The sequence below is a fragment of the Lolium perenne genome, chromosome 6 (assembly GCF_019359855.2).
Source record: "Lolium perenne isolate Kyuss_39 chromosome 6, Kyuss_2.0, whole genome shotgun sequence".
NCBI classification, from domain to species: Eukaryota; Viridiplantae; Streptophyta; class Magnoliopsida; order Poales; family Poaceae; genus Lolium; species Lolium perenne.
In genome coordinates, this window is record NC_067249.2 from 116,170,653 (window position 1) to 116,242,741 (window position 72,089).

A 72,089-nucleotide genomic window follows, 5' to 3' on the forward strand; every position below is an offset into this window, starting at 1 on the left:
CGTGTAGCCGGACGCACCCGGGGGTACAAAATTGGTTCAAACAACACCCCACCATGATAGTGTACACACCATGTGGACACACACAATTTTTTGGGTCATTCCCACACTCTGGGGCTCGCTTTCCAGGGAAACTCTAATCCATTGACCGTGCGGTCTACAACATTGACAAATTACCGTCAGCACATGTGCGTGTACCCGGACGCACCCGGGGGTAAAAAATTGGTTCAAACAACACCCTTCCATGATATTGTACACACCATGTGGACACACACTATTTTTTGGGTCATTCCCACCCTGCGAGGCTCGCTTTCCAGGGAAACCCTAATCCATTGACAAATTGCCGTCAGCGCATGTGCGTGTAGCTGGACGCACCCGGGGGTACAAAATTGGTTCAAACAACACCCCAACATGTTTGTGTACACATCATGTGGACACACACAATTTTTTGGGTCATTCCCACACTTCGGTGCTCGCTTTCCTGGGAAACCCTAATCCATTGACCGTGCGGTCTCCAACGTTGACTAATTGCCGTCAGCGCATGTGCATATAGCCGGACGCACCCGAGGGTAAAAAACTGGTTCAAACAACACCCCACCATGATAGTGTACACACCATGTGGACACACACAATATTTTGGGTCATTCCCATCCTCCGAGGCTCGCTTTCCAGGGAAATCCTAATCCATTAACAAATTGCCGTCAGCGCATTTGCGTGTAGCTGGACGCACCCGGGGGTACAAAATTGGTTCAAACAACACCCCACCATGATAGTGTACACACCATGTGGACACACACAATTTTTTGGGTCATTCCCACACTCGGGGCTCGCTTTCCAGGGAAACCCTAATCCATTGATCGTGCGGTCTACAACATTGACAAATTGCCGTCAGCGCATGTGCGTGTAGCCGGACGCACCCGGGGGTAAAAAATTGGTTCAAACAACACCCTACCATGATATTGTACACACCATGTGGACACACTATTTTCTGGGTCATTCCCACCCTCCGAGGCTCGCTTTCGAGCGAAACCCTAATCCATTGACAAATTGCTGTCAACGCATGTGCGTGTAGTCGGATGCACCCAGGGTTACAAAATTGGTCAAACAACACCCCACCATGATAGTGTACACACCATGTGGAAACACACAATTTTTTGGGTCATTCCCACACTCCGGGCTCACTTTTCAGGGAAACCCTAATCCATTGACCGTGCGGTCTACAATATTGACTAATTGCCGTCAATGCATGCGCGTGTAGCCGGACGCACCCGGGGTACAAAATTGGTTCGAAAAACACCCCACCATCATAGTGTACACACCATGTGGACACACACACAATTTTTTGGGCTATTCCCACCCTCTGAGACTCACTTTCCAGGGAAACCCTAATCCATTAACAAATTGCCATCAGCGCATGTGCGTGTAGCCGGATGCACCCGGGGGTACAAAATTGGTTCACACAACACCACACCATGATAGTGTACACACCATGTGTACGCACACAATTTTTGGGTCATTCCCACACTTCGGGGCTCGCTTTCCAAGGAAACCCTAATCCATTGACCGTGCGGTCTACAACATTGACTAATTGCCGTCAATGCATGCGCGTGTAGCCGGACGCACCCGGGGGTACAAAATTGGTTCAAAAAACACCCCCACCATGATAGTGTACACACCATTTGGACACACACAATTTTTTGGGTCATTCCCACTCTCCGGGGGTCGCTTTCCAGGGAAACCCTAATCCATTGACCGTGCGGTCTACAACATTGACAAATTGCCGTCAGCGCATGTGCGTGTAGCCGGACGCACCCGGGGGTACAAAATTGGTTCAAACAACACCACACCATGATAGTGTACACACCATGTGGACACACACAATATTTTGGGTCATTCCCATCCTCCAAGACTCGCTTTCCAGGGAAACCCTAATCCATTGACAAATTGCCGTTAGCGCATGTGCGTGTAGCCGGATGCTCTCGGGGGTACAAAATTGGTTCAAAAAACACCCCACCATGATAGTGTGCAGACCATGTGGACACACACAATTTTTTGGGTCATTCCCACACTTCGGGGCTCGCTTTCCAGGGAAACCCTAATCCATTGACCGTGCGGTCTACAACATTGACAAATTGCCGTCAACGTATGTGCGTGTAGCCGGACGCACCCGGGGGTACAAAATTGGTTCAAACAACACCCCACCATGATAGTGTGGCTTGGCTATCGTCCGTCCATTCTACTGAGTAGCCACTTTTATATATTGTTGGTTGAGAAAGTAGAGATGGTGGAATCTTTGTTGACAAAGAAATGGTGTGTAGGAAATAACAGTTCGTTCTTCCGAATTCTGGTTTGCTTAAGAGGCTTAAACAATTATTGCTATTTCAAAATAAAGTTGATACTGACCTGATGTAGTTTTCGAAAATTATGTTTACCTTTTTTACAATGTTTAATTATATCGCGCTTCTTCCAAAATGTTCATGTTTACTTTTTCATATCAAGATTGACCAATACAATGCTAATACATCCATTGTTTATTGTCTCTAATCAGGATGTTCAACCGTCAGCAATGAATCAAGATGTTCAACCATCAGCAATGTAGAAGATGAATATATAGTCTTGGAAGAGCCCATTTGATTGTTAACCTTCATGCGAGGATCTTTTTTTTTTGGTGAATTAAAGCAAACGATGCATGTCTATTGCAAGGACGGTGATATGGATTTTCGACTTCAATTATGTTGCATCACAAGACTCAAATCAAGGAGCCATGTTTTATGTTCTTTTATACTTTATTATACTTCTACATATGTAGCTCAGCAGATCAAAAAAAAAAAGTAGCTCAGACACCTCGCTACCTACCGATTATGACAAAAATAACTCCCAATGTGTTACAATTGTATTTCTATTCACAACCTTGGCTTTATCGTCTTTCAAAATTTTCTTCACACCTTTACACTTCCCAAGAGTAGATCGTTGCAAGTCCAATTATATGTTTTCATTTTCATCGGTTACCTGTAAAAAAAATTATTCACAGTTGCTTTCGTGGGGGTAAGCCACGCCTTCCTACCTGTAACTAGTTGAATGCCCGTGCGTTGCTACGGACCATTATTTTTGTTTTATGTAAAGCACAAATACATATAAGAATCCACCTTTATATATGAGATATTGCCATGTTAGTAACTATGATTATAGTACAATCACAATATAATCACGAGCGGTTGTATATGGCCTTATCGTCTAGTGATGCCCCTATGGTCTACTTCCCCTGGGTTAGGGAGTATTTTGAAAGGAGATTAATCATAGATTATCAAAAATCCTAGAATAAATTCTTCCTGGGTAGTTTTAGCGATGCGGCCGAGGAGTAGTTGGACCGTCGGGCGGAGTTCATATCTGCGTTGCTACGAGTAGATCAAATATTCACCACATGTTTATCGGCACACCTTGAGCTCTCATGATATTTTTAGTTTGTAAATTCATTAAAATTTAATTATAAATTGTTTTCAAATCAGAAAACAATTAATTATAAATTGTTTTTAAATCTGAACAAATTTTGAATGTGAACGAATTTCAATTTTTTTCTCAAATTTGAACAATATACAAATTTGAATGATTTTAAAAATCTGAACAAATTTAAAAAGGTACAGTTTTCGAATCCTTGACTGTACGTACACACTGTGTTATTAGTGCGGCCGCTTTGGTTTTTTTCATCTTCAGGCATATTGCTAGAAAGATGAAGTACAAAGTATTAAGTTTTTTACTTTATACTTTTCTTAAAGCTCATTGTATATTTTTTTATGCAAGGACGCAACTTCATTTTGGTAGAAGCTAATTAGATATTCCAAACAATTTCACACTCTGCGCCCTCAGTATCACACACTAATTAGGTAGCAGCGGAACTTCAGGAAAAAAAATGCGTAGCTGCAGAACACAATTCAGTCCTTTCCCCACCCTGGCCGACAATCCCACGGATGCCTCCTCTAGGCTAGCGCCGCCCCGGGCACCTCCTTCACCCATGCCTCCGCCTCCACCCAGCCGACAGAGCAGTCCCGGCGCCACCCCTTGCTAGCACAGCCACCGCCATTACCGCCGGCAGCTGGATGTGCGCTATGGCGCATCGGGGGGCGCTCCGGCCCAGCATGATGACCGCCGTGACCGCAGCAGCAGTCCCTCCTCTCACGGCCACGCTCGAGGTGCCCCTCCCCTACTCCTTCCACTTGTATTCCGGCGAAGGATTCGAGCAAGATTTGATGCCCCCCATCCTCTGTTTCCTATCCCTGGCTCCCCATCATGGCAGCCCTCTCTTTCAGTTCCCCATGGCAGCCCCCTCTGCATCCTGCATCCCGACGGCTGGCGCCGCCCCGAGCCACCCTATGGTCCCTATCCCGCACGGCAGGGACGGCCCGAACCACCCCTGCACCCCTGACGGCCGGCGCGCGTCGACTGCACCAACTCTTCTCTTCCTCGAGTTGTGGTTAGTCAATGTTAGATACTGCTTTTAGCTATGGATTTTACATTTCAGTTGGTGCAATAGCTTAGTTGTTTAGGTAGTTCTTTCAAAATCCCAATTACTCACGCTGTTCAGGTAGTTCTTGTATAGCTCACGCTGTTCATGATGGACACAAAATGCGGTTCAGATTTGAATTTGTAGTTTGACCTATACTCCCAGTATTGTCAATGGAGTGTTGTCAAATTTCTGCTAACTAACCATGGAGTAGTAACCATGTAGTAAATTGCTTCAAATTGCTTCTTTGAAACAACTTGGTGATTATCATATTTCAGTTTGGAACTTTGGATCCCTGCTATCTATGATCTTTATAAAGTTGAAATACTCTTTCATGCAGGCTATGCTTGAAATAGATGATCATATGCATGATGTGTGGAAGAGACGTGATGATGACAAGTCGATTCACTCTACTACTTTTAGTTGGATATCAGGACTCCCTTTCGATGCCAAAATAAAGGAGTGACTGACCAGTGAAGAAAAGAACAAACAAGGTACAAAACAAAAGCATATCCTTAGTTGTTGCTGATAAGTTCCTTGTTCATAGACAAGCAAATAAATATGGTGCGAACATTTTATGCTTTGACGAGATATATTATCTTTCTCACAAATGGTTTCCTTTATCCCAGATCTCTGGTCAATCTTGTATTATATTGCGGTTTATCAGATTTTCCTGAAGAACATGGCTGTGATCTGGTAGTAGAACACTTTGCATGACTACCTGATTAATCACATCAAGGTATGATTTATATTCGCTCTCCATGTTTTATTGTAGTTTTTTTTCCAGTCAGTTGGAGGTGAGCTTTTGGCTTTGTGGTGTGCACTTGTTATCAGATATGTCTAGCTGGATATGCACATATATTACTATGAAATAATTTACAACTCTTTGAAAATAATTATAGTATTTACCAACACTTTAAAATGCACATATATAAAAGACTTTTACAACCATTACACCTTCAAAGCTCCTCAAATCTGGTCCAGCGAGTTCAAGTGCTAAGTACTTCCTTGTAGACTATGTTCAGCGTGGTCGTTACTAAGGACTCGGTTCTTTTTCTTTTCTTTGAATTATTGTTCTTGTCCTTTCCATTGTCCTTGATGGCGAGGATCTTGATGTTACTTTTGGCGGTGGCTCTAGATAACGCGACGTACAGCTGCCCATGAGAGAATACCGGCTCTGGTAGGTACACACCCACAGTCGGGATGGTCTGCCCTTGCGCCTTGTTGATCGTCATGGCAAAGCTGAGCCTGATTGGGAACTGCTTCCTCTTGAATCTAAACGGGAACATGTCATCATCGGATGGGCATAGAGGTATCCGAGGAAGAAACACTCTCTCCCCTGCGTGTTGTCCCACGACGATCTCTGTGTCGATGGCGTTACTCTGGAACCCACGGACCACAAGCCTCGTGCCGTTACATAACCCGTTAGCTGGGTCGATGTTCCTCAACAGTATAACTGGGCAATTTATCTTCAGTTTAAGCGCGTGCGGGGGAAGCCCATTAGGAGTTAGGTCATTCAGGAACTCTTGAGGATAGTAGCCGTGCGGATCGTCCTCCGCACTATCGAAGCTATAGTAGGTCATCTCCTCACCCTGGAAACAATCAATCATGTGCATATTTATTCCATCGACGCTGTCGTTCCTTGTGGAAAGGATTGCTCGAGAAGTCATGTAATGTGGATTTTCCATGTTCTGGTCTAGGGCAGGAAACACGTGGTTGATTAGCCTCTTTATATCAGCTGCATCGTCACCTGTAGACGACACACATATATCTTTAGGCAGTTGGATGTTCCCTTCCTCATCAGTTTCTTCGGTGCCATTACCTACCCTCAGTAGGTAATCCGCGAACCACAAGTCATTTTGTGCCCTCATGTTCTTGATGAGCCTTAGCTGGCGCATGCCCTTCCATAGGTTTGAGCTCCGCAGACTTGCGTCTATTATCTGACCTCGTGACCCTTTCCGCACTACCGGAAGCACCTGCCTGAAGTCCCCACCAAACACTACAGTCTTGCCCCCAAAAGGTCGTTCTGGGCATCCCATGATGTCGCGCATGCTTCTGTCTAATGCCTCAATTGCCTGCCGTTTTGTCATGGTTGCCTCGTCCCATAGAATGAGCGAAGCCATCCTCAGGAGTTTTGATGTCCCACTCTGCTTAGTGAAGCTGCATGATTTTCCTTCTTCAAGGTTTAGTGGTATCTTGAACCTCGAGTGGGCTGTCCTGCCTCCTGGCATGATGGAAGCGGCGACTCCTGACGTCGCCGTGGCCAACGCGATCTTTCTCTCGCCTTGAACCCTAGCGAGCAGTGCCCTGTAAAGGTAGGTCTTCCTTGTGCCTCCTGGGCCATCCACAAAGAATACGCCCCCATTTCCACCATCAACTGCCGCTAGTATTTCGTCGTAGGCAAGCCTCTGCTCGTGGTTTAGTGAGGTTGCTAGAGAACCGTCTTCCCTGTCTACTTGGATATTGGTTTCCTCGATGACCTCCCTGGCCTCGCCATCTGTGTTGTCATAGGTCTCGTCAATGTCTGGTAGAGGGAACGACTTTATGTCTTTGCCCATGGACTGCAGCATGCCCCTGATATCAAGCAACACTTTCTGCTCCACTGCTTTTGGGCATGTGTGTTTGCGCCGGTAGTCGTCAGACATCGCCTCAAGGTGCCTATCCCAAAGGCCGCGCACATCTCCAGGCTCGCAGAATACCAAGATCGTTGCGAAGAGCCTCCTGAGTGAGGCTGGCATGACGAACTGCTCTGACTCGGTAAGACACTCGTCGAGCGTGTTGTCGGCCTCGATGAGACCCCTCCTCTCGGCGGCCTCACGAAAGCTATTACATAGAACACCATCCACTGTTTTGAGATCTTCGAAGGACCTTGAGCCTGGTACATGATTTAGAAGCACCCTTAGAAAGTATCTGTCACCCTCGGCAGGATGGGCTGATACGATTCGGCCTACTTGTTGACCCTTGTCCCTTTCTTTCCAGTACTTTGCTTTTTGCCATGTGAACCTTCTCGGAAAATCTTTGTAAAGAATATCTCTAGCCCACGCGTGCTTCTCGTTAGCCACGAAATACTCCGTCAGCATGGATGGGTTTTGTCTGGCAGCGACGTCGTTTAGGTTGTCTCCCGCTTTGAACGTGACCATTTGCATATTTTCGAGATGAAGGGGCAGCGGTAGGACCGACGGGTGGTTCTCACAGAGCTTGAAGCCGAATATCCTCCACATGGCCTCTGGTGGAGTAACCCACCTTGCGTCAACGAATCTCTTGATCTCGTCTATGTTACCATCGGCATCGGGCTTCTCGATATTGAACGAAGTTTGATCGTGGCCCTTGTACACGTACTTATATAGGTACTTGACGGCCTTTATGCTGGAGCAAACCTCCACGTTGATGTGGCAGTCAAACATCCGCAAGAGGTACGGGTTGTAAGGCACAACCCATCTATTGTCTAGCGTCTGGCCTCGGACCTTTGCACAACGCCCGTCCTTCCGTCTCCGATAAATGGGGTATGAGTCCTTCCCCTGTACGGTGGTCTCACTGAACGCCCGCGGGTACCTACACTTGCACGACCCGTCTTGCATGCACACGTTGTTTGGCTTGAGGACACCACATGGACCATGCATCATATGCTTCACGACTATGGCGTGTAGCTCCGGGTACTTATTCTTGTCCGGGAGCTCGGCGGATATGACGCGGTCGTACTGCTCTGGCACAATGAGCTTATATTTTGAATCCATGATCAACAGGAAATGGGCGTGCGGGAGGCCCCTCTTCTGGAACTCGACCACGTAGACATAGGCCTTAACAACGCCTAGAATATGCTTCTTGGTAAGCATATCTTTCATCGTCTCCAGCTTGGCCCTAAACACTCGGACCACAATGTCTGGTCGGTCCTGTGGGGTTTGTCCTGGAAGCAGTGCATCTTGTATCTCCTGCCAGTTTGGGTTGCAGGTCATCGTCAGGAAGATGTCAGGCTTGCCATACGTGTGTACCAACGCCATGGCATCCATATGTCTGCGCTTCATGTCTCGGAAACCCCCCTGGAACTTCCAAGGGAGAACAATCCTTGTGCCAACAGCGCTTGCACGAGTCTCTCCGGCTGTGATGCTATCCACAATTCCTTTATATAGATCGGCACGTATCTCCGACTGGTGCTCCCTAAACCAACTCAGCCTGCATCCCTCAATCTTTATGTACATGTCGACCGCAAACTGTTGGAAGAGACGCCCACCATGTAGTATGGGGTTGAATATAGCCGGACGCGTCTGTAATTGGTAACAGTAGTAGTCCCTAACGGAGACGCATAAATGACCACCTCCATCTGCGTGAATGACATAAAAAGAAGGTTAGGCAAAGTACGAATAGGCTAGATAAAATATGCAGAAGTATCTTGAACAATCGAACCTTCCTCCTCACGGTTCTCTCTTGATAGCTGCGCAACGTGCCAAGGTGTATCACGCTTAGGGAGATTTGGATGCCATCTGAGCTCCCCCTTGGGAAAGAAGAGGGGGTACGAGAGCGGGTCATGGCATCCTTGTGTGGCTTGTATAGTATGCCTCTCGTTGTTATTTCCGTAGAGGGTAATGCTGCGCTTGAACCTATTTGCCAGGTCGCTGCCCTCGACCCAGATCGCAGCCACCTCGGACGACACCGGTAAATTGTACCTCCGTTGGTCTAGCTTCGTGTCAGTGTTCAGTTCTATACGGTAGTCCTGGAGGTTGTCCTTGTGAGCGCCCAAACTCCTAAACTTCTCGGAGTAGGGGTTTCCTCTTAGTATGTCCACAACCTTCTGGACGACCTCTTGGTCTAGGTCTTTGGTGGCTTCCTTGCGATGTATCATCGTAGAAGTAGAGTTGTAGATGTTCTGGGCGAGAGTTTGGCCCAAACGAATGCACATTGTGGTACAACTTTCCTTGTGCCCGGAATGTGTACACCCCGGACTTCATGTTTGTGCAGTTGTTGTCCAGGCTGACGCCAAGAGTTGTGAATGAGAAGTGGCCGTTGAAGAATCGTATGCTCTCCCGAAAATGCCGAGAGTCCGCATCCGCGCTTGACCATAGCCTCATTAGCTCCGGGATAGGCTCTGGTTCAGCTAGCTTGATATTTCCGTTCCGACAACAGAAACCGTCTGTCTCATGCTCAAACTTCTTGGCATTACAGTGTTCGCAGTCCGGTTCTTGCTTCAGGATGTGTGTTCCTTTTGGTAGGTTCGAGTACACAAAGTCAAAAGGATCGATAGATTCCGAGCCGGATAATTCTGTCGGTGTATCGAGTTCCATGTCATCAACGTAACCTACATATGCATAGACTGTCATATCAATATGTTCATAGTCACTCATATAATGGGGAGGGCTAATGGAAAGGCTGTCATAAGTACCTTCATGGGTACACATGTAGCACTCCTCCATGAGGTCGTCGGGGATGGCGCTATCGTCCATGATGCCGCTTAGGAAGTTCTCCATGTCGCCTACAACATTCTCGATTTCGTAAGTACGACATCTTAATGCACCAAGATGTAAATAATAAATGCAGTAATGATGGGTATGTTACCGTCGGTCCCGATGGTATATGCCGGTGTGCTTGCTGAAGGGGAGGCGGGAGCTGAAGTATTTTCCTTTCTAGCGGGTAATCTGTGTGTGCTCGATGGCATGCTTATCTTTGGAAAAATTGTTATATTTGGACATGGCATCGCGATTGATTCAGCGCACGGGGTGTTCCTTCTAGCTTCAGCGGTTGCTCTGCGCTGTGCTAGCAATGCTACCCTCTCGTCTTCAGTTTTGCTTTGCCTAGATCTGCGTCGTCTTGCATTCTCCTCCTTTTGTTCTTCCCTTGATTTATTTTGCCTCCTAGCCCTTCTCCGTATGTTCCTCTCATCGAGTGATTTGCTTTGCTCTGCTGCTCTTCTCCGTGCATTAATCTCCTCCCTTTTATCGGCTGTCAAACAATTTTGCCGAGCTGTATCAAAATGCTCTGTTGCTTGATTTATAGACTCTATTTGCATTCAGTTTATGATTAGTTCTTCATATTATATATTTATTTGGGAATGTACGAGGATTGTTAAAAAAATACAGCATTACCGTTAATCATAACTTCTGGCTGCTTTAGAGTTTGTATGTCACCGTTGCCCTTTTTCATCATGGATATTATGAGATCGATAGCATTGCCATGTTCGCCATCATCGCTGAATGGTTGTTCTGGTGCATCTACGTCTTTGTTGGGTGGGTACAATGGAGAGTAGATGCCTGTCCATAAAAGTTTGTTAGTTTTATACATTGTATGTACTACTTTTGAATGTGTTGGTATTTTATGAAATTTAAAGTATTACCGTTGATCAGAATTTCTGGGTTTCTTGATGTTTCTATGCCAGTGCTGTTGTTGTTCATCACGACTGTGTCTTCTTGTGGTGATACGGAGGCTGGTTTCCTCTGTTTTGCGGAGAACTCTTCGTTTCGACGATTTACCAATGTTTGTCTTTCTCCCGGTGTAACATGCTTTCTTTGACTCACATGTATGGTAGATGTACCACCTTCCTGCTCTGTTGCGATACATGACGGGTTCACCATCGCAATTGTTTCTTTGCTTGTCACGCTCCTTTTCTGGGCTTCTTTATTTTTTTTGTTTTGCTGATAGGCTTCACGACGTTTTTTCAGTTTTTCCTGTTTTTCTTCATCTGTCATCCGTGCATACCGCTCTCTATCTTTTTTCCGTCTTTCTTCGTTGACATCCATGGCTTGCCTGCATGAGATTTCTATACTAAGCATTTTTTGTAATGGCTGATAGAAGTCTGATAGAAGTCAGGAAGCAAATCAATGAACAGTGCGAATTTTATTAGTAATCAGTCCTTGGAGACCATGTACTACATTTTATTTGATGGAACTTTATCTGTTGGTGCAGTAAATGTCTGGCAGGTGCTATCCAGATTCGAGAGGGTAAACTTTAGAACTAACTGACTACTAATGCTGCAATAAAAGCCAAGTAAGTACCTGTCCTTGTACATTCTTGACATTCTTGATTATTACAAGATACAAACTTTTGTCCCAATTACTGATGAATCCCAAAAATAACAAATACACTCAACTGATGATGCATTGTGTCTGAATAGAATCCCAAAAATAACAAATACGTTGAACTGATGATGAATTGTGTCTGTATGTAAGGAGAGAAGTAACATACCTGATGGATTGTTTTTGTCTTAGCCGATTGATTGTTTGATATGCAAAGCTGACTTGAACGAAAGATAGATGTAGTTATCACAAGTCTAAAGGTTCTGTATGAGAAGTCGCGTGAACACTTTTTTTATAGCACAAACTGTAGGAGTGTAAGTCGGAATATGACTCAATTAGGATTAGAATTCCTATTTGTATTGATTAAATTTTGTTTTGTTTTCCTTTTGCAGAGCCGTTTGATCGTGGGATGTTTTGTCCGACATGGCCACCTGTGTTCGATAGGGTCACGGTCAGCTGTGTTGGCCGGGATTCAATTCAGCCCTTGTACTACACGGAAAACTTGTACGGAGTATAGGAGTTCTCGCATGATTTTTTTGTACAGGAGAGCTGGGCAACGACCGAGCCGACTTTCACGGGTCGTTTGGCTGGATCGCCCGAAGCCCCATGACCAGCGCTTGGATAGAATAGATTAATGTAATCTATACCTAATAATAAAGGGAGAAGTGTTTCCGTGGTTTGGTCCGTGTTATTTTGGTTCGTCCGTTGTTTGGTCCGATCAAAGATTTCCTTGCTAGCTAACTATCTCACGACGTCCCTCATTAGAGTTCCATCTGAACCAAGGCTTCAGACGTAGTATGTCTCTCAAATAGAGTCCCACCCCAACCAAAACACCGTACACAACACATCGCGGCCTGCAACTCTGCACCGTGTCTATATATATATGTCCCTGATCAGCTCGTCGCATCGAATCAAGAGAGGATCGATAATCCAGATCCAGACCTGGACAACTCGGCGCGTCGACGATGGACACCAGGTGAGGAAAAGGCGGCGATTATGGCTGACTCACCATGAGCGCGTACGGCTCGATCGAAATCGTCAGCGTCCAAGTGCCGGAAAGTAGCAGAGGACGGCAAGGCCGCGACGGCATGATTTCACTCCGTGCGGTCGGCCAAAGGCATCGTCTCGATCTGTTCCAAGCCGTCGCCGCCCTGTTATCCCATGGCCAAATCGGAAAAATACTACCACTCCAAGGAATCAACCATGGAGCACCTCTAGCAGCCATAGCACTTTCCTTCTTCGCTATAACCACGTGAGTCGCGGATGTCGTCGGGATTGGCCGGCCGGCTCGCGGGTTTGGACTGCCCATGGCCTGGCCAAGCACGCGCAGAAGAAATCCACCTTCCCCCATGTCACAAATCCCACACCACCGCCACTACAGCTACATAGCCATAAGCTGATGACTCCTACCAGTCGGAACTTACATGCCTCGGTGCACAAAACCACCACGAGGGCCGTCGTGTCGTGAGTGTGATCGATCCAGATTACATGCAGTGTTGCCCCACCGTGACTTTTGCATGGTGCACACCGACGCACACGACGCGATCAGGATCTTAGTGCCTTCTGCATGAACGAGGTATACGCTTGCGTTGGCGATGAACTACCCAGCTGAGGTGAGCTATATAGGGATCTAACGTAGCAGGTCTTTAGCTTCTCCACCGTGGTCGCCGTGCGGATCTTCCGATCCATGACCGTTTACCGTCCCGATCAGGTCGTAGCAGTGGCATGGCAGCCAGCGGCCCAAGTTTGTAGTATCATTTGCTACATCAGGAGAAGTAATTGCTTTATAAGTGTGGTTTGGTTCTGGTGTCACTTTGCAGTTCTTAGGTGAAAGCTACTGAACTCTATCTTTTCATGCTGCTATCAGACGTATTATTCAATATCGAGATCGAGTGGTATTTGACTATTACATATTCAGATTGTTACTTCATAATTTGTGTCTGATTTTGTTCTCTGCATCACAGCAGGAGGGAACCTACATAGTGTGCAACAGATCAACGACCAGTAAATATATCTATCTGGCACATATAGAATTTCTTCTAGAGGGATTCGTCTGTTTAAGTAATATATGATTGCCTCAAAATTTACATGCAGTGCCTTCGTTGTGCTTTAATATCAAACGTTAGTTTGAAGAATGAATTTCCTTCTGGTCTTTTTTTGTTTTGCATGAACTAAACATGGTCAAGTTTATGTATGCATTTTTCTTTGCGAATAATGTATGCATTGTTATAAGATAGCAAAAAAGTTATATTTCCTCCCGTCAAATAAATGATCTCTTAACTCATCTCTAGATATATTGAAATCAGGATAAAACTGAGACATCCTTTGTTGAATGGAGCAAGTATGTTTATTTTGAGTTTTTTTATTCTGACTCATTGTTCTTCCTTCGCTATATTCATAAGAAAGATTTTTAAATTAACTTTATATTCTTGTTAAGCTTCGTCGGATAATGCAAAGTCTGCAGACTGCTCTTGTTTCACAATTTTTTTCAAACTATGTGTTTTTCCGGTGCAACGCACGGGCATGCTTCCTAGTGGACTCCAACATAAGCACGCGGCCGGTTTTTTAGCGATCGTGCTTTTGGTGGTTTTTTTAGCGAATATGGTTCTTTTTGACGTACGATGGTTCTTTAATGTACGACCACCACCGATTCCAATTTAATAGGTAAGATTTAAATGGGTCGTGGATTTGGACGTCGGATGGAGATAGGAGAGGTTCCCCGGCCGGCCGGGCCTCACTGAATGTCTCGAGTCTGGACCCTCTCCTTGCCGGATTCCACAGCCCACGACCACGAGACCGAGACCGTCCGTCCGTCCGATAAAACCCTAACCTTCTCTGCCTCCACCGCCACCGGCCTCTCATCCTAGAATCCGCAAATCACCAACGCAACCTACGCACGCACACCAACTACCAGAGCGCGCCGCAGACACCCGACGACATGGCCGTCGCCTCCGCCTGGGCCAAGCCCGGCTCATGGGCCCTTGCCGCGGAGGAGCAGGACGACCTGCCACCTCCGCCGCCGCCCGTCCCCTCCTCCGACTTCCCCGACCTCGCCACCGCCGCCACTACTAAGGTCCCCAAGAAGAAGAAGGCCCAGCCAGTCTCCCTTGCCTCCTTCAACAGCGGCAAGTTCGTTCCCTCCTCCTCCTCCTCCTCCCGCGGCCCCAACCCCGACATGCTCATAAGCCTCCCCACCGGTCCCCGGGAACGCACTGAAGAGGAGCTCGGCGGGGCGCGATGGGGCAACGTGGTTCGTGGCTCCGACGAGCCACGACGCGGCGGATCTGGCACAGAGGATTACGGCCCGTCGCGTGCCGACGAGGCAGATGATTGGGGTGCCAAGAAGCCGATGGAGAGGAGGGAACGGATGGGAGGGTTCGGTGGGGACTCCTCGATGTCGTCGCGTGCTGATGACGTTGACGACTGGGTCTCCACCAAGAAGACGGCGCCCTCTCTTCCCATGGAACGGAGGGAGCGTAGCATTGCCTTTGGGAGCGACTCCCAAGGACGAGCTGACGATTCCACGAGCTGGGTCTCGAACAAGAGCTACTCTGCGCCCCCACCGGCGCCTTTGGATGGCCGTCGGGGTGGGTCAGTTTGGGGTTTCGATAGGGATGTTGCCCAAGATGCCGATTCTTGGACCAAGAGGAGAGAGGAGGTGAGTATTGGTGGTGGGATCAGCGGCGCCCGGCCGCGGCTTGTTTTGCAGAAGCGAACTTTACCGGCTGCCATTGTAAATGATGGGGAGAAGAATGAGGATAAGAAAGATGATGATAAGAAGGCTGAGGATGAAGTGGAAGAGAAGGGAGAGTTGCAGACGAAAAGCAGAACTTCAAACCCATTTGGGGCAGCCCGCCCACGTGAGGAAGTGCTTGCTGCCAAGGGGGAGAACTTGCCCAAGGAGCAGGATAAAGAGGAGGCGAAGCTAGTGATTCAACCAAAAGTCAGGTCTTTGAATCCGTTTGGGGCAGCCCGCCCACGTGAGGAAGTGCTTGCTGCAAAAGGTGAAGACTGGAGAAAGATTGATGAGAAGCTTGATGCTATGAAGGTGCGCGAGGCACCACCTGAGAGGAGGTCATCTGTGAGGAGAGGTTCCCCCGTCCCAGGAGAGGAGAACGGGAATGGTGAAGTTCCAGACAGCCGTGCTGACAGCGCTTGGAAGAAGCCTGCTCCGGTTGAGGCTACAGTACAATCTGAACAAGGGTCAGATAACTGATCTTATCCCTCTGATTCAGTTGACATATCTTGCATGCCTTGCTTTGTTTGATCATACAATATTCTTGTGTTTATTTTTATGTTACTACCCGAATTTTACTTCTTAGTGTTGAATTGATTGGTCTTGTTAGGTGGTCTGTGCGATATTAGTGGCGTTGTTTTGCCCTAAGTTATGAGTTATGGCATTTGCCCCACTTATAGTTAACATGCACTTGTTCTCTAGGTGTACATGGAAAGACGAATGCTAGCTAAACTCTAAACTGCAGTTGGTTGTTAAATGTTTGTTTTTTCTGCCTTTTATATCTTATTATTGGAAGACAAATATGTGCCTAGCTTCTCAGAGTTTGTGTCGTGATCATGTGGTACAAATTAATTGTGTAATGTATATGTGTCTACTTAATTAAACAAGAATTGTCCCTATATTCATTTGCTCTCACTGTATTAGCACACAATTCTATTGCCAATGCATTGCAAGTATACCAGAATAATAATTATTTTTATTCAAATCAAGGTATGCCTCCCTTTAATTCAGCCTTTTACCAAGCATTGCAAGTGTTATTTGCACATAACCGCATAATGTATATGCTTCTACAGTATCATTAATTGAACAAGAATTTTCCTGTATTCATTTGCTCTCATTATATTAGCATAAAATTCTCTTTCCAATGCTTGACACATCATTCCAAACCTAGTAAAATAATTTTGTGAGTCGGAAGCTTTGCGGGTGTTATTTGCACATTGCTGCATTCAAAAGCAGACAGAAGGCTACATAATAGTTATTTCTCTTCTGATCTGAGCTACGGAGCTCTACTGTGTGTTGTTTGACCAGTGAGTTTTACTTAATTACAGATATAGGTGTCTGCCAACTAGGATACAGTTATTGTATTATATAGTATATCCAAGCAACTGGGAAAAGCTATGTAAATTCCACTTGTTTTGAATGCTAGGTTTAAACTATTTGCTTTGCAAGTTTCCATATATTGTTAAAGTAAACTTTCATAGTGGGGTAATGTTTTCATGTTCTGCATTGTAAATTTGTAATACACTCCCTTGACCTGGGTTTACAAGTCCTATTATTTTCTTATAAGTTTACTGTGTAAAATACATGATTAAATTACAGATGTTGATTTTTTTCCATATTGTCTAACTTTTAAAATTACAGAAACTCGTCGTAAGAAAAACATTAGTAGCCCTTGCAAACCCGGAAGGTGTGAGTATCATATATACGCTCGACACTGAAATTTATTGTGAATTACATCTAATTAAGATGATTATGAATTAGATGAAGGAAGGTGTGAGTATCATATTATATAGTATGAAGGTGTGAGTATCATATAGTCCATCAAAGGGGCAACTGCTCACAAGAATATTCAAGTACTTGCACTAAATTTATTTGAAGTGAGGAATTGCCATCTGGACGCGAAGGTCAATATTAGATGTAATTTGTTCTCATTGCTGATTTGCCAACCCAAAGCCCATCATTTAGCATCTAGATACATCTAAATTTAGACAAAGTTAAGACATGTTTCATGGGACTGAGGGAGTACTAGCCCCTTAGGATTATTATTTTGTTATAATACATTAGATGTTTTACGCCAATTTTTTTGTTTCTCAGGACTTGCAATGCCTGGTTAGTATAACCCTTAATGGTGCCAATCTCGGAAGGCACTGTCCTTGGGCAATAATGGCACATTTATTTTGTTATTGCTATGAAATTATGCTTATGGAACCCTGAAAAGATGTATGTGTATAGTTATTTTCTCTAACCTTTAGCTAAGCCAGTGGCTTATTTTACTGGAGGATTACGCCTCTCTTTCTGTCGTATGTTTTCTGTCTTACGTTTTTTGTTGGTGATGTATATTTCTTGGACCCTCTCTAATGGACAATAAATTGCTCCTGCAAATGCAGATCAGAGTCTACTGGAGAGACTGCGCCTGCAAGTTGATCAATGTCCGTGAATGTTATGAAGATGCTTTGGAGTCTGAGAGTCTACTAAACATATTAGTTTTATTATGAGTGCTATTGCTACCTGTGTGGGCAACAATTCTATTCTTTTTCTCACTGTTTTAGCGCCTGTCTGAGAATCGTGAGATCATGTCTGAGAATTTTGATCTGATAATTATGTTAATTACCTATTGTGGCTGATAATTATGCTATGTGACTTCATCTGGAAGAGATAATTTTGTCATTGTTTTTTTCGGTACAACATTAGTTCCAAATTTCACGTGCATTCCAAATATGAAAAAAAGCTAAGGTAAGGCCGTGAGGGTCCCAGGCTATGCATGAACATATACCTGCCGTTGGGTAGGATAGGTGTATCATCCACACCCAAAATTCCCCAATACCCATTTGAGTTCATATCGCCCATACCCATTTTTTTTGGATAATGCCCGTGGGCGATGACTGAACGGATAATCGGAATTCTACATCCTAGTCATTATCGTGGGCTATGCGGTGAATTGCAGTACGGATGCGTATGGATATGTCATGGTTGATGAGTACCAGATGCACACAAGTGGTGGTACCGCTTGACTGCAGCGGTCAGCGGTGACCTACGGCGGCACGACCTGTAGCGGTGGCAGCCGGCGGCCGACTAAAACGACATACAGCAGCGGCGGCCGACGGCCGACTTCGGCGGCGGTCCAGTGAGGCGGCCGACTGTGGCAACATGCAGAAAAAATGGGGCACAGATCGTTGCAACGTGCAATTTAAGATTGGGTCAGAGGAGGAAGAAGGGGTAAAGTGGATAACCGATGGATGAAAGGGTATTATCCTCTCCTTGTTCAAAAAAAGAACAAAACGCAAAATAAATATTGAATTTCAGTTCTTCAATAACTATAACAAACAGATTATATGTGCACATGTTGTCAATGATTATTACAGATGATTCTTCATCTTGTTTGCGATGCTGGTAAAACTGCTCCAAGAGAATGAATGCGACAATTATTTAACAGTCTTAAACCGTGTCACCGAAAAAATCGTGGTGCCTGCCACTCTATTGAAGCTAAAGCACCTCTTGGTATGCATGAAAATTAGGGGGGGGAAATTATCGAGAAAAATAACAGCAGCCGACGCTCAGATATGATCACAAACTGCTTTTGTGTAGTCTGACGTTGATGACTTCCCACCAAGATCAGCAGTTCTGTACTTCCCCTCGGCGATAGTCTGGAGGATAGCATTGTGGATCCGTTCTGCTTGGTCGTTGAATTGCAAGTGGCGCAACATCATAACAGCACTCAGCATAAGAGCAGTTGGGTTTGCCAGGTTCTGCAAGCAATTGAATATCACTCAGTCAAATCAAAGACAAGAGTCATACTAATAACTTGAATGAAAGACATGGTCTAGAGACCATGAGATTCCAAGAAATTTTAATTTCATACTTGTAGAGTGAGGAAAGCCAGAACTAACAAATTAAAACATTATATGAGAAACCTCACAATTTTGAAAGTAGTGAATGTGACATGGAAGAGTAGATTCTAAGACCAATTTACCTTGCCAGATATATCAGGTGCAGAGCCATGGACAGCCTCTGCAAGACAAATGCCACCTTCACCAATGTTGCAGCTGGGATATCAACAATAGTGAGATGATGTTGTCTCGATGCCCTAATAATAAATCATCAAAAATAAATAACTGTACCTGGGAGTTAGGCCCAAGCCTCCGATCAAACCAGCACATAGATCACTAATAATGTCGCCATATAGATTTGGCATCACTAATACATCAAACGTACCAGGGTTCTTCACGAGCTGCAAGAGAATGCAGTTCAAACTCAGTATAATGTTAAAATCAAGTTTGCAAAATAGAAGGAAATATAATAAAAGTACATGCTTAATTATTAGAGGACAAAATAATCAAGTGTGAATAAACATTAACACCAAAAGTGAGCAAGTTTCGTGTTGACAACATACCGTCATACAGCAGTTATCAATAATTACTTCCTCGTATATGATTTCTGGATACTTCTCAGCGACTTCACGGCAACACTACAAATGTACATAGCGAAGAACAATGACTTAGCTCTCAAGAGAAATGACAATAAGGAACACATACGATCAAGAAGGGACTGAGATAGCCATCAAAACCTTGAGGAAAAGTCCATCTGTTTTCCTCATGATATTGGCCTTATGTATCGCAGAAACTCTCTCCCTGCCATTGGTCTTTGCATAATGGAATGCATACTCTGCTACTCTTAAACTTGCTTGGCGGGTAATAATTTTCAAACTCTCCACTACACCCCTCACAACCTAGAGAAAAAGAAGTGTGCCATGACAAAGAATGCTTACAAGGACAATGGAAAATAAAATTATCTTTAGGAATTCACATGGCATACCTGATGCTCAAGGCCGCTATACTCCCCTTCAGTATTTTCACGAATTGTCACAAGGTTCACATCATCATATCTAGTCTTGTAGCCTGGAAGGCTGTTGCAAGGCCTGACATTGGCGTAAAGTCCTAGTTCTTTCCTTAATGTAAGATTCAAAGAACGGTGGCCTTTTCCAATTGGTGTAGCCATAGGACCTTTCAGACCGACTTTGTTTCTACGCACAGACTCCAGGCTCTCCCATGTCAAAAAGCTCTCTGTTCTGGGGTCCACTTCTGTACCAACATAATGTTCTTCCCATTCTATTGGTACACCTGCAACTTTGAATACCTGAAACAGCAAAAATACAACGTTAACTAAGCAAGCTACCATCAAACAGATCATGCATGATTGAGTTCTGTCATGAACTTGATAACACCCATGTTTTCCTTCAAGGGATTGATAACACTCATGCTAAAAGCAGTATTCTCATGAAACTCACTTGCAAAGTACAGTTTTATAAATAGAGTAATTCGCTCAGATAATCGTGACCATCTATGGAACTTCATGCTGAGGAAACTATGTCAAATCAACATCCAAACAAGTAGATTATGTTAAGTTGAATAGCACGATTAACGATACGCAAATCTATGTCATGCCAGTGCACTATAAAGAAATCATGGGTAATCCTCCTTGAGAAACACTGGACAGGCTAGGCTCAGGCACTGACTTCACTCGCCAGAAAAGTCAGGCTTGGCCAACACTCTGCTAGCAGCTAATCCAGCCAGCAACCACAATATAGAAGTTACCCATCCCCATTAGCCATCACATCTCCATTTCCGTGTCCCTCGTCTCTACCATGGTAGGGTTCTTTGTTAGCTGGGCTTATTTCCTTAGAGACATACATAGTTACATAAGGGGTGAGGTAGATTCCCTATAAAAGTATAGTACGTATCTACTATCACTAGAGAGAATTAAGCCTCTTTCACAACATCCCAACCTATAGTATATCTTCTCTTTCCAACACCCTAATATTTATCTAGCAATGATCATGTAGTTGCACATAAACAGAATCGCCACTGAACCTGCTACACAGCACAGAGAAGTCCAAAAGAGAGAAAGCTCATGCTCAATTGACAATGGATATATTGAGGTGGCCTTTGTAGTTAATAATGTCCTATCCGATCCAATCCTTAAAATATTAGTCACTTACTCACTTGTGATATTTCTTTATGTAAATTAATAAGTATTACAGAATAACTGTTATGTTGTTGTTCCTGATGATTCTTAAGCATATACATCAACTTAAGGACCTAACCCCTCAAGTGCTCTTTGAGGCTTTGATCATGTTGGATTCAGTATGCAGATACAATACAATGATGTCACTGCAGCCATGGAATGACATCACAATCAATAAAAAAACATTGCATATATATTAGGGTTAAATGCACTTTTGGTCCCTCAAGTATTGCAGAACTCAACTTTGGTCCCTCAAGTATTGCATAAGTCCAACTTTAGTCCCTCAAGTATTGCAGAAGTCCAACTTTGGTCCCTCAAATCTATTCTGGTCTAAATCGGCCCTCAAACACTTAATTTAATCTAAATCGGCCATCAAACACTTAATTATTATGCCTAATTAAGAGTTTGAGGGCCTGGTTTAGACCAGAATAGAGTTGAGGGACAAAAGTTAGAAATCTGCAACACTTGAGGGACCAAAAGTGCACTTAACCCTATATATCGTTTCAGATCAAAGTATTAGGCAAAGCCGCAGAAGCTGAACTTTCTAGAATGACATGCATATCCCCAGGTAACTAATCAGAAATACTACAGAGGCCAAAATAGCCCATCCCATTGTGAAGAGAAACAAACAATCAGAACATACAGCATGCCCAAGTTACACAAATGACATGAAGTCCAGAAGTAACAAACTGAATTATAACAAAAATGCAGCCCAGCTCAAATGCACCCAAAATTCTTAACAGTCAGAAGTCCTGCTTTCAGCAAAAGCAAGCATACGTGTAATTATTCCATACTCTATGACGTTCATCTAATTAAGTAATACTTCTTCCATCGATATAAAACATTTATCCGAGGATAATAACAATCTTGAACAGATGAAACATGCTTGACCATGTAGAAATCTTAAGAGGGCCATGCTTATGACTTGATGAACTGTCAAGTAAAGATTTTTTATATTTCCCAACTTCAGTAACAAAGTGCATGTTAGTTGGAATAACGACATCAAACTGTAATGGAGTCATCTAAATGTCTCTTTTGATCCTCCTTGGCATATATAAATCCTTCAATTACCATCGCAGTAATAACTTAAGAACCCATAAGGAAAGTAGGCAAAATACTTTCGCAATAATTAGATACAGTTTTTTCTTGCAAAAAAGGAGATTACTTGTGATTAGTGTTATTACTATGTATGCTGGTTGTTTAATCACAATAAATATTAAGGACACTTTATGCCATTATATCTGAAATTAAAATTGCACCGGACCAGGGAAATTGTGAGAGCGTCAGTAGCCTTGGAGGCCAACCACTAAATAATAATTCTATAGTGCGCAGGATGCACAATACTTACTGGCGTAGCTTCAATCCTTTGTTAAATAAAAAAGGACATCCAACTGTGGTCAGAATTCAAACACGAATTACTACACAAGGTACCCCGCCAACAGAAACAAAATTCCATACCTGCTTGACCGACTCGGCGATCTCAGGCCCGATGCCATCACCAGGAAAGAGCGTTGCGCGGATAGTCTCACCAGCCTCCGTAGAAAACGACGCCCCAACAGACCGTCCCATCATCCGCGGCAGAACGCTCCCCTGAAGCAGCCTCCGGAGCGCCATGCCACCTCTCCACTAGTCTGAAACAAGGAAACAGGCAAAAATAGCAATCAAACCTAGAATCCAGATTTAAAGGTAGGCTGCGATTCAATCGAATAGGCATAGATGAATTCCATAAATTTGATCCGATAAACATGCATGCATCGCTGATCGATAGATCGATCCAGTATTAGCATGTGGGACGATGATGTCCGGTACAATCGGGGGTAATTCGGGACCAACTGGGAGGATAGAGATCGGACAGAGGGAGAGCGACGGTGAGGAATGTACCGGAAGAAGGAGATTCGCGGGAAGTGTCAACGGCGGCGGCGGAGGAGGATGGGGACCTGCGGTGGGGAGGAGAGATGGGGATTGGAAAGCGAGAACAAAGGGTGGCTCGGCCTCCCACCATCCGCGATTTCTCCTTTTCAATTGGCCATCGATCTGAATCAGACGGTCGGTTTTTGCTCACCCAATGTGCTGCTGTTGGTCTGGATGGGCCTTGAGCGATTGGCCCTTCCTTTGGTTGGTTGCTCGCAAGCATTTTCTTCTGTTTTCAATTTCGGCCCGGCAGAAAATAGTAGTAGTATCGTAGGCTGTCCATGCTTAGACCATCTCCACATGCGCTAAAGTTCGGCGCTAAGAGCATCTCCAGCCCGTTTGAGGCCCCAGCCGGAAATTCGGATTTAGCGAACATCGGATTGGATGAAAAAAGAGCGTGGGGGCAATATTTTTCCACTCGCACCCCGTTATTCGCCCATCAGCGGGGATAGTTTAAAAAAATCGTCATCCCGCTAGTCCAATAGTTCGGTGATCGGATCAGCCACATTCCGGCGATCGAAACAGAAACTAGAGGACAACAAGTGTTGATACTCGTTTTGGACCGATGGCTAATCAAGAACATAATTCGGTGTTCGGCGTGACAGATATATTACTCATTTAGGAGACACCATGTCCACCATTCCAAGTTGTGCCATGATCCGGCTTGATAGCCGATTATGCTAGCAGTCAGAGGTGATCTCGAGGATCGATATATGAAGGCTTCCACTAGAGCTCATTTAACATGACCTCAAATGAAGAAGTGATACAAACAAAAGTTGTGCGTCTCGTCGAAACAAGCAACTTTGGTTTTTGAGTCATCGCGATCCGAGTTAGTATGCGATTTGTGGAGCTAAAATACTGCTGGAACTCAAATTACCGGAGGTGGGGCGCCCGACCATAGAGGCCTCTAAGGTAGGGCGCAAGCGGAGTTGGAGCACATGCGAAAATGTCGGAATTGATCGTTTTTCTTGCTACCTCTATTGAGCGATCAAGATGAACTCGGATGGAAAAGTGGTCAACATGAAAGTTCTTCGTTTTTTCGAGACGAACAACTTTGTTGTTTATGAGATTTTGATTTGAGGTCGTTTACTGCCTCGAAAAGGGCCCGCAATATGCAGGTACGTTTTTGACCGAACAGTCTATAACTTCGGACCAAACCATCCGAATTGGACCCAATCTAGGGTTTTGGACGCGAATCCAACCCTTCATCTTGCACGGAAAGTCCAGCCGCCCTTTATATACATGAGGGGTGACGGCCGATTGAAACAACACCAATCGAACAAATCAATCTACTACTTTTTCGTGTTCATCTACTTTTATCTCTCTCTCCCCTTGTATCTTTCTTCTCGTTCTTCGTTGTTCTTCAGGATTGGAGGCTGCGAATCCACGAGGTCCTAGGGGCGGTCAGGCCGACCTAGGGCAGCCCATAGCCGCCGCAAGCCGTGACGGGGTCCCTTCCGGGCGAGTGGGGTTTCGGGTCTACAAAAGCGCTCGCCGAACTGTCTTGCGTATCGCGCTTCCGGCGAGCCTCCCTCGGCGCGTGCTGCCGCGCATCGCGCTCGGCGTCGAGGGTACACGGCGACGTGTTCGTGTGCGAACACACTTTTTAGCGACACCGCTGGGGAAGAAGCTTCGAACGGTCTCCAGCCCGTTCTTACTACGAAAAGAGCGTCATCAAGAGGCATCAATCTACAACGGTATCATGAATCCCCAATCTCCTTATGTAGATGCAAACAACTCTTATATTGATGTTGCTAGATCATCTGGTATATGTGCTGTATCAGCTAACCCTAGGTCTTATTATGTGCAAAAGCCGATGCAAAATAATCTCCATACTTTCAGCAACTTACGACAATTATCGACTTCTCATGCATCGGCAACCCCAGAAGTTCATATGCTGATGAACAACATGATGACTTCAGTTAATCAATATGAAACATCCAATGTTAAAAATTACAGTAACTTGCAAGATAGTGTTTCATCGTTTTATTCATCGGTAGATAGTTCAGAATATATTGTTTCACCTGCATACATGCCGATGGATAGAGAAATTGGACATGCTACTACTAGCTATTTGGCCAATTACCCTGAACCATCATATGCTGCACCTTATGTTACTAACTTTTCAGCACCATATGCAACTGGAGATATCCATAATTCGGCTCCACACCTCCACAATGGTTATAGCCGAATAAGTGGAAATTCAATAGAAGCTCAGGTGCCTTCATCTAGTGCTGCAGCGTATGGTAACAATGATTGTAGGAAAAAACTTGCTGCTGAGTTCAAGAAGCTTAATGCTCTTCACCGGAAACTAGAAGAAAATCCATGTGATCTTGCAGCAATTCATGCTTATCAATCATACAAGAAGAAGCGTGAGGAAGAGCGTCAAGCATGCAATATCAGGTTTTGTCCTTCACAACTACAAAGTTTCGGCAACACTTCACTGTCGAAAGAAAAAACAAGCATCAGAGGGCAACAATGTCTAGCTGAGGTTAACGCCGATAAGGTCATTACGTTTGATGATTTATCGGAGGAACAACGCCAAGGCTATGAAGTACTAAAAAATAAGCGCAAGGAGGAATCTGAGGTGCTTGAAAATAAGCTCAAGGAGGAGCATAAAGCGTACAAGAAAAAACTTGAAGAGGAAGATCTACAACTTTTCCATGCAATGATCAAGAAGAATCCTCAGGATAATGTTACCCTGGTTGAAGAAACCAAATCCTCTCCTCCATGCAGCAATCAAGTTGAACCCTCTGAAATATCGAAGCAAGAAGAAGAAGCTTTGCATAGTAATAAGATCCATGAAGAAAATAAGAATGACTCAGCTAGTATGGTTAATTCGGATATAGAAGCCGAATCAAAAAGTACATGTGCTGAATCTACTAAATCAAGAGATGCCAACTTTAGTGAAAAAGATCATGGTGCAACCATGCTTGATTTTTATGGATGCACAGGAGCTTACACGTTGCTCTATGAATTGCATGCCAAAGAAGTTAATGAGCATGAACAACAAGAAAATATAGCCGAACAATGTTCGGTTGAGAAAGAGCATCAAAGTAAAGGAGCACATGATCCAGGAAAACATGAAGACAAGGCGTTAGAAAATCATCCAGAGGTGGGGAAAGTTATTGTTCATGACATACAACCATCTTGTTCTACTAACGTCTTCAAAGAGGTATCTCTAGCAAATAATTTACTTATTTTCAGATTTGGTCAAAAATATATTGTTCATGCATCTATTAGTAATAGTTTTAGAAGAAACATCAAAAGACCAATCGTGAACTGTAAATTATTTGTTAGCAGTAAAATGGTTACTAGGCATATCGGTCAACATGTTGTGCCATTTAGAGAGACCGATAGTGAAAACTTATTACAACCAAGGCTTTCCACATTATCTCATTTGAATTTTATATCTACATGGGTAGCTTTGCTTACTTCATACTTGGCTTACATTTGGTCTCAAGTGAGACATGTGTGTTATAACTATTTTGGTTTCAGAAACTTAAAACCAAGGTTATTATCTTTGGAGAAAGCCGATGCTGGTATATTACCATATTCAAACACATCGGAAAATGACTGCGAAAATAAACGCATAGCTGAATGGGGTGATGTAAAATCTGGACCATTCGGTTGCTTAATTGCAAAGTCGTTCTCACAGCAAGATCGGCCGGAAGATAAAAGGTGTACTTTCAGTTTGAACATGTGTGATCATATCTTTGATGTATTGCTGAAGAGTGGTTATATTAGAATTCTTGATCACAATGTTGAGCCATTAGTACAAGGACGAATCTATTGCAAGTTGCATGATTCGTTTGAGCACTGTACTCAGAATTGCATCATGTTCCATCAAATAGTACAATCGGCCGTTAATAAAGGACGATTGAAATTTGTTGAAACAGAAACAGATGGTCAATCTATTTCGATTGGTCTTGATGGCAAAAAGTTATTGCATCGGTTACCTCTAGCCGATTCATATGATGATGAGAAGGTACACACTAGAGATAATGGGATCACACTCTCAAGTAAAGAAATTATTCAAGAGCATGTTGAAGACATTCTTGAAGCTGGGTGTTCCATTGAAGCTACACCAAGGATATCAAGCACTGGGGGGCAACAACAAAATTCAAAGATCGATGGACGCAAAACGAAACATGACAAAGGCCGTGATAAGCACAAGGGTAAGAAAACTAAAGTCACGTTCGCAGATTTATTGGAGAAATATAAGAAGGAGAGTGAAGCAAGGAGTTCTTATCGGCCAAGTATTGCAAAATCATCGAGATCACCCCCAAGGCGAAAGTCTAAAGACCGGGATTGGCAATGGGAGAAGTTCAATGCAGCAACTTTGTATCCTCCCTTTAGGCCACCAATGCCAATGTCATGGATACCTTCCTATGGTGATTGTTATCCATATCCATCATGGGATCACAGGTATGACCCAAGGGCACGTTATCCGTCTTCCTATAGATCATCTAACCCAAATTATGCTGCTCCAAGAAGGTCAAGCAAGTTTATCAAGTGAAAAAGGATAACCGTAAGTGTGATGTTTCAGATTCGATTTCAAATAAAAAAGAGTCGGTCAAGTTGACCTTGGCTACAGAAGACAAAGAGATGAAGCAAGTAAATGCTGGAGCTCGAAGTGCCAAATCTGAACAAGTAAAGTTGAAAGTGTCAGAGGCCAAGGAAGAAACGCTAATGTGCAAAACTAAATCACAGTCGGGATGCCCACTCGGCTTAACAATCTACCAAGAGAGAAAGTTGAAACATCTTAGTGCCGCAAAGCTGAAGACAAAGAACATGGCATGGGTCCCTAAGGAAGGACCTCAAAGTAAGGAGGATGTGCAAGTTCCTATTGCAAGAATAGCGATAAGTATGAAGGAAGAAAAGACCGAGGCTAGCAAACGATCAAGAAAGAATTTTCTATCATATACTAAGAGGTTTCGGTCAACACATCATACATATTATTCAGCCATGCCATTTATGCCTATGCCATGTAGCATATCCTCAGGTATGATCAGTTACCCTCCATGGTCTTATTTTAATCCGTGGATGCATTATATTTCTTTACATCATCAAAGGGTATTACCAAAACATTATTCGTTTGGTTAGTTGCAATTTTGTTGCTAATCTGAGAGGCCGAAATGTTTGGAGTTCATAATCAGAGTTGTTTCATTTTATTTATTTCGGCTATACATACTTTGGTGAATGAATTATACAGGCCTTTGAGGCAAACAACACATGGCCGATACTTATCCTATCGCCCTGAGAGAATTATCTAATCATGGACGATGTGGCATGTTAACATCGTCCCTAGTCATATTAAAACACGAGACAAGGTGATACACATATTGAGGCTTCTAGTGATTCATTGGTAGTAGTATAACAAAAATCCAAGGTTTGCCAATGTTTCGACGAATCACTTAATATGTATCTTGATAAATCTCTAGATATATTTTGTACCTTAGATTACTTTAGCATTGCTCATATATCTAGGCAAGACATTTGGAATGCAAATGAGTTAGCACAACAAGCATCTGGCTACCATGTTAATCGTGGTGTTTTTCATATATCTCATAGGCCGATGTTTGCTCTCGCTATCATAGGTAAGACCGAATTAAATCCCATTGATTCGGTCACTAATGAATGATCTAGTGCAGATGAACAAGAAGGTTGGAAAGACCTATTGTTAAATATTTGCAGGATCCTAGCAAGAGAACGGATAGAGCTGTTCGGCAGATAGCTTTTAAGTATGCATTAATGGATGATAAGCTTTATAGCTGAACAGTTGACGGTATTCTTTTGAAGTGCTTGGATGAAGATCAAGCAAGAGTCGTTATGGGAGATGTACATGAACGTATTTGGGACATCCATCAATCGTCAAGATGAAGTGGTTGTTCTCAAAGGTGATTATTTGAAGAAGTTCTACCAAGGTGGCAACCAACCTGAACATAAATGGCCGATATAGAATTATCGTCCTGAGAACCAATAGCCGATGGAGTGTTGACATCGTCCTGAGCAAAAGGTGGAGAAAGTTATTTTCTGGCATGCAAGCTCTGCCAGAAAACAGGGGGGCATGTGTTGATACTCGTTTTGGGCCGATGGCTAATCAAGAACATAATTCAGTGTTCGGTGTGACAGATATATTACTCATTTAGGAGACACCATGTCCACCATTCCAAGTTGTGCCATGATCCGGCTTGATATCCGATTATGCTAGCAGTCAGAGGTGATCTCGAGGATCGATATATGAAGGCTTCCACTAGATCTCATTTAACATGACCTCAAATGAAGAAGTGATACAAACGAAAGTTGTGCGTCTCGTCGAAACAAGCAACTTTGGTTTTTGAGTCATCGCGATCCGAGTTAGTATGCGATTTGTGGAGATAAAATACTGCTGGAACTCAAATTACCGGAGGTGGGGCGCCCGACCATAGAGGCCTCTAAGGTAGGGCGCAAGCAGAGTTGGCGCACAGGCGAAAATGTGGGAATTGATCGTTTTTCTTGCTACCTCTATTAAGCGATCAAGATGAACTCGGATGGAAAAGTGGTCAACATGAAAGTTCTTCGTTTTTTCGAGACGAACAACTTTGTTGTTTATGAGATTTTGATTTGAGGTCGTTTACTGCCTCGAAAAGGGCCCGCAATATGCAGGTACGTTTTTGACCGAACAGTTATAGAAAGTTTGGACCAAACCATCCGAATTGGACCCAATCTAGGGTTTTGGACGCGAATCCAACCCTTCATCTTGCACGAAAAGTCCAGCCGCCCTTTATATACATGAGGGGTGACGGCCGATTGAAACAACACCAATCGAACAAATCAATCTACTACTTTTTCGTGTTCATCTACTTTTATCTCTCTCTCCCCTTGTATCTTTCTTCTCGTTCTTCGTTGTTCTTCAGGATTGGAGGCTGCGAATCCACGAGGTCCTAGGGGCGGTCAGGCCGACCTAGGGCAGCCCATAGCCGCCGCAAGCCCTGATGGGTCCCTCCCGGGCGAGTGGGGTTTCGGGTCTACAAAAGCGCTCGCCGGACTGTCTTGCGTATCGCGCTTCCGGCGAGCCTCCCTCGGCGCGTGCTGCCGCGCATCGCGCTCGGCGTCGAGGGTACACGGCGACGTGTTCGTGTGCGAACACACTTTTTGCTCATCAGTGGTCCCTTCCTGCGCCTTGTCTAGCGCAGAATCGGGCGGTAATGCATCGTCGGTCGCCGGTGTCGCAGCGTTGGGAGTGGACGTCGAAGGGGAGGACGAAGCAGTCGACGGAGGCCAGAGGATGTCTTGGCGATGGGCGTCGTACCAAGTCATCATCTTCTCGTCCATCTTGTCATCGTTCCCGCCGATCAGGAACGACAGTTCGGTGTTCCTCTTCTTCGCCGCGGAGGTTGCCTTCAGCAAGGCGATCCGGACGCCCTGGTTGGCGAGCATCTCTGATATGGGGTGGCTTTTGGACACCTCCTCCTCAAGACCGACAAGCCCTCATCGTGGCCCAATGACACGAGCTCGAGCCAAAGCTATACACCAAGAGGTGAATTCGCTCCTTTCCACGTATACATTTGACACCTCCTTGGATGGCATACTACTTCATGCAAATACCCTGTGTTTAATCAGGTACATCGACCAAGACACAAGCTATGGAGACCAAGCCAATGAAGAGGGAGCTGAAGACGAAGAAGATGGAGCTCCAGCGCCCCAGCTGGAAGTTCCGCCCTCCAGGACCGGAACTTCCGCCCAGATGCCTCCCAAATGTTGTCTGATACGTCTCCAACGTATCTATAATTTCTTATGTTCCATGCTAGTTTTATGACAATACCTACATGTTTTATTCATACTTTATATCATTTTTATGCATTTTCCGGTACTAACCTATTAACAAGATGCCGAAGCGCCAGTTCCTGTTTACTGCTGTTTTTAGTTTCAGAAATCCTACACAGGAAATATTCTCGGAATTGGACGAAACAAAAGCCCACGGCCCTATTTTCCACGGAGGGTTCCAGAACATCGAAGAAGAGTCGGAGACGGCCAGCAGGGGGGCCACCCCATAGGGCGGCGCGACCCACCCTCCTGGCGCGCCCAGGTGTGGGGAGCCCACCCCCTGGCTGTCACACCCCAACTTTTGCAACCTTGTTTAGTTGTCCATAGTGCAAAAATCAGGGGGAACAAAAACTTTTTCTATAGGCTAATTAGAAGAATTGTCTTGATCTGTTTGTTGTAATGAGTTGCTTTGATCTGCTGGTAGATGTATTGCCTTGATCTGTTTGTTGAGTTTTGTCTTGAGCTACCTCACAGAACAATACCTCTAGTGATAAAACAAGCAACTCACCTAATAAAACACATGTGTGGCTTAGGAAAAGTTATTTTCCTTTTCACTACATCAAACCTAGAACTTCATCTTTGTGGCATAATCTAGCTCAAACCACACTTGTTTCAAAAGTTGGGATCATATACTCCTTTACATATCCTTCTCTTATACCCTAGTCAAAATCCCTAAGACATCACAAAATTTGGCTTAAGTCCTAAATCTGTTTTCAGGTTCCATTTTGGAACCCCTGGATTAAGCTACCCCTTGCCATCTAAGGCAATGCACTTGGTCCTAGACCTACATTATCATGAGAACTTCCCAACCATGTCCTTGCCTTGGACCAAATCACTCTTATACCCACTTATCCTTGATGATTTTGAAGCCAAGTCAATAAGATGTTTTGGCAGGCTTAAAATGTCCAAACTTTGGCGGTTGATCTTTTAGCACCCTCAACTGTTATTGGTGACCTCAATGCATGGTTCTCATCTATGCAACACCCTCTACAATTTCCACATTTTGCATGTCCCAATCTACCCCTACAATTCTTATATTTTTCACTTGATCTTGTACCCTATCCATTGTTTCAGCTCTAGATCACTTCTTTCACTTCTACCCCTTATTTTTCTTTACTCCAAGCTTAATCTCCACAAAACCAAGAGTGAAGATGGTAGCTACATTATGTAGCCACCCTCTACCCTTTAGATCTTTCCCCAAAATATATTCTTACTTTCTTTTAAAAGAATATTTCCAAAACCCTATTTAATTTACTCTAGTTTCTCACTGCAAAAACCATTTCTAGCTTTATCAAAGCTCTTCAATTTTCCCAAACAAAATATGAAATGTGTGTGGTATTTTGTATCACCTCATTTCTTTTCAACCCAAAAATACTTTGTATAAAAGTGTTTATTTTATTCTTTTTTAAAAATGCATGGCTATGGTACATGTGCCATCCTTGCACCTTTTAAAATCAAAATAATTTCAGGAAGATCTACCATGCATAGTTATGCATATACTTTTACTATTTTACTTTTAAAATCAAAGTACTACCTTGCTGCTCTCTAATATTCAAAATATATTCAAGTGGATTTTATTCAAAATTTGCCATAAACTTGTGAAGTGATTCAAACCACTCCCATTTGACCTCATAATTGAAGAACCACCCTTAAGCACCTTATGCACCCCTCTGATCTTGCCCCATTATATTTTATTCACCAAACCATGTTTGGGCTTTCTAGTGATTCATCTCCAACTTCATTTTGGTTTTTGAAAAATCTTTGAAAACAATTACAGTTTTCTTCATAGATCTACCACCATCATCACCACCCCTCACCAACTCAATATCATCCATAGAAGAGAAATTTTGTTTGATCCACTTGTGCATGGCACAAGTAGAAGCTGGCCATGCCAAGCTTTGGCAAGTTGTGAGCCGGCCACATCTCTCTTCTTCTCACTCTAATTCTTTTTGGATCACCACTACCCATCACACTAACCTCTCCAGCACCCTACCACTCTCTGGTCAACCTCCACAATAACTTCAGCACTCCCTTTTTGCTGATTGGATTTGGGGAAGGGGAAGAGAGAAATGATGAGGCCGGTGCATTGCCCCTCACAAAATCTTGGAGAATCTTCCTGCCACCCTCCCCATCCCTTTCCACCCCATACCACACCAAACCAGTACCTCCTGCACTCTATCCCACAGCCCTAGCCAAACCCTAGACCCCTCCACCACGTTTGCTCTCCTCCTCCTTCCCAATGCCATGAAAGGCATAGGTTTTGACCCAAAAATGCTAGGCCTGCACTCCTGCACCCTAGCCATGTCTAGCATCTCTCCCTCGAATCCTGGAACCTTTGCACGCCAAGAAATCCAGCTGCAGCCCTCTACACCATCCTGCCCGAGCATGCCAACCTAGTGGTCACCACGTTCTTGGGCAAAGAGGAAGCCAGCACCCCAGCTCCCAAGGCTACACCATGATGGTTTCCTGGCATCCCTCTCCCCGATGTGCGCACTCCCGAGGCTGTGCTTGCAGCGCACCCCACCCGCTGTGCTCGTCTCGGACGCGGTCACCGCTGGGACGCCGCACACTCCCACCTGCTGCCACCCTCGTCTATAAAAAGCCCCTGCCCCGCTCACCTCCCTCATTTCTGCCTCACACCATCTCCACTCCCACCTCCTGGCCACCAGAGACGCCGCAGCGCTCCCCTCCTACCGTTGCTCGATGTAGCCGCCCCGCCGCCCGCGGTCACCGCAAGAGTGACGAGGAGCTAGCGCTCGCCCCCGACTCTCCCATCTCTCCCTCTTATTTCCTTTCTGCTTCCTATCCTCTTCTGGTCCTAACCGTACCCTCCGTCGCCCTACAAGACCACCGGAGCTCGCCGCCGTCACCATGGCCGAGGACATCTGCGAGGAGGTCGCCGCCGGGAGGAGCTGCTGAGGCCGAGGGAGATGCCGCTGAGCCTGTCCGTGGGCAGCCCCACCTTGCCGCCAGCCGCCCAGTCTCCGCTGGTCACCGTGCTGCTCGCAGGTGAGCTCTGGCCGCCTTCCTTTCTTCCGCCCGCGTGCATGCCGAGACACAGGAGGAAGACGATCGAGGGTCCTCCCGATCGTGGTCGTGCGCCTGCGTGGCCTGCATGGCCACATCGGCCCATGCACCTGGCCCACCCGGGGCCCTCTCTCTTCCCTTTTCTTTCTTTTTATTTTCCCTCCCACCACTTGGATAACTGCCTCGGCCGGCCCAATACTGCACCCCCGCACGGCCCAGAGCTTTCCGCCCTTCCCACTTAGTTTGAACTTTTAAATCTCTGTCAAATTTGACCCAAAAACCAGTGGCACTCATCTGTGAATAACTCGAGATCTACCAACCCAAATCAAGTGAAACAAATTGCGTTAGTTCACAAATTTAAATACCTTTCCAATGCGACTGGTCCCATATTTTTACGATTTTTGTACGATATTTGGTGAATTAAACTTGTTCTTTGTGTACTGCAGAATCTAGCTAATTCCTAAAATTGTAGGATTAATAATTTTGGGTGAATCCAATTGTGTTGACCTTGTTTTGTTACTGGCCATCTAGGAAAAATACTGTTAGTCTCTATTCAAGAAATGTTGTCTCTGTTTGCAAGTGTATGTGTGTCACATGCAATGATGATTTGAAATCCCTTTGAGTTATTCAAACCCTTGCCATCACTTTGTTTTAAAAATAGCCAACCCATGTTTTATTCTGGCCAAACAAAACCTTCCGAGATTAAACCAAGTTCTATTGTTTTGCTTAAGTTTTCAAAATGATGTGGCATATTGTTTATTTCCTAGTATTGGGTAGTATTTTTGCAAGCAAAATAAAATAGGAAAATGATTTGTGCCCTTCCAAAAAAGTTTGAAAATAAAAGATGGATGCTTTTGAGGCAAAACCGATTCACTTGTCTCCTTGCTGGTGTTATCTACCAGGGGGTATATAACTTGTGCCTTGGTAATACCCATAGAGGCATTTGCTTATTTTTCATACTCTCATACCTTTGTTAAGTAAGATAAATTGGTTTCCTTTTCAAAAGTTGTTTTTGAAATAACTATAAGTCCTTAGTATGTTAGCCCTGAAGGAGATATGCCCAAGAGGCAATAATAAAAGTGGTTATTATATATCTTTATGTTTATGATAAATGTTTATATATCATGCTATAATTGTATTAACGGAAACATTGATACATGTGTGATATGTAAACAACAAAGAGTCCCTAGTATGCCTCTTAAACTAGCTTGTTGATTAATGGATGATTAGTTTCATAAGCATGAACATTGGATGTTATTAATAACAAGGTTATGTCATTGTATGAATGATGTAATGGACACACCCAATTAAGCGTAGCATAAGATCTCGTCATTAAGTTATTTGCTATAAGCTTTCGATACATAGTTACCTAGTCCTTATGACCATGAGATCATGTAAATCACTTATACCGGAAAGGTACTTTGATTACACCAAACACCACTGCGTAAATGGGTGGTTATAAAGGTGGGATTAAGTATCCGGAAAGTATGAGTTGAGGAATATGGATCAACAGTGGGATTTGTCCATCCCGATGACGGATAGATATACTCTGGGCCCTCTCGGTGGAATGTCGTCTAATGTCTTGCAAGCATATGAATAAGTTCATAAGAGACCACATACCACGGTACGAGTAAAGAGTACTTGTCAGGAGACGAGGTTGAACAAGGTATAGAGTGATACCGATGATCAAACCTCGGACAAGTAAAATATCGCGTGACAAAGGGAATTGGTATCGTATGTGAATGGTTCATTCGATCACTGAAGTCATCGTTGAATATGTGGGAGCAATTATGGATCTCCAGATCCCGCTATTGGTTATTGGTCGGAGTGAGTACTCAACCATGTCCGCATAGTTCGCGAACCGTAGGGTGACACACTTAAGGTTTGATGTTGAAATGGTAGAACTTGAATATGGAATGGAGTTCGAATATTTGTTCGGAGTCCCGGATGAGATCCCGGACATCACGAGGAGTTCCGGAATGGTCCGTAGAATAAGATTCATATATAGGAAGTCATATTCCAAGTTTGGAAATGATCCGGTGCATTTATGGCAGGTTCTAGAAGGTTCTAGAAAAGTCTGGAAGAAATCACCATGGAAAGTAGAGTCCCGGAGGGACTCCACCTTGCATGACCAGCCAACCCTAAAGGGGAGGAGTCCAAGGTGGACTCCCCTAGGGTGGCCGGCCAACCCCCCTCATGGAAGGGGGGAATCCCACCCCAAGTGGGATTCCCACCTTTGGTAGGTTTCCCTACATATGGGAGGTTTCATTGTTGGGGTCTTATTCGAAGACTTGGATACCAACACTTGGGGATTTCCACCTATATAATGAGGAGGAGAGGGAGGGGGCTGCCCACTCTTGGCCGCACCACCTAGGGCTGCCCTTGGCCGGCGCCCTAGCCTCCCCCTCTCCCTAAACCCTAGCGGTCTCTCTCCTCCACCACATCCCGCACGCTTAAGTGAAGCTCCGCCGGATTTCTCCACCACCACCGACACCACGCCGTCGTGCTGTCGGATTCAAGAGGAGCTACTACTTCCGCTGCCCGCTGGAACGGGGAGGTGGACGTCGTCTTCATCAACAACCGAACGTGTGACCAAGTACGGAGGTGCTGCCCGTTCGTGGCGCCGGAACCGATCGTGATCAAGATCTTCTACGCGCTTTTGCAAGCGGCAAGTGAACGTCTACCGCAGCAACAAGAGGCTCATCTTGTAGGCTTTGGAATCTCTTCAAGGGTGAGACTCGATACCCCCTCGTTGCTACCGTCTTCTAGATTGCATCTTGGCTTGGATTGCGTGTTCGCGGTAGGAAATTTTTTGTTTTCTATGCAATGTTTTCCTACAGTGGTATCAGAGCCGTGTCTATGCATAGATGGTTGCACGAGTAGAACACAATGGTTTTGTGGGCGTTGATGCTCTTGTTATCTTTAGTTTGAGTACTTTGCATCTTTGTGGCATAGTGGGATGAAGCGGCTCGGACTAACTTTACATGACCGCGTTCATGAGACTTGTTCCTCGTTCGACATGCAACTTGTATTGCATAAGAGGCTTTGCGGGTGTCTGTCTCTCCTACTATAGTGAAGATTCAATTTACTCTTCTATTGACAACACTAGTATCACCGTTGTGGTTCATGTTCGTAGGTAGATTAGATCTTACTCGAAAACCCTAAACCACGTAAAATATGCAAACCAAATTAGAGACGTCTAACTTGTTTTTGCAGGGTTTGGTGATGTGATATGGCCATAATGTGATGATGAATATGTATGAGATGATCATTATTGTATTGTGGCAACCGGCAGGAGCCTTATGGTTGTCTTTAAATTTCATGTTGAGTAGTATTTCAAAGTAGTTGTAATAGTTGCTACATGAGGTGAACAACCATGAAGCCGGCGCCATGAACCTTGACGCTACGCCGACGATGATGGAGATCATGCCCGTTGATGATGGAGATCATGTCCGTGCTTTAAAGATGAAGATCGAAGGCGCAAAGACAAAAGGGCCATATCATATCACATATGAACTGCATGTGATGTTAATCCTTTTATGCATCTTATTTTGCTTAGAACGCGACGGTAGCATTATAAGATGATCCCTCACATTAATATCAAGATAATAAAGTGTTCTCCCCTCGTATGCACCGTTGTAACAGTTCGTCGTTTCAAAGCATCTCGTGATGATCGGATGTGATAGATTCAACGATTCACATACAACGGGTGTAAGCCATGTTGCACACGCGAAATACTTGGGTTTGCTTGACGAGCCTAGCATGTACAGACATGGCCTCGGGACAACGGAAACCGAAAGGTTGAACACGAGTCATATGGATGATATGATCAACATGTTGATGTTCACCATTGAAGCTACATCATCTCACTTGATGATCGGTTTTTGGTGTAGTGAATTTGGATCGTGTACCACTTAACAACTATGAGGGATGTTGTATTAAGTGGGAGTTCATTAGTAATTAGATTAAAAAATGAACTAATTATCATAAACATAGTCTGGGTAGTATTTTGAATTAATTTTGTAGTATTGGCATCCGTTTACTACTATGCGCTAGTCTTGTAATTGAGATAGAAATTCTGTTAAAATCTGATAAGAAACTTTACGGATTGGTACCGTATTGTTAAAGAATCAAGAATTAAGTCCTATTGCAAACTTTTAGTAAACCTCACATTGTTGATTCAAAGAGCTATGGTTTCAATTAGTACCTAAAGTTATCTTGTCTCCGTAAAACTTGAAGTTCAAATTTGTTTGAAAAGTAAGGAGCTGAAAATTTAGTTTTCAGAAATAATCAAGGTATGAGATATATGTGATATCTAAGACCTTATTGCAAGATGATAGAATATAATTTGGTGAGACTACATAAACTCATAAGTTTTATGGGAATGTATGAAGGTTGAAGACGCCAGACGTCACAATCCTCCAACTATTGGGGCACTAATGATATTCGCATATCCATGAAGTTATCATCCTTAGTATGCACCGTTGCTAAGACTCATCGTTTCGAAGCATCACGTGATGATCGGGTGTTATAGATTCTACGTGTGCTTACAACGGGTGCAAGCCAGATTTGCACATGCGAATACTAAGGTTAAACTTTATAAGCCTAGCATGTACAGACATGGTCTCAAAAAGTTGTCATGAATTGATGGATAAAATTATGAGTGAAATTGTTCATCATAGTTACTAATAAGTGAAATCTAGAACACTTGTCATATGATGATCAACTTCAAAGTAAGAACCTAAAGGTTATTGGTATTTGACCAACAAACCTAGAAGTTATTGATGTTGAAGTGTTTTTCTGAATAATGAGGAAAGCTAAAAGAGAAACTGCAAAAGATATTCTGGCAAAAAGATAAGAAAAGACTAGAAAGTCTAGCTCAGGTGTATATAAATGATATACATGTTATGGTTGTATTCCTAGTTAAGTCACACAATGAAATTCTTGGGTATTAGTACTATATTGGTTGGTATGAAGTGTCATACAAAACAACGCAATACAAGAATACAATGGCCTAAGTGACTGACAAGGAATATGATAAGAATGCACGCCTGGAACAAAATAAAGTGTTATTATGTTCGTCGTTAGCATTCTATCTAGCCCTTAGAATTTATAATAAAGAACTTAATAATTGTTATTTTGCTCTGGTCAAATGAAAACAATGAGTTGTTTAAATTATGACATTACTCCATGTACAATGGATAAGTTATTATAAATCTTAATGGTGAAACACACATACATAACACTGACGCTAAAAATGCCATAAGGCAAATGATTTGAATTCCACTTATTTGTGGAACCGCCATTTAGGTCATGTTAGAAAGGATCGCATGAAGGAACTCCATGCAAATGGATTTTTGGAGTCATTCGATTTGTTGAATCGTTTGGCACTTGCAAAATCTTTTCTAAAAGGTAATGACTGAAATACCGTTCATAGGCCGAAGAGTTGAACGGGCAACTAACTTAGTAAAAACATACATAATGATATATGTGGTTCACTGGGCATAGTTGTGTGCGGAAGATTCTTCTACTTCATGAAAACTTTCAAACAATGAATTGAGTATATATGTGGATATATTCAATAAGGAAAAGTTTGAAACATTTGAATAGGATTCAAATAAATTTCAGCATGAAGTGGAAATCATCGTAATAGAAAAGTCAAATATCTATGATTGGATCATGGTGGAAATATTTGAATTACGAGTTTTAGCGAACATCTAAGAGAGTTATGAAATTGTTCTACAACTCACGTTTCTTGGAGTATCATAGTGATGAAGAAGTATCCAAGAGATGTATCCAATACTTGTTGGGTCAATGATGAGATAAAATATTGATGTCATTATATTTTTGTGGATTATGCTTTAGTGACTACCGCTTTTACACTGAATAGAGCATCATCATGATCCGATGAAATGACACCATACAAGTTATGGCATGGGTATAAACCCTAATAGTCCTTTCTTTAAAGTTTGGTCTAAGAGTTTACAACCAAAATCGGATGAATGTCTTTGTTGGTTATCCCAGAGAATTGATTGGGAATTCTTCCCACGAGACAAAGACAAAAGTGTTTGTCAATGTTTCTTATTTCCGAGAAATTGTTTCTAGTGAAGTATTTGAGTGGGAGGACAATATAATTTGATAAGGTTTATGAACACGAGCATAATGATCGAGTAGCGCAAAGATCGGAATTGGTTTCGGAAGCGGCCACAACGATCATGGCTCCCATGACTACAAAGTGTTTTAGTCATGGAGATCGAAGTACATATTGAACCTTGTAGGTATGGTTTACTTTGTGATCAAATAAATGATTTGTGGACAAAGGATTGATTTTGAACAATGATAAACCAACTACAAACAAAGAAGTTATGTTGGGCCCTGACTCCGTTAAAATGGCCATGCGCCATGAAATCCATAATAGATGAATACTTTTTGAAAGTAAATGGATCTATAGACTTGGATGAAATATCCTTAAAGAAAGCTCGACTTGTTGAAAAATTGTTTACAACAAAGTTCAAAGAGTTGACTACGATAAGATTAGATCTTCCGTAGCAATGCTTATAGTCTATGTGGATTATTCTAGTAATCACTACATATTTCTTTTATGAGATATGCTAGTAGGATGGCAAAATACATTACTTATCAGAAGTATGTATTAAAGGTGTATACAAGATACAACCAAGAGTTTTGCTGGTCTGTGGAATACTAGATAGGTATACGAACTTCAATTGGATGAAGTAAGTATCGCGGAGTAGGAATCTTCACCAGATGAAATAATCAAAGAGTTTTTTGATTTCATCAGAGACGATGAAGAGGCTTGCATTTGCAAAAAATTAAGTGGGAGCGCTAAGACATATTTATAATACTTTATGTAGGTGACATATAGTTGGTTATAAATGATGTAATTATATACTTGATTAAAAGGATTCATTGAGAAATTAACTTCAATGAAAGGATATGGACTGAAACAAATTTAGTGTCAAGATCTATGAAGATAGATTGAAACACATAAATAAGTTTAAGTCAAAGTACATAGAATAGATATTGAAATAGTTCAATATAGAAATATTAAGAAAATATTCTTGTCATGTTAAAGTTTTAACAAGACTTGAGTGTATCTGACACTCAATGAGTAAAAACACATGAGTGATTATAGATCACGAATAATATGTACACAATCAGATGTCCTGTGCTCTAAATATGTTATGAGCATGTACCAGAATGATTCATATGATGATCATTGAAAAATAGTAAGAATATTCTTGAGTACTTAAGAAGAACCAAGAATATATATATTTTTGTATGGAGAAATGACAAACAAATCACTGTAAGGTGTTGCACCGATATTTGTTTTGTTACATATAAAAATAAAATTTCAATCTCAAATTAGACTAAGTGTTGTTTAAAAGGTAGCACAATGAGCTAGAAGTTGTCTATGCTAGATTTAGAAGAGTTCTAAATATTGTGACGGATTCTACAAAAGAAGGCAAAGTATGTCATTGTTTTGACAATGACAAAGGTTGTTAAAGTCAAGAGGTTCTTTGAGAACTTGGTGTAGTTCCGACAGAGTCAGAATTTTGAAGCTATATTGTATGTGACAATATTAGTGACTTATTTCAGACCGCGGAATTAAGGTTCCACCAGAAGACCAAACATATTTAATGCCAACTCATTTGGAAATGAGTGATGCGTTGAGACGCAAATGAATTACAAAATACATACGGTTCTGAGCATGTCAGATCCGTTGACTAAAACCTCTCCCGTGAGCAAAACATGATAAAGCACCGGAAGGCCAAGGTGTTATATCTTTACAAATGTAAACTAGATTATTGACTCTAGTGCAAGTGGGAGACTGAAGGAGATATGCCCAAGAGGCAATAATAAAAGTGGTTATTATATATCTTTATGTTTATGATAAATGTTTATATATCATGCTATAATTGTATTAACGGAAACATTGATACATGTGTGATATGTAAACAACAAAGAGTCTCTAGTATGCCTCTTAAACTAGCTTGTTGATTAATGGATGATTAGTTTCATAATCATGAACATTGGATGTTATTAATAACAAGGTTATGTCATTGTATGAATGATGTAATGGACACACCCAATTAAGCGTAGCATAAGATCTCGTCATTAAGTTATTTGCTATAAGCTTTCGATACATAGTTACCTAGTCCTTATGACCATGAGATCATGTAAATCACTTATACCGCAAAGGTACTTTGATTACACCAAACACCACTGCGTAAATGGGTGGTTATAAAGGTGGGATTAAGTATCCGGAAAGTATGAGTTGAGGCATATGGATCAACAGTGGGATTTGTCCATCCCGATGACGGATAGATATACTCTGGGCCCTCTCGGTGGAATGTCGTCTAATGTCTTGCAAGCATATGAATAAGTTCATAAGAGACCACATACCACGGTACGAGTAAAGAGTACTTGTCAGGAGACGAGGTTGAACAAGGTATAGAGTGATACCGATGATCAAACCTCGGACAAGTAAAATATCGCGTGACAAAGGGAATTGGTATCGTATGTGAATGGTTCATTCAATCACTGAAGTCATCGTTGAATATGTGGGAGCCATTATGGATCTCCAGATCCCGCTATTGATTATTGGTCGGAGTGAGTACTCAACCATGTCCGCATAGTTCGCGAACTGTAGGGTGACACACTTAAGGTTTGATGTTGAAATGGTAGAACTTGAATATGGAATGGAGTTCGAATATTTGTTCGGAGTCCCGGATGAGATCCCGGACATCACGAGGAGTTCCGGAATGGTCCGGAGAATAAGATTCATATATAGGAAGTCATATTCCAAGTTTGGAAATGATCCGGTGCATTTATGGCAGGTTCTAGAAGGTTCTAGAAAAGTCCGGAAGAAATCACCATGGAAAGTAGAGTCCCGGAGGGACTCCACCTTGCATGACCAGCCAACCCTAAAGGGGAGGAGTCCAAGGTGGACTCCCCTAGGGTGGCCGGCCAACCCCCCTCATGGAAGGGGGGAATCCCACCCCAAGTGGGATTCCCACCTTGGGTAGGTTTCCCTACATATGGGAGGTTTCATTGTTGGGGTCTTATTCGAAGACTTGGATACCAACACTTGGGGATTTCCACCTATATAATGAGGAGGAGAGGGAGGGGGCTGCCCACTCTTGGCCGCACCACCTAGGGCTGCCCTTGGCCGGCGCCCTAGCCTCCCCCTCTCCCTAAACCCTAGCGGTCTCTCTCCTCCACCACATCCCGCACGCTTAAGTGAAGCTCCGCCGGATTTCTCCACCACCACCGACACCACGCCGTCGTGCTGTCGGATTCAAGAGGAGCTACTACTTCCGCTGCCCGCTGGAACGGGGAGGTGGACGTCGTCTTCATCAACAACCGAACGTGTGACCAAGTACGGAGGTGCTGCCCGTTCGTGGCGCCGGAACCGATCGTGATCAAGATCTTCTAAGCGCTTTTGCAAGCGGCAAGTGAACGTCTACTGCAGCAACAAGAGCCTCATCTTGTAGGCTTTGGAATCTCTTCAAGGGTGAGACTCGATACCCCCTCGTTGCTACCGTCTTCTAGATTGCATCTTGGCTTGGATTGCGTGTTCGCGGTTGGAAAATTTTTGTTTTCTATGCAACGTTTTCCTACAAGCCCTTAGTAGAGTGGTTAGTTATTGATTGTTGATTGTTGCATGTTTGTTTTGTTGGTGCAATCTGTTGATTGTGTTCCTGTTATATTTTCCGGCGATAGATGCGAACAATTCCGGAGAAGAAGAAGAAGAAGAAGAAGTGGTTCGGACGAGGATTTTATTTATATTGTTGGAGTTCTTATTTGACGGAGTTGAAGAAGTCCAGGGACAAATAAGCCAACCAAGGCAAGCCATCTTTTGATCTCTTGCTGTTTATCCTTCTTGTTGTGTTCATGGTTCCACTATATACTTGGCTCCTTGTACCTTGTGTTATGTTTGGTCCCCTACACGATGCATACTTACTCTTAAGTATGTGAACCCCTTGTTGATGTGATGCATGCTTACCCTAAGCATGTATGCCCCTTGACCACCTTTATTATCATCTTCTTAGTGGAATGATGGTTAGCATCATGACCTTTGTTGTATCATTCTACTTGTGCCACTATGCATGCTTACCCTAAGCATGTATGAACTCCTTGAAACCTCAATTATCATCCCCTTAGTGGTATGATGGTTAGCATCATGTCATTGTGACTCTTAGTTCCTTCATAAAACTATAGGTTGGGAACACCCTTGGAAAAATATCTTATTGGAAAGGTTTTACAAAACCTTGGGTAAGTTGGCTTTTCCCAAGTGTATGCTTGAAATAAAGGATCTTTGGAAAAAGTACATGGAAGGAGGAAAAGTGTTTTAGAAAACTTTGGGTCTAAGTGTAAGGGTATATTGCCCCTATGTGTGGTTTTGGTAATTAATGACAACCCCTATGGACTAATGTTTTCATTGAGTTTATATGAAGGAATATTCCATAGGTACTTCTTGTATTCCATGTGTTGGATTCAAGTATGGATGCCATGAATATAAAGATACACCTTGTGTATTGGCATCAAGATCATCGATTTAAAGATACATATGTGATATGATCAAGAAGATGAAATGAAGATGGAGTTCTTATGTGGAACTCAATATTAGACATGCTCTATCTTAAGTGAGTATGAGAAGATACAAGGTTGAGTCGGGCAAGTTCAAGATGAGAATCTTGAGTGGATCACATGCTTGAAGCTTGTCGTCCATTTGGTGATAATGGACATGTGAAGATGCGCATCAATGGAGCTTTCCCATCATAGTGTATGGGGGAGCATTTGTGAGTCTTCACGAAGCAACATTGGTCAAGTGAGGCATTCCGGCTTGAGTGAAGCTTGAAGAGTTATCATCAAGATCAAGCGGGATGCGCAAGGCAAAGGTATGGCCTTGCTAGGTTTTCCTTTTACTGGTCTCGAGGTGGATGTTGGGAGACCGGATTATAGGATAGATAGCTGCACTATCAAGAGGGGCTTTCGGTTGGGTAACTTGATCACATCGTCTTAGGGAGCTCAATCCTTTGCATACTTTGCATATCCTTATTGCTTCTTGGTGTTTCTCTGTGTGAGGTTCTTGAGCTTGTTGCTAGCTTTACAACAAGCCCAAGTTCATCGAAAACGGAATCCGCATGCATCTTCTATTGCGTTTTCGAGTTTGGACGTTTTACCGTCTCTTGACGGTGGGTTCTTGTTTGAGTACGAAATTCTTGGTGCGGTTTTTCCCCAAATACATATCTCTATATCTTATTTCGGATACCGTTTGCTTCAAGTTATTCTAATCATTGCCGTGCGTGATTGTTTGAACTAGTTGAAGCTATCAAGATTCTTCATCCGTGCATAGTGCTTAATTATATATACCTATCCTATGCCTTTTATTGTGAAGTTGATCCTTACTATCATTGTCAATACTTCACCGGAAATTATTTCCAATATACTCACTATCTTTGACAATTGGTAACTTTGTATGTAATTGAATTTATGGATCATCTTCACCCTGGATTGCTTCTTATTGCCTTATTGTATTTCTAACAAATCCTTGTTGCTCCCATGTGTCTTCCTTGTCCCTTTGAAAAATCTTTTGATAAATTCTCTTGATTCATATCAAGTGTTTGTTTTGTAAGACAAACCTTTTCTTTACGGTACATTGTGCCATTGTGAAAAGTGTAGAGGGTTTGGTTTATTTGTTCGAACCTTGCTCTTTTTGGGAGTTTGCTATCTCACTCTTTCTTACATAATTTATTTGCTTGAATGATATAAATCCTTGAGCATGTTTGCTTTATTTCATCCTTTATGCTCAATGGTTTCTTCTTAGTCATTTGTTGAACTTTGTTGAACAAATCTTTTGAGATTTGCGTCTTTGATATAATTTGGACAACAAATTTGCTTGGTCACATCTTTATGCCTTCTTCAATTCATTTGGTGTTTTGTCCAAAGTATATCTTTATTGGATCTTTAAAGTCTTTATGCGTGCTTATATGTAATTTGTTTATATTTATAGCATGCTTTCTTTCTTTGATCCATTATATAGGGTATACTCCATCAAATCCTAAATGGCTAAGATGTGCATGAAATTCAAATTTCATCTAAATATGCACATATTTATATGGAGTGTGCCATATATATTGTGGTTAGTCTAACTGATGTGGACTAAGTCCAAGGATGTGCCCGATCTTCACGGATTTGGGTGGAACTCGTGGGGGTAGGTGGATGAACGCGATGAACACGAAGAACGTGAGGGGGAATCGTGGGGATACAACACACACACGCACACAAACCGGTTTTCCCTCGTAGGCCCGATACACCTACTCGATAGAGGTTGCGAGAAAAGACCTTCCGGTAGAAGTCCCGCAAAGAGATCGACAAATCGAAGCTCGCAAGATCTAGAAGGGTGAAAAGACCGGAAGGTTGATAGAAGTGCAAGCAAAAGACCAAATAGGTAGAAGTGCAAGCAAAAGATCAAACAAACGGTAGAAGTCACCAAAGAGATCTTGACAAGTCGATAAGGAGCCCGGGTGGGTACAAGATCATAGATCTAGGTAGGGTTCCCACAAGGGTGAGCTAAGCTCAGGTTTAATTTCACATCAAGTCTAATCTCAGATCTGAGCCAACTAGGCTATTTATAGTAGGTGGGGCGAAGGGATAAGTTACAAGCTGAATCTGCCAGTTTTGGTGCTGAAACGCGTATGGGCGGAAGTTCCGGTCCTGATGGGCGGAAGTTCCGGTCGGGCGGAAGTTCCGGTCGTCCTGGGCGGAAGTTCCGGCTGGATTCCTTTTAGATAGCATCTTCGAAGCATCTGGGCGGAAGTTCCGGTCCTGGAGGCCGGAAGTTCCGGTCGGGCCGGAAGTTCCGGCCAAGTTCCGGCCTTGTTCCGGAATTCCGCCATTTCCTCGCAGTAACATCCAGTATGGTTTTGACGGACTTTCGGAACTTGGGCGGAACTTGGGCGGAAGTTCCGGTGGGCGGAAGTTCCGGTCCTCCGAGGCGGAAGTTCCGGTCCTGGGCGGAAGTTTCGGCCATCAGGGGCGGAAGTTCCGGCCTGGAGCGTCCAGCTCTTCTTTCTCCTTCTCTTCCATGCTTCCGTGACATCGGCCTTGCGTCCTCGGGTCTCCATGGCATCCTCTCTTCTCTCCGTACTTGTCGTCGAGTTCCTTAACGTGCCGTCTTGGCGATGAAGCACATGATGCGGTGAAGACCGAAGGTCGGGCTGCATCATCTCCCCCCACTTGAAAAAGAGTCGTCCTCGACGATGAAACTTCATGAGTGTGTAGAGGAGGTAGATGACACCAACCCTTGAATGTCGCTTCACTTGTCAAGAGCCCTATCAATAGCACAAGAAAAGCCAAGCAACAGTCAAAGCATAGCCAATGTTCCACGGGTTTAGCAAGATAGCGCAAGTAGAAGTAGGTCACCTTAGCAAGATGTCGGTGTGCTCTCATTGAGAGATCTTGTGTAGTAGATGTATGGGGTTGAACCCATTCGTTGACGCTCATCCATATGTCACGTGTACCTTCACACAACAAAGACCAAGCAAAGTATATGTGTGCGTGATAGAGGAGCATATCATCAACGACATGTCCATTCATGTTCACAACACCGTTAGCGCAACACAAATTTATCAAGAATAATGCATGTGCGAGGTCAATGTGTAAGAACTCCATATGAACATCTTCCAAATGCGGAAACACAAAAGCTCCAAATTGTGAGACGACCATGGTGTCCATCTCATGTAGAAACTCATTTTCATTGTTGCTCTCAAGGCATCGGAAAGAGAAATTGTTCAACATCCTTGAAGCAACAAGTGGAGAATTTGGCAAAAACACATACGGAAGAGTGTCCAAAATATCATCAACATGTGTGCACACAAACCATTGGAAAGAGAAATTGGTCCTCATATTTGGTGCAACACACAACATATCTTCCAAAACGTTCACCAAAACAACATGTACACAACCGTGTGTGCCAACAAACCAAATGAAATAGGAATTGGTCAACTTGGTTGAGGCAACACCAACGGTAAGAATCACATCATCATGCTTGCAAAAGAACCAAGAGAAAGAGAAATTGTTCGACATGTTCAATGCAAAGCATGGGAAAGGTATTAGAGCCGGGTTCGATCTTGAACTCACTTGTATTATGCTCTCTAGAGCTCTCTTTGTCAACTCGTGCTCAATCGAGGTTGACATTGGCATTCTTGTACCTACACACACAATAGGCAAAGCAAAGAATGTGTGTGCATGGTATATGAACACATCATCCATCATGATGGTCCATTTCTTTTGCACATCACCATTAGCGTTAAGCGAAGCATCATAATAGATATGGTGAATATGCGGAGTAAACATGGGAACATGCTCAACATGGATATATGCAAAGTCTCCAAAATTTGAGAGAGCTATGGAGGCAATCTCATTTACAAGCATATTAACATCATTGCAAACCAAGCATTGGAAAGAACAATTGTTCAACATTTTGGTTGCATTAATGGGAGAGTATTGCAAGCATCTAGCACAAAACATATTCAACATTGTATCATGGTTGTCGACAAACCTAGGGAAAGAGAAATTGTTCATCAAGGGTGTCACAACACAAGAATTAGCATCATGATCTTCATTGCAAGCAATACATGGGAAAGAGCAATTGTTCGACATATTGCAAGCAATGGGATAGAAATCGAAACTCTCATAGCATGGCATGGTGATATTATCATAAGCAACTACTTCCACATGATCAACAATGGTGGTATCACAAGTATCACAAGGGAAAGTGAAAGAAGCATATGACATGGAAATAGGATCATCCAACTCATGCAAGCACTCATCAAGCATCATGTTCAACATGTTATCATTGTTGTTGACAAACCTATGGAAAGAGCAATTGTTCGGCAAGGTTGTCACAACACAAGTATTAGCATTCTCATTCTCGTCATTGCAAGCAACACATGGGAAAGAAAAATTGTTCGGCAAGTTGCATGCAATGGAAGATATATTGAAACATTCATCGCATGGCATGATCATATGGTCACAAGCAAGTAATTCCACATGATCAACAATGTTATCAAGCAAAGCATCACATGGAGGAATGAACGAAGCATATGACATAGCTATTGTATCATCATCATCATGCATGAACTCACAAATCATCATGTCCACTAGTGGGATCATGGCATCATCAACACCCATATAGGTACCTTTGTAGTCCGACTCATTTGAAGTGGGTGTTGTGGAAGAGGTAGGCTCCATGTGGCCTCCATGTTCATCTTCAATCAAGCATGGTGTGATAGCATCATCTTCATGCACCATGTACATTTTCTCCATGATCGGGAACTCGTCATCCATGGTACCTAATGAGACACAAGGAAACACACTAGAGGTAGAGGGTAAGTTGTTAGAATTCGTAATGGCCTCACATGACCTATCAACTACCACTCTCATCTCACTCGGTGTATCACTCATATCCTCAAGATGGAGGCACTCAAGCTCATGTATAGTGGATTCACTCATCTCACATATAGTGGAGTTGCTCATCTCACATATAGTGGAGTCGCTCATCTCACATATAGTGGAGTCGCTCATCTCACATATAGTGGAGTCACTTATCTCACATATAGTGGAGTCGCTCATCTCACATATAGTGGAGTCGCTCATCTCACATATAGTGGAGTCCCTCATCTCCATGGCAATGACGTCGTCGATGTCCGAGCAACATATGGGGTGGGAGTCACTCAACTCACTATCACTCTCACTCAAGTGGGCTAAGTGGCTCTCATTCTCACATGGGATTGGTACCATCTCCTCATTCAAGCATATTGGAGGAGGCTCGATTTTCTCATCTCCATGCGCCTCCATTGGTGAAGGGATCATCCCATGCTCACCATCCTCAACTCCATTCGCCTCCTTGGTTGAAGGGAGAATCCCATGCTCAACCGTCTCAACTCCATCGCCTCCCATGTTGACACCGTTTGATGGCGCTATGGTGTTGTTGAGAGCTAGGCTCGAATCAACGTCACCCTTGACTTGGCCTTCTTGTTTTTCATCTTGAAGTGTGGACTTCATAGTCGTCCTCTTGGCCATTTCCTTGCACCATTCTTTGAAGACAATGGTATCTTGAAGTGTCTTGTTGGCAATTTCGGCATCCAATTGGGCGAAGTAGAGCTTGTGGGCTTGTGGTGTGTTGCACTCCCATGTCATGTGCTTGTTGGATGTGCACACATCACAATGGAGATTGGGGCATTCCCAAAGATGACCGTCTTGATTGCAATGAAAGCATTGGGAGCTATTTGATCTTGGTGGACAACGCATTGTCATGTTGGCATAAGGATGGGTAGATCGTCCTTCATCTTGAAGTGTAGACTCCATGGTCTTCATCTTGGGGCTTGAGCTTCTTGTAGGCGCCATTATGGTGGTGGCGGTAGGAGGGGGAAGCACCATGATATGTGGTTCCTCTTTCTTTGCACTTGGCGCCATCTTGCTTGTTGGTGTAGCGCCTTGTTTTGCATCCTTGGAGATCTTCTCATGTGTAGGTGGTCTTGGAGACTTCATTGTGGTGGTGGCGGTAGGAGAGGGAAGCACCATAAGATGTGGTTCCTCTTTCTTTGCACTTGGCACCATCTTCCTTGTTGATGTAGTATCTTGTCTCGCACCATTGGAGATCTTCTCATGTGTATGCGGTCTTGGAGATGCCATTTTGGTGGTGGCACTAGGATTTGTGGACACCATATGGTTGGTGTTGTTGTTCTTTGTAGCCTTGGCCGCTTCATGTCGAGGATCTCGTGTTCTTGCATCATCACCATGTCTTGGGGGGTGTCGTCGAAGATCCTTGGTAGGTGTTGGTCGATGGTGAACATGAGGTGACTTGTGTCGGTGACGGTCATGTGGTGATGTATGACTATGGTGGTCATGAGGTGTGGATGGTCGACGATGATCATGATGTGACTTGTGTCGGCGACGGTCATGTGGTGATGTATGACTATGGTGGTCATGAGGTGTGGATGGTCGACGACGATCATGAGGTGACTTGTGTCGGCGATGGTCATGTGGTGATGCATGTCGATGGTGGTCATGAGGTGGTGATGGTCGACGATGATCATGAGGTGACTTGTGTCGGCGACGGTCATGTGGTGATGCATGTCGATGGTGGTCATGAGGTGGTGATGGTCGACGACGATCATGAGGCGACGTGTGTCGATGAGGATCCTCGGCATGCCTAGATGATGGTTCATGAGGCTTGGCACTTTGCTTGTGGCGCCTTCTTGAGCTCGGAGGAGAGTGTCGATGGCGATCATGGTGGTGGCTCTCTTGATGTTCCCTAGGACGAGCTCGGTGTAGATGATCATGTGCATAAGCACTCTCATGGTTGCGCCGTCTTGGAGGTCCTCTATCTTCATATGTAGTTCCACTTGCCAAGGTGGGGAACTTGTAGGCACCGGTCTTGTTCAAGGTGGAGTCGAAGCTAGATTCCACCATGGTGTCGATGTCATGCTCGAGGTAGTGCTCGGTGCGGTGCTCCATCATGGTGCCGTAGTCGTAGTCGAGGTAGTGCTCAACCATGTCGTCGTGGTCGTAGTCGTGGTCGAGGTGGTGCTCAACCATGTCGTCGTGGTCGAGGTAGTGGTCAACCATGTCGTCGTGGTCGTAGACGTGGTCGAGGTAGTGCTCAACAATGTCGTCGTGGTCGTAGTCGTGGTCGAGGTAGTGCTCCACCATGTCGTCCATGTTGTAGTCGAGCTCGGAGTGGTGGTCCACCATGTTGTCCATGCTTGGCGAGTCATGGTCGGTGTAGAGATGCTCGATGTCGGACATGTCGCCAATGCATGTGGAGCCATAGTCGGTGTCGGGCTCCCCATGGTCCTCCATATCCGCGGTGCTTGCGGAGCTATCACCCTCATCGGACTCCATGTCGTCCTCCGTAGGTTCATCCTCACTATCCATGTTAGTCTATAGGATTGGTGTATATATGGTGGAAGGAAAACTACCAAAAGGGTCAAAACTTGCAAACCAAAATCGAAAAGGTGTTTCAAGGCGGAGGGCAACCGATATGTATGCACACACACAAAAACAAAAACTCTATATGGTGTTAGGTATGGATGTGGAAAGCCAAATGGAAGAACCAAATGAAAAGTCTATTGTCAAAAGTGGGTAAGATCCAAAAGTCACAAGTCAAAGGCGGTGATCACAAAAGGCATACACAATGAGGAACACACGCGTGGGACAAAATGGGGTTAGCGCGACTTGGAAAATGAGCAAGAACAAAATGGTCCTAACGAAGACTACTAGCTCGGTGTCACGCCAACACAAGAGAGACCGTGGCTTGGTTGCAAAATTGAGAAGCAACAAGATTTGCGCAAGACGCCTCTCTTCTCTTTTCTCTCTTTTGCTTAAAAGCTTTGGACTCTTTTGTGTATAGGTGTCACTCACACACTTTTTCTTTTTCTCTTTTTGTATTTTTTCTTTTTCTTTTTCTCACTATGTAAGGATACTACTATCTATGTAAGTATGTCACACTTCTTTTGCTTATCTTTTCACACGAGCTTGCTTCAAAGCTTTGCTCAACACACGCACACCCTCACGGTCGGGATGCTTGCGCAATGCTTCGCAACACTAGAAAGCCACTCTCGATAGGAAAGATACGCAAAAGAGGCTAGGGTTACAAGTTAGGAGCAAGTTATACCACTTGATGATGGTGGCCGACGATCTTGAACTTGCTATGGTGGAGGTGTCAAGTGAACCGCTTGGATCCTCGGGGTGCCGTCGTCGTTGTCGATGTTGCGGAAGCTTTGTGGTAGCTGAAATGGCACTCAAACCGAAGTCCAAACACAAGGGGGTTAGTACCAAAACGAAAAACGAAGGTTGCTGTCAAAATTTCGGCCAGGCGGAACTTCCGGTCCTGAGGGGCGGAACTTCCGGTCCGGGGGCGGAACTCAACAAATAACTCAACAAATCGAGAGATCGATCCAAGGCCAATTTGGGGCTATTTTTTGGGAAAAATTTTTGGAAAATTTTTTGGGCGAAATTGGTGGAATTGGGGGATGTAGGGGTCAAATCCGTGGCAACCAAAGAGCTCTGATACCATATGATGTGGACTAAAGTCCAAGGATGTGCCCGATCTTCACGGATTTGGGTGGAACTCGTGGGGGTAGGTGGATGAACGCGATGAACACGAAGAACGCGAGGGGGAATCGTGGGGATACAACACACACACGCACACAAACCGGTTTTCCCTCGTAGGCCCGATACACCTACTCGATAGAGGTTGCGAGAAAAGACCTTCCGGTAGAAGTCCCGCAAAGAGATCGACAAATCGAAGCTCGCAAGATCTAGAAGGGTGAAAAGACCGGAAGGTTGATAGAAGTGCAAGCAAAAGACCAAATAGGTAGAAGTGCAAGCAAAAGATCAAACAAACGGTAGAAGTCACCAAAGAGATCTTGACAAGTCGATAAGGAGCCCGGGTGGGTACAAGATCATAGATCTAGGTAGGGTTCCCACAAGGGTGAGCTAAGCTCAGGTTTAATTTCACATCAAGTCTAATCTCAGATCTGAGCCAACTAGGCTATTTATAGTAGGTGGGGCGAAGGGATAAGTTACAAGCTGAATCTGCCAGTTTTGGTGCTGAAACGCGTATGGGCGGAAGTTCCGGTCCTGATGGGCGGAAGTTCCGGTCGGGCGGAAGTTCCGGTCGTCCTGGGCGGAAGTTCCGGCTGGATTCCTTTTAGACAGCATCTTCGAAGCATCTGGGCGGAAGTTCCGGTCCTGGAGGCCGGAAGTTCCGGTCGGGCCGGAAGTTCCGGCCAAGTTCCGGCCTTGTTCCGGAATTCCGCCATTTCCTCGCAGTAACATCCAGTATGGTTTTGACGGACTTTCGGAACTTGGGCGGAAGTTCCGGTGGGCGGAAGTTCCGGTCCTCCGAGGCGGAAGTTCCGGTCCTGGGCGGAAGTTCCGGCCATCAGGGGCGGAAGTTCCGGCCTGGAGCGTCCAGCTCCTCTTTCTCCTTCTCTTCCATGCTTCCGTGACATCGGCCTTGCGTCCTCGGGTCTCCATGGCATCCTCTCTTCTCTCCATACTTGTCGTCGAGTTCCTTAACGTGCCGTCTTGGCGATGAAGCACATGATGCGGTGAAGACCGAAGGTCGGGCTGCATCACTAACCATGTTGGACCCAATAAGTTTGGGGACCAAGATGTACTTGAATGATGTTTTAGGTACATTGGAGATGCAATGGAGGCTTGTCTCATCTATAAGGAAGGTGTTGTCACCATATGAGAATTAGAGTCAAGCTAGGATGATCAATGAACTCTTATCTACTACATCAAGCCATTGCTATCTCGGTAACAAGTATCTTATTCATGCATTCTACTATAGCATCCAACCTCTTGTAGGTTGTATCTTGGCATGAAATTATTTATTTCGAAAATATTGCGGTTCTTGAAAAATCCTTTTTAAAGTAAAACTTCTTATTGTACATTTGAGTAATTTGAGAAGATGCATATGTTGGGAATATATATAATCATGTTTATGATTCACCTACCCAAATATGCCCTCTAGCAATTTATTGCATATCAATTCCTCAAAGAATACTTATGTGCAATTTTGATAAAAAAAATTGCGAAATAAATCCCTATTTGTGATACTTGTTGCCTCTCTCAAAACATTCCAACTAGCTTTACTTCCCTTATCGTTAGTTGTGATGTTTTTTGAGATTTTCTTGGTTGAAGCTCATTCATATACCATAAGTGAAAATTGGAGCCATAGGCTATATATGCTACTTAAGCAAACATCCTTTGGTATATTTTATGACTTCATCTTGGATATCTTGTCTTATTTATTTTATTAATCTCTTGTGTGTGTATGTTTCTTTATGGATCATCTTGTCCACTTTAGAAACTCATATACATGAGAGCGTTAATCCATCACCTTGATACCCTTGTTCTTTGCCAACCATCTTCTTATCCTTTTGATTTTAGTGTTGTTGGTAAAGAAGATTTATGAGTGCTTGGTTTATTTGTTTTTCTTCATGCACTCATATCTTGTAATTGTTGGACTCAAGTTGTTCTTGATAAGCATATTCTCTTTATCTTAGTTGTGTTCTAAATGATATATAGGGAGTGAGGATTCCATGTTTGTGCATATTGTATTCAAATGCAAACATTATAAATTGTGCACGAACCTTGGGAGCTTTCTTATTTTATTTAGAGCACTATATCTCTCTTACCATGATATCTTTGTTTGTCCAATTGGATCTCTGATTGCTTGCTTTATTTGTTGAAACTCACTTCACCATGTTATCTTTATGCAATCTTTGATCCTCAATATAGTTTGACTTCCTTCAAGTATTCATCATTGGATATGTGCACTTGATTCCACTCAAACTATGAGAAGTTCACACCTTGGGGAGGAACTCACATTATATTGGCTTTCTAAAATTTTCACCCATTTTGGCACTTGTTGCCAATGGGGGAGAAGTTTAGAGGGTTTAAGGGAACGGTTTTATACTTAAGTTTGGTTTGTGCTTAAGTGTTTTGCCTCTCATGCATTCCATATTTATAGGTCTTGCATGGTTGTATATATATATAGTGGAAACTATCCCAAAGGTTAATCTTGACAATGTATGCAATGAATTCATGTTCATCACACGTGCATACATTGTGGGGGAGTTTTCTCTATATATATTGGTTCTACTCACATTCCTTGCATTTGTTGTAGTTGTGTGAGTAGAGCCGGTTTTGATATGGGCTAGTAGCTTTGTGTTACTTGACCATATCAAATACAACCTCCTGTATACAACTTATTATCGGATAAGTTGCGTACTTGTCTCTAATATTCATTATATAAACCCTCTTATTGTTTTTCATCAATTACCAAAATGGGGGAGACTGTAAGGGTATATTGCCCCTATGTGTGGTTTTGGTAATTAATGACAACCCCTATGGACTAATGTTTTCATTGAGTTTATATGAAGGAATATTCCATAGGTACTTGGCTCCTTGTACCTTATTTTATGTTTGGTCCCCTACACGATGCATACTTACTCTTAAGTATGTGAACCCCTTGTTGATGTGATGCATGCTTACCCTAAGCATGTATTCCCCTTGACCACCTTTATTATCATCTTCTTAGTGGAATGATGGTTAGCATCATGACCTTTGTTGTATCATTCTACTTGTGCCACTATGCATGCTTACCCTAAGCATGTATGAACTCCTTGACACCTCAATTATCATCCCCTTAGTGGTATGATGGTTAGCATCATGTCATTGTGACTCTTAGTTCCTTCATAAAACTATAGGTTGGGAACACCCTTGGAAAAATATCTTATTGGAAAGGTTTTACAAAACCTTGGGTAAGTTGGCTTTTCCCAAGTGTATGCTTGAAATAAAGGATCTTTGGAAAAAGTACATGGAAGGAGGAAAAGTGTTTTAGAAAACTTTGGGTCTAAGTGTAAGGGTATATTGCCCCTATGTGTGGTTTTGGTAATTAATGACAACCCCTATGGACTAATGTTTTCATTGAGTTTATATGAAGGAATATTCCATAGGTACTTCTTGTATTCCATGTGTTGGATTCAAGTATGGATGCCATGAATATAAAGATACACCTTGTGTATTGGCATCAAGATCATCGATTTAAAGATACATATGTGATATGATCAAGAAGATGAAATGAAGATGGAGTTCTTATGTGGAACTCAATATTAGCCATGCTCTATCTTAAGTGAGTATGAGAAGATACAAGGTTGAGTTGGGCAAGTTCAATATGAGCATCTTGAGTGGATCACATGCTTGAAGCTTGTCGTCCATTTGGTGATAATGGACATGTGAAGATGCGCATCAATGGAGCTTTCCCATCATAGTGTATGGGGGAGCATTTGTTAGTCTTCATGAAGCAACATTGGTCAAGTGAGGCATTCCGGCTTGAGTGAAGCTTGAAGAGTTATCATCAAGATCAAGCGGGATGCGCAAGGCAAAGGTAAGGCCTTGCTAGGTTTTCCTTTTACCGGTCTCAAGGTGGATGTTGGGAGACCGGATTATAGGATAGATAGCCGCACTATCAAGAGGGGCTTTCGGTTGGGTAACTTGATCACATCGTCTTAGGGAGCTCAATCCTTTGCATACTTTGCATATCCTTATTTCTTCTTGGTGTTTCTCTGTGTGAGGTTCTTGAGCTTGTTGCTAGCTTTACAACAAGCCCAAGTTCATCGAAAACGGAATCCGCATGCATCTTCTATTGCGTTTTCGAGTTTGGACGTCTTCACCGTTTTCTTGATGGTGGGAGACTCCCTCTCTAAAATCATCTAAAATGTTCTGCGAGGAGTCTCCATATTTTTTTGGGGTTATATTCGTCGTTATCTTTCCAACAAAATTGGTTTCATGTCAATCGGAGTTCGGGAGCATTAGTTATCACAGTTTTTGTATAACATGTTTTCCTGCTTACCCGGTCAGGGACCCGGTCGGACCGGCCCATGCGCCGGCTGGTTCCGGTCTGCCGCCCGGTCAGCCGGCCTCCCAACCGGCCTGCCCGGCGTGCCGACCGGTCAACCGGGCGGCAACCGGGTGCCAACCGTGCGCCGGACTAACTCCGGTCAGCCGGCCTCCCAACCGGATGGCCCGGCGTGCCGACCGGTCAACCGGGCGCCAACCGGATGACCTCCTGGACGACACAAAGTGACCCCGGTCGGGGTCCGGCCTACCGACCGGTTTGGACCGGCTGGTCTGGTCTGTGGCCCGGTCTGACCGGGCCCTAGACCGGACGGCCCGGCCCCAGGCCCGGTTGACCGGCCTCCTCGACGGTTGACTCAGCCCAACCTTTCCCCAACGGTTATATTTGCTCTTAGGCTATAAATAGCCCTTCTTCCACCTTGGGCTGAGTTAGTTCTTCCATTCTCTCACCTCCATTGTTGCCTTTGAAGAACTTGCTCTCTCTCTTGTCTCCCCCCATGATTCTTGCTCATTCTTGAGGGATCTAAGAGAGGAGATCTAGATCTACACTTCCACCAATCCATTTCTTCTCTAAGTGAGGGGATCTCTTGGGATCTAGATCTTGGAGTCTTTTGTTGACTTTCCCCATTGTTCTTCCTCTCCAATCTCATCCTAGCATTCGTTGCTTTGGTGGGATTTGAGTGTAAGGACTTGAACACCTCTAGTGTTCTTGCTTTGCATCATTGCATAGTGTTGAGCTCTCCACCACGATTAGTTCGAGTGAGAGACCGTGAGCTTGTTACTCTTGGAGGGAGACCTCCTAGTTGGCTTGGCGGTTGGTGCTCCGATGATCTCTTCAAGAAGATTGTGAAGAGGCCCGGGCTTCTCCTTCGTGGAGCTTGTGAAGTGGTTGTGGAGTTTGCCATCTCCGGAGCGGAGGAAAAGCTAACCATAAGGAAAGGGCCATTATCCTTCGTGGGTGTGGTTCGGAGAATAGGGTGAGCCTTCGTGGCGCGGGGAATCCTTCGTGGGACCTCCACTCCTCCAAACGTGACGTACCTTATTGCAAAGGAAGGGAACACAGGAATACATCCTCGTCTCCACGTGCCTCGGTTATTTCTATACCCGAGAACTCTTTCCTTGTGATAGTCATCGTGCTTGAAGTACATATATCTTGCTATCACTTGTGCTACATATATCTTGTGCCTATCTTGCTTAGCTCTAGTTGCTATTGTTACACTTAGTTGAGCTTAGCATATTTAGGGTTTGTGCATGTAAACTAAACGATAGTTTAATTCCGCATTCTTACAAGACAAATCCGCAAGAGTTTTTAATTGCCTATTCACCCCCCTCTAGGCGACATCTCGATCTTTCACTAAGTATTCACTCGTGACAATTAACCCGCGCAACCACACTACTCCAACGTGGGCACGGGGCTTAGCTTGACGTTTGTTCTTCTTAGCATGAGGCACCGCACAACTATACAAGGGTACGGTTACCCCCAAGTCCGGGTGGTCGTAGTTGGAGACAATAGTATAATGGGAGGCCTTCGGGGCTGACCCGTCCGGAAGACACTATGGGTCTCCTGGCTTGGCGGTGGAGCCACGCTCAAGAGGAGGTGAGCTGCCACGGTGCCGGGGAGGTACATACTCCATAGGGTAGGACCTCTTGCTAAGTTGAATGGGCGAAAGGCTTCGACTGATTATCCGAGACTCGCATACTTTCGTATGACGAACCGGGGATGATCCCGGTGGATTTATTAGATCTTGTGGGTAAAGTGCGCAAACTCTGCAGAGTTAAATCTATTCGAATAGCCGCGTCCGCGGTCATGGACGGTTGGAATGGCCGTTGCTTAGCCTGATGAGTTTTGGTTTACAAAATTGTTTTACAAAAGAAAGGAAAGAACTTGTTTTGTAGTACCGGAAGGGTACGGGAAAGTATGTGTCGACCATATGGAGATGGTCGGGAAGGATAAATAAATTGGGTTACCCCATCCTAGTGTTTATGTTGTGGAACTCTTTTGAAGTATCTTCTTCAACAAAGATATAGAGATGTCATAGCATATCTTTTGAAGTATCTTCTTCAACAAAGATATAGAGATGTCATAGAACCCTCTTAGTGTCCCCTTCAACTGTGGTGTTGGGATGTTATATCCATAAGAGAAACTACTTCTCTTCTTCATGCTATTTCCACTAGAGAAATTAGCTCTTCCCTCTTGTCATCTTAGATTAGCACTTATCATCTTGCAAAGTACCTTCTTGATGGTTTGCGAGTACAATTCCAATGTACTCACGGCTTTGTCCCTGGCTATTTACTTGGCCAGACTTGGAGGAATTCGACAGATGAAGAAGGAGTTGACGACGTCTATGCGAGCTAGGAACGTCTTCCCAGTCAGTTGCCTGTAGGGTTATGGCAGATGACTTGGGTTCTACGCTGATTGAAGTGATTCCGCGACTCTGATGATTAGATTAGGCCCTTCAAGGCTATTATGTGAAGATTTGTCATGTGACCTTATTGTAATTTTCTTATTCCGTTTTGTAAAGGATGATGTAATTTGATATCAATTCGGTTATGTGTTCACGGCGCACCGATCATGGGATCGTGAACTGTATACATAACAGGGTATTTCGGACAGTTAGTTCGGAGTTCCTCACAGAGCTGGTATCAGAGCCATCCTGACTGTAGGAGACCTTAGTTAGCATGGATGTTAGTTAGGAAACAATTACTTGGACAAAACTATTTACGAAACAAATTCTTTCTTTAGTCGGAAGCATAGCTTCCACTCCTCTTATTCTTCAAAACTTCTAAATTCTTATCTTTCTGCTTTATAGATGTTTGAAAATTCTTACTCTATTGCCTCATCCACTTCAAACCTACATATTGGACGATGTCCCCAACTCAGACCGGAGACTCGAACTCAAAGATGGATCAATACCTCAGGAAGACTCATGTAGCTCCAACATCAGTTATTGAAGATTGGATGCCAACTTAGCCGTGCGCATAAAGGGATAAAAAGACCATGTCTTTGGTTGACGCCAAAGTCTGTCAAGGAGCTGACCTTGTTCCTCCGTGGACTTGCGTCTTTTTGCAGTCGTCTGGGATCAAGTCCTAAGTTCTTGACTAGTAATTTTTAGGCCAGCCACCAGAAGTTGTCGACTTTGGGAGTACCTCAACAACTTACCCTCCGAAGACCTCACGTCCCCGGGATGTTGAGCAAGAAGACTACACAGTTTTAGCCCCTGCCTCAACATCGATGACTCAATACCAGGCCGCATCACCACCCTCTGCTTCCAGAATCCTTGTTGAAGACGATGTCAACAAGCTGAAGACGCCAACATATGTGACCAACCCCAAACCTAGAGGATGGATAGGATAAACTCAATCGCTTTGATTGAGCTACCCCCACGCATTAGGAATTTCTGGGTACTTAGAGTACCATGTTTGGTTTGATGATTGCTTGTAGTTCCCTAAGTGTGTTGCCTTGAGTGTTTTTTATCTGTTTGTTGTGTGTATGATTTTCTTGGTCCTTCGGTTTGAAAAAAACCCTCGGTGTGATAACCTAGCTTAGAAAGCCTCCCTAAGATGTTTTCACCCTCATCAACCACGCCGTTAGAATACTAACTGCTAGTTACTGGATAAGTTAACTCTGTTAACCATCGATTCTCAACCGTCAGAGAAACTAACCAAGACCCCTATCTACGCCGACTACTTTCAAGATCAGCCGAAGCATCTCTACTACGCCAACAAAGCAGAAGTCAATACTTTCAAGATCAGCTGAAGCATCTCTACTTCGCCAAGAAAGCAGAAGCCCCTACCTTCAAGATTGACTGCACCTCTGCAAGAAGACATACTAACTTGGTCTAACCTTGGAGTAATCGCGCGAACCTTGAGGATAACTTATTGAAGAACACCCTCTAACACACCGTCTAACTAGCTGAAAGAACAATAGCATCAGAGCCAAGCTGCATCACATGGTTCATCTGGTCCTCATCAAGTGAAGCTCAAGAAGATACCTCAAGACTCAAGATTAGGTGTAGTTTACCCGATCACTTCTTAACTGGTACAAGTCAGCACCCACCCTCAAGCTCAAGATTGTCTCCGACGACCTTCGTTGATGCTTCATGTGGATACCAACCAGGCGTTTCATTGACCTCCTAACTTACCGTGCGTCATGTGATTTAGCAACACCGTGAGTGCCTCTTGAAGCCGTGATCTACGCATCTCCCCTGAAGATTCTTCAACTGAATATGGAAGATCGATGACTTCTTCAGAAGCCCCAGACATCACTACAACGCAGAAGCTCTGAGTTTTTCCAAAAGCCCGATGAAAAATCTTAACGGTGGAAGACTTCGTCATCCACTAAAAATTGGAGCTAACCCTAAAATTTTAAACCTTTCTAAAACATCGTTGGGAACTTGGGATACACTAACTCCCCTTGAAGCTGTGGACTATACATCACGCCCTGAAGATGTTTCAACTCAAGACAAGAGACCGAAGACCTCTTCAAAAAGCGCCCGACAAGACTCCAAGGCCGAAGCTTAGAGTTTTGAAAACCCCCGGTGAACTTCCACTAAAATTTCAAGCTAACTCTAAAAAGTTTTCGAACCCGCTAAAGCACCGTTGGGGCGCACTAACTCTCCTAGAATCATGAACCCCGCTAGGATCGTTAAGAAGATTAGATCTACCACTTGCATGGAGTAGTCAACCTCTTCACGACGCTTGCCCTCGATAGAAATCTACCGTGTCTCTCAGAAGCTGAAGCTATAACCTTGTCAGCGACTTCGCGTCTACGAGAAGATGAGTCTAACATAAGTCAACCTCTCCAGTCCTATGCTTAGTAATCTCGGGACGAGATTATTTTAAGGCTGGAAGATCTGTCACACCCCAACTTTTGCAACCTTGTTTAGTTGTCCATAGTGCAAAAATCAGGGGGAACAAAAACTTTTTCTATAGGCTAATTAGATGAATTGTCTTGATCTGTTTGTTGTAATGAGTTGCTTTGATCTGCTGGTAGATGTATTGCCTTGATATGCTTGTTGAGTTTTGTCTTGAGCTACCTCACAGAACAATACCTCTAGTGATAAAACAAGCAACTCACCTAATAAAACACATGTGTGGCTTAGGAAAAGTTATTTTCCTTTTCACTACATCAAACCTAGAACTTCATCTTTGTGGCATAATCTAGCTCAAACCACACTTGTTTTAAAAGTTGGGATCATCTACTCCTTTACATATCCTTCTCTTATACCCTAGTAAAAATCCCTAAGACATCACAAAATTTGGCTAAGTCCTAAATCTGTTTTCAGGTTCCATTTTGGAACCCCTGGATTAAGCTACCCCTTGCCATCTAAGGCAATGCACTTGGTCCTAGACCTACATTATCATGAGAACTTCCCAACCATGTCCTTGCCTTGGACCAAATCACTCTTATACCCACTTATCCTTGATGATTTTGAAGCCAAGTCAATAAGATGTTTTGGCAGGCTTAAAATGTCCAAACTTTGGCGGTTGATCTTTTAGCACCCTCAACTGTTATTGGTGACCTCAATGCATGGATCTCATCTATGCAACACCCTATACAATTTCCACGTCTTGCATGTCCCAATCTACCCCTACAATTCTTATTTTTTTCACTTGATCTTGTACCCTATCCACTGTTTCAGCTCTAGATCACTTCTTTCACTTCTACCCCTTATTTTTCTTTACTCCAAGCTTAATCTCCACAAAACCAAGAGTGAAGATGGTAGATACATTATGTAGCCACCCTCTACCCTTCAGATCTTTCCCCAAAATTTATTCTTACTTTCTTTTAAAAGAACATTTCCAATACCCTATTTAATTTCTTCTCTAGTTTCTCACTGCAAAAACCATTTCTAGCTTTATCAAATCTCTTCAATTTTCCCAAACAAAATATGAAATGTGTGTGGTATTTTGTATCACCTCATTTCTTTTCAACCCCAAAATACTTTGTATAAAAGTGTTTATTTTATTCTTTTTAAAAAAATGCATGGCTATGGTACATGTGCCATCCTTGCACCTTTTAAAATCAAAATAATTTCAGGAAGATCTACCATGCATAGTTATGCATATACTTTTACTATTTTACTTTTAAAATCAAAGTACTACCTTGCTGCTCTCTAATATTCAAAATATATTCAAGTGGATTTTATTCAAAATTTGCCATAAACTTGTGAAGTGATTCAAACCACTCCCATTTGACCTCATAATTGAAGAACCACCCTTAAGCACCTTATGCACCCCTCTGATATTGCCCCATTATATTTTATTCACCAAACCATGTTTGGGCTTTCTAGTGATTCATCTCCAACTTCCTTTTGGTTTTTGAAAAATCTTTGAAAACAATTACAGTTTTCTTCATGGATCTACCACCATCATCACCACCCCTCACCAACTCAATTCATCCATAGAAGAGAAATTTTGTTTGATCCACTTGTGCATGGCACAAGTAGAAGCCGGTCATGCCAAGCTTTAGCAAGTTGTGAGCCGGCCACATCTCTCTTCTTCTCACTCTAATTCTTTTTGGATCACCACTACCCATCACACTAACCTCTCCAGCACCCTACCACTCTCTGGTCAACCTCCACAATAACTTCAGCACTCCCTTTTTGCTGATTGAATTTGGGGAAGGGGAAGAGAGAAATGATGAGGCCGGTGCATTGCCCCTCACAAAATCTTGGAGAATCTTGCTGCCACCCTCCCCATCCCTTTCCACCCCATACCACACCAAACCAGTACCTCCTGCACTCTATCCCGCAGCCCTAGCCAAACCCTAGACCCCTCCACCACCTTTGCTCTCCTCCTCCTTTCCAATGCCATGAAAGGCATAGGTTTTGACCCAAAAACGCTAGGCCTGCACTCCTGCACCCTAGCCATGTCTAGCATCTCTCCCTCGAATCCTGGAATCTTTGCACGCCAAGAAATCCAACTGCAGCACTCTACACCGTCCTGCGCGAGCATGCCAACCTGGTGGTCACCACGTTCTTGGGCAAAGAGGAAGCCAGCACCCCAGCTCCCAAGGCTGCGCCATGATGGTTTCCTGGCGTCCCTCTCCCCGATGTGCGCACTCCCGAGGCCGTGCTTGCAGCGCACCCCACCCGCTGTGCTCGTCTCGGACGCGGTCACCGCTGGGACGCCGCACACTCCCACATGCTGCCACCCTCGTCTATAAAAAGCCCTTGTCCCGCTCACCTCCCTCATTTCCGCCTCACACCATCTCCACTCCCACCTCCTGGCCACCAGAGACGCCGCAGCGCTCCCCTCCTACCGTTGCTCGATGTAGCCGCCCCGCCGCCCGCGGTCACCGCAAGAGTGACGAGGAGCTGGCGCTCGCCCCCGACTCTCCCATCTCTCCCTCTTATTTTCTCTCTGCTTCCTATCCTCTTCTTGTCCTAACCGTACCCTTCATCGCCCTACAGGACCGCCGGAGCTCGCCGCCATCACCATGGCCGAGGACATCTGCGAGGAGGTCGCCGCCGGGAGGAGCTACCGAGGCCGAGGGAGACGCCGCTGAGCCTGTCCGTGGGCAGCCCCACCTCGCCGCCAGCCGCCCAGTCTCCGCCGGTCACCGCGCTGCTCGCAGGTGAGCCATGGCCGCCGTCCTTTCTTCCGCCCGCGTGCGTGCCGAGTCACAGGAGGAAGACGATCGAGGGTCCTCCCGATCGTGGTCGTGCTCCTGTGTGGCCTGCATGGCCACGTCGGCCCATGCACCTAGCCCACCCGGGCCCCTCTCTTCCCTTTTCTTTCTTTTTATTTTCCCTCCCTCCACTTGGATAACTGCCTAGGCCGGCCCAATACTGCACCCCCGCACGGCCCAGAGCTTCCCGCCCTTCCCACTTCGTTTGAACTTTTAAATCTCTGTTAAATTTGACCCAAAAACCAGTGGCACCCATCTGTGAATAACTCGAGATCTACCAACCCAAATCAAGTGAAACAAATTGCGTTAGTTCACAAATTTAAATACCTTTCCAATGCCACTGGTCCCATATTTTTATGATTTTGTACGATATTTGGTGAATTAAACTTGTTCTTTGTGTACTGTAGAATCTAGCTAATTCCTAAGGATTAATAATTTTGGGTGAATCCAATTGTGTTGACCTTTTTTTGTTACTGGCCATCTAGGAAAAATACTGTTAGTCTCTATTCAAGAAATGTTGTCTCTGTTTGCAAGTGTATGTGTGTCATATGCAATGATGATTTGAAATCCCTTCGAGTTATTCAAACCCTTGCCATTACTTTGTTCTAAAAATAGCCAACCCATGTTTTATTCTGGCCAGACAAAACCTTCCGAGATTAAACCAAGTTCTATTGTTTTGCTTAAGTTTTCAAAATGATGTGGCATATTGTTTATTTCCTAGTATTGGGTAGTATTTTTGCAAGCAAAATAAAATAGGAAAAATGATTTGTGCCTTTCCAAAAAAGTTTGAAAATAAAAGATGGATGCTTTTGAGGCAAAACCGATTCACTTGTCTCCTTGGTGGTGTTATCTACCAGGGGGTATATAACTTGTGCCTTGGTAATACCCATAGAGGCATTTGCTTATTTTTCATACTCTCATACCTTTGTTAAGTAAGATAAATTGGTTTCCTTTTCAAAAGTTGTTTTTGAAATAACTATAAGTCCTTAGTATGTTAGCTCTTAGTAGAGTGGTTAGTTATTGATTGTTGATTGTTGCATGTTTGTTTTGTTGGTGCAATGTGTTGATTGTGTTCCTCTTATATTTTGCGGCGATAGATGCGAACAATTCCGTAGAAGAAGAAGAAGTGGTTCAGACGAGGATTTTATTTATATTGTTGGAGTTCTTATTTGACAGATTTGAAGAAGTCCAGGGACAAATAAGCCAACCAAGGCAAGCCATGTTTTGATCTCTTGCTGTTTATCCTTCTTGTTGTGTTCATGGTTCCACTATATACTTGGCTCCTTGTACCTTGTGTTATGTTTGGTCCCCTACACGATGCATACTTACTCTTAAGTATGTGAACCCCTTGTTGATGTGATGCATGCTTACCCTAAGCATGTATGCCCCTTGACCACCTTTATTATCATCTTCTTAGTGGAATGATGGTTAGCATCATGACCTTTGTTGTATCATTCTACTTGTGCCACTATGCATGCTTACCCTAAGCATGTATGAACTCATTGACACCTCAATTATCATCCCCTTAGTGGTATGATGGTTAGCATCATGTCACTGTGACTCTTAGTTCCTTCATAAAACTATAGGTTGGGAACACCCTTGGAAAAATATCTTATTGGAAAGGTTTTACAAAACCTTGGGTAAGTTGGCTTTTCCCATGTGTATGCTTAAAATAAAGGATCTTTGGAAAAAGTACATGGAAGGAGGAAAAGTGTTTTAGAAAACTTTGGGTCTAAGTATTCACTCGTGACAATTAACCCGCGCAACCACACTACTCCAACGTGGGCACGGGGCTTAGCTTGACGTTTGTTCTTCTTAGCATGAGGCACCGCACAACTATACAAGGGTACGGTTACCCCCGAGTCCGGGTTGTCGTAGTTGGAGACAATAGTATAACGGGAGGCCTTCGGGGCTGACCCATCCGGAAGATACTATGGGTCTCCTGGCTTGGCGGTGGAGCCACGCTCAAGAGGAGGTGAGCTGCCATGGTGCCGGGGAGGTACATACTCCATAGGGTAGGACCTCTTGCTAAGTTGAATGGGCGAAAGGCTTCGACTGATTATCCGAGACTCGCATACTTTCGTGTGACGAACCGGGGATGATCCCGGCGGATTTATCAGATCTTGTGGGTAAAGTGCGCAAACTCTGCAGAGTTAAATCTATTCGAATAGCCGCATCCGCGGTCATGGACGGTTGGAATGGCCGTTGCTTAGCCCGATGAGTTTTGTTTTACAAAATTGTTTTACAAAAGAAAGGAAAGAACTTGTTTTGAAGTACCGAAAGGGTACGGGAAAGGATGTGTCGACCATATGGAGATGGTCGGGAAGGATAAATAAATTGGGTTACCCCATCCTAGTGTTTATGTTGTGGAACTCTTTTGAAGTATCTTCTTCAACAATGATATAGAGATGTCATAGGATATCTTTTGAAGTATCTTCTTCAACAAAGATATAGAGATTTCATAGAACCCTCTTAGTGTCCCCTTCAACTGTGGTGTTGGGATGTTATATCCATAAGAGAAACTACTTCTCTTCTTCATGCTATTTCCACTAGAGAAATTAGCTCTTCTCTCTTGTCATCTTAGATTAGCACTTATCATCTTGCAAAGTACCTTCTTGATGGTTTGCGAGTACAATTCCAATGTACTCACGGCTTCGTCCCTGGCTATTTACTTGGCCAGACTTGGAGGAATTCGATAGATGAAGAAGGAGTTGACGACGTCTATGCGAGCTAGGAACGTCTTCCCAGTCAGTTGCCTATAGGGTTATGGCAGATGACTTGGGTTCTACGCTGATTGAAGTGATTCCGTGACTCTGATGATTAGATTAGGCCCTTCGAGGCTATTATGTAAAGATTGGTCATGTGACCTTATTGTAATTTTCTTATTCCGTTTTGTAAAGGATGATGTAATTTGATATCAGTTCGGTTATGTGTTCACGGCGCACTGATCATGTGATCGTGAACTGTATACACAACAGGGTATTTCGGACAGTTAGTCCGGGTTTCCTCACACTGGCTCCCCCGATGCTGCCTCTTCGCCTATATATTCATTCGTATCGGAAAACCCTAGTACCGAGAGCCAAAATACGAGAAAATTTACTGAGACGCTGCCGCCGTCAATCCCATCTCGAGGGATTCTGAAGATCCCCTCCGGCACCCTGCCGGAGAGGGGAATCATCACCGGAGGGCTCTACATCACCATGCCCGCCTCCGGACTGATGCGTGAGTAGTTCATCCTTGGACTATGGGTCCATAGCAGTAGCTAGATGGTTGTCTTCTCCTATTGTGCCATCATGTTTAGATCTTGTGAGCTGCCTATCATGATCAAGATCATCTATTTGTAATGCTACATGTTGTGTTTGTTGGGATCCGATGAATATGGAATACTATGTCAAGTTGATTATCGATCTATCATATATGTGTTGTTTATGATCTTGCATGCTCTCGAATTTGCTAGTAGAGGCTCTGGCCAAGTTGATACTTGTAACTCCAAGAGGGAGTATTTATGCTAGATAGTGGGTTCATGCCTCCATTGAATGCAGGACGATGTGAGAAAGTTCTAAGGTTGTGGATGTGCTGTTGCCACTAGGGATAAAAAATCAATGCTTTGTCTAAGGATATTTGTATTATTTACATTACGCACAGTACTTAATGCAATTGTCTGTTGTTTGCAACTTAATACTGGAAGGGGTGCGGATGCTAACCCGAAGGTGGACTCTTTAGGCATAGATGCATGCTGGATGGCGGTCTATGTTCTTTGTCGTAATGCCCTAAGTAAATCTCATAGTAGTCATCATGATATGTATGTGCATTGTTATGCCCTCTCTATTTGTCAATTGCCCAACTGTAATTTGTTCACCCAACATGTTATTTATCTTATTGGAGAGACACCACTAGTGAACTGTGGACAACGGTCCATTCTTTTACATCTGAAATACAACCTACTGCAATCATTGTTCTCTGTTGTTCTTTGCAAGCAAACATCATTCTCCACACCATACGTTTAATCCTTTGTTTTCAGCAAGCCGGTGAGATTGACAACCTCACTGTTAAGTTGGGGCAAAGTATCTTGATTGTGTTGTGCAGGTTCCACGTTGGCGCCGGAATCCCTGGTGTTGCGCCGCACTACACTCCTTCACCAACAACCTTCACGTGGCCTTCATCTCCTACTGGTTCGATAAACCTTGGTTTCTTACTGAGGGAAAACTCGCTGTTGTACGCATCACACCTTCCTCTTGGGGTTCCCAACGAACGTGTGCTTTACCGTCACAAGCAGCTTTGCTGGTGCCGTCGCCGGGAAGGAATCAACACTCCATCACCATCACGCGCCATCATTGTCCAGCACCCTGTGAAGAGAATCCAGTCGGAACTTACGCCCGAGCGACCGGAACTTCCGCCCAAGTTCCGCCCTAGTTCTGAAATCAAGCTTCGAGCCCCCGCGATGTTTCTGCAAGGAAAACGATCATTTTTGGAACTAGACCGGAAGTTGGCCGGAAGTACCACCCCGACCGGAAGTTCCGCCCCCCAGGACCGGAACTTCCGCCCAGATGCCTCCCAGATGATGTCCAGCACCCTGTGAAGAGAATCCAGCCGGAACTTCCGCCTGCACGACTTTCAGCTCAAAACAACATGTTTCAGCATGTAACTTACCCCTTCGCCCAACCAACTATAAATAGCCTTGTTGGCTCAGATCTGGGATTCAGACTTGTTGAGATTAAACTTGAGCTTTTATTTGATCAAACAACAACCCACCATGCTAGTGTACGCACCATGTGAACAAACACAAATTTTTAAGTCATTCTCACCCTCCGAGGCTCGCTTTCCAGAGAAACCCTAATCCGTTGAGTCCTTGTCTACAACATTGACTACACCCCAGCGGTTGTGCCGTTGTCTTGGTATCGTCACGGCATATGCCATAGGGTGGCTAAAGAGAGTGGCTCCTAATATGGTCTACGGTGGTATCGGGATGCGGGTATGGGCACGAGCGACATGGCGACGTACCCAGGTTTGAGGCCCTCCTGTGGAGGTAACACCTCTACTCCTTTTATGAGTTTATAAGCAATATCACAGTACAATGGTGCTCCTTGAGCTGTATCCCGCTGCTCGAGGAGGCTAAAGGTAGACGAAGGTCTCTCTCCCAGAGTAGCTCTAAAACTAGAATGGCCAAAGGATCGATCGTCCCCCGCACGAGAGGGGTAGCACAGCTTATATAGGCGCTGGCAGTTTACAAAGAAGTCCCTATGACCTAGTGGCCGGCTCCGCCGGCTCCGGCTTTCCCGCTCCTTCCTGAGGCGCTGTCGTCAGCCGTCGTTGAGGCGTTGAGGCTTGTCCCGTCCTACTGCCGAAGTCAGCGGCAACAGGACGTGCCAAGCGTCGTGGGAGAGGCGTCTATGTTGCCACCGATAGCCTGTAGCAGTACGGTGCAGCGTGAGCCATGATGGCCTATCCTACGGGGGCACAGTTGCTCCACAGTGCCCCTTACTTTACGGGAGATGAGATCAGCGTGGACTTTCGTACCCGGATCGCCCTTCTAGTTCCTTCTCCTGCAAGGCTCGCCAGCCTCGAGCCGGTCAGGGGAGAGACAAACCAAGCCGAATATGGCACATAGAAGCCGGCCCAGCCACAGCGCAGACGGCCATGGCCAGACCAGCGTAGACTTTGAGCCAGCCGGCTCCCAAGGCAGCCGGCCACGGCTCCAGCCGGCTGCTCCTTAGTCCGCCTTTGCCGCGGGCCAGCCGGCCTTGAGCCAGCTGCTCCCAGTCTTTTGCCCTACCCGGGCTCTTCCCCCGACATTAGCCCCTGAAGCTGGCAAGGTCCTGCGTAGAGAAGGACCTGGGCAGGTTTTCTTGGCCGTTAGTCTTTGATCCCATGAATCTTTTCTGAAAAGCTCTCGAGGGGCCGGCTGAGAATTCTCGTTCAGCCGGCTGCGCCCTCATTTGGCTTGCTTCATCCGGCTGCTATCGAGTCGGACACCACTTTGGTTTTGCGGGTTTTATTTTTCATAAGTGTTGGAGACATCTTCGCCTCGTTGGGAGAACTCAGGCCAGCTTGGGAAGAAGCATCCGACTGCGACTTGGTGCGCCGGAGTCTCCGCCGCCTCGGGCCCTGCGCCCGACTTGACCGGCTGTGACGGCATATACTGTTGTGTCGTCTCGCCTGGTTACATCAATGCTCCCTCCGGATCTTCTGCGGTAGTGGGCGATGTGGCAAAGCCGTTATTAGTAACCGTTGGAGACGTGGGGGAGAACGTGGCACAATAAATCCGCGCGTCGTGGGCCACGCTCTCCACTTGGCCGCGCGCTAGGCACCTATAAATGAGGCTGGGGCGGTACCGAGGCGGCCTCCTCAGCACTTCCTTTTCTTCCTCACGCCCGTCGTTTCGCCTCTCTCCTCCGCTCGCACAATTTCTTCGCGTCCGGTCGATTTCTCCGGCGGATCTCCGGCGAGATCTCGCAACCGGAGGAGGCTGGCGTCCTCCGTCGACCCGCAGCCATCGCGCCACCACTGCGGCACCACGGGGGCTCGTCCATCCAAGGTATGCTCGTCGCTGCCGCACGTTTCGTCCTCAAGCTCTTCCTCGTTGCCATTCTCTTTCTCTTGGTCTTCTTCTTCATCCTCTACCACGGCGGAGATGGCTGCTCTTCCCAGCGGCTCGTGGGAGGGTTCGTACATCACCGATGAGGATATCGCTCGCCTCGTGCGTCTCCGCCGAATCCCGGCACGGGTAGCGACACGAGCTCCGGGGAACGAGCTGGAGCCGCAGCCAGAGCCCGGCGAACATGTAGTCTTCGGGGCACACTTCGACCGGGGGCTGGGGTTGCCAGCATCAGCCTTCTTCTGGCACTTCTTGGATTTCTTTGGCATGCAGCCGCACCACCTGCCGGCTAATGCCTTCATGACGCTGAGCTGCTACGTGGCCTTCATGGAGGGTTACGCCGGCTTTTGGCCAGACGTGGAATTCTAGTGCCGGCTTTTCTACCTCAAGGCTCA

At 44.3% G+C, this 72,089-nt stretch overlaps 2 protein-coding genes, 1 long non-coding RNA gene and 1 pseudogene across 3 annotated transcripts; 2 read left to right on the top strand and 2 right to left on the bottom strand.

The window, feature by feature from the left end:
- The first annotated feature begins 3,920 nt into the window (after window positions 1–3,920).
- Window positions 3,921–12,149, top strand: LOC127323164 (uncharacterized). The gene is made up of 6 exons (XR_007865427.2): window positions 3,921–4,184; window positions 4,289–4,465; window positions 4,836–4,989; window positions 5,125–5,234; window positions 11,387–11,467; window positions 11,889–12,149. It is a non-coding gene; the product is annotated as an uncharacterized lncRNA (long non-coding RNA).
- On the bottom strand, window positions 5,485–9,954 carry LOC139831991 (uncharacterized; annotated as a pseudogene).
- Window positions 12,150–14,300: 2,151 nt separating the features above from the next.
- LOC127323160 (eukaryotic translation initiation factor 4B3) lies at window positions 14,301–17,859 on the top strand. Its single transcript, XM_051351346.2, has 2 exons — window positions 14,301–15,699; window positions 17,620–17,859. The coding sequence occupies exons 1-2, from the start codon at window positions 14,435–14,437 to the stop codon at window positions 17,654–17,656; spliced, it is 1,302 nt and encodes a 433-aa protein (XP_051207306.1). The 5' UTR covers window positions 14,301–14,434; the 3' UTR covers window positions 17,657–17,859.
- A 663-nt stretch (window positions 17,860–18,522) lies between these two features.
- LOC127323162 (isocitrate dehydrogenase [NAD] catalytic subunit 5, mitochondrial) lies at window positions 18,523–23,292 on the bottom strand. Its single transcript, XM_051351349.2, has 8 exons — window positions 23,135–23,292; window positions 22,712–22,884; window positions 20,045–20,365; window positions 19,797–19,958; window positions 19,623–19,697; window positions 19,351–19,460; window positions 19,203–19,275; window positions 18,523–18,978 (listed from the first exon to the last, which is right to left on the bottom strand). The coding sequence occupies exons 2-8, from the start codon at window positions 22,865–22,867 to the stop codon at window positions 18,787–18,789; spliced, it is 1,089 nt and encodes a 362-aa protein (XP_051207309.1). The 5' UTR covers window positions 22,868–22,884; window positions 23,135–23,292; the 3' UTR covers window positions 18,523–18,786.
- Between the last annotated feature and the right edge of the window lie 48,797 nt (window positions 23,293–72,089).

Excerpts from the sequence above, each read along its gene's own strand:
- LOC127323160 (XM_051351346.2), top strand. The coding sequence starts at position 14,435 with ATGGCCGTCGCCTCCGCCTGGGCCAAGCCCGGCTCATGGGCCCTTGCC. Across the intron at positions 15,700-17,619 it reads ACAGTACAATCTGAACAAGG|ATCAGAGTCTACTGGAGAGA; the intron begins GTCAGATAACTG and ends CTGCAAATGCAG.
- LOC127323162 (XM_051351349.2), bottom strand. The coding sequence starts at position 22,867 with ATGGCGCTCCGGAGGCTGCTTCAGGGGAGCGTTCTGCCGCGGATGATG. Across the intron at positions 19,461-19,622 it reads TTGATAACTGCTGTATGACG|CTCGTGAAGAACCCTGGTAC; the intron begins GTATGTTGTCAA and ends ATTCTCTTGCAG. Across the intron at positions 18,979-19,202 it reads CACCTGATATATCTGGCAAG|AACCTGGCAAACCCAACTGC; the intron begins GTAAATTGGTCT and ends AATTGCTTGCAG.